The 71,270-nt window shown below is 41.8% G+C and overlaps 4 protein-coding genes across 4 annotated transcripts; 2 read left to right on the top strand and 2 right to left on the bottom strand.

The window, feature by feature from the left end:
- Positions 1-18,641: 18,641 nt before the first annotated feature.
- Positions 18,642-39,508, bottom strand: ccdc174 (coiled-coil domain containing 174). The gene is made up of 11 exons (XM_085775717.1): positions 39,360-39,508; positions 39,076-39,180; positions 36,804-36,904; positions 27,155-27,213; positions 26,899-27,064; positions 25,637-25,732; positions 25,398-25,528; positions 25,185-25,279; positions 22,187-22,331; positions 20,538-20,672; positions 18,642-19,306 (listed from the first exon to the last, which is right to left on the bottom strand). The coding sequence occupies exons 1-11, from the start codon at positions 39,399-39,401 to the stop codon at positions 18,657-18,659; spliced, it is 1,725 nt and encodes a 574-aa protein (XP_085631843.1). The 5' UTR covers positions 39,402-39,508; the 3' UTR covers positions 18,642-18,656.
- Positions 28,214-35,842, top strand: LOC146986849 (E3 SUMO-protein ligase ZBED1-like). Its single transcript, XM_085777832.1, has 4 exons — positions 28,214-28,681; positions 31,086-31,639; positions 34,030-34,605; positions 35,535-35,842. The coding sequence occupies exons 1-4, from the start codon at positions 28,248-28,250 to the stop codon at positions 35,840-35,842; spliced, it is 1,872 nt and encodes a 623-aa protein (XP_085633958.1). The 5' UTR covers positions 28,214-28,247.
- A 3,415-nt stretch (positions 39,509-42,923) lies between the features above and the next one.
- ghrl (ghrelin/obestatin prepropeptide) lies at positions 42,924-48,976 on the top strand. Its single transcript, XM_085777881.1, has 4 exons — positions 42,924-43,086; positions 45,726-45,815; positions 48,031-48,142; positions 48,966-48,976. The coding sequence occupies exons 1-4, from the start codon at positions 42,973-42,975 to the stop codon at positions 48,974-48,976; spliced, it is 327 nt and encodes a 108-aa protein (XP_085634007.1). The 5' UTR covers positions 42,924-42,972.
- A 1,984-nt stretch (positions 48,977-50,960) lies between these two features.
- Positions 50,961-66,204, bottom strand: LOC146986846 (uncharacterized). Its single transcript, XM_085777880.1, has 8 exons — positions 66,168-66,204; positions 63,888-64,200; positions 61,708-62,127; positions 59,828-60,397; positions 57,948-58,343; positions 55,548-55,675; positions 54,311-54,494; positions 50,961-51,108 (listed from the first exon to the last, which is right to left on the bottom strand). Exons 2-8 carry the CDS (start codon positions 64,188-64,190, stop codon positions 50,968-50,970), a joined length of 2,142 nt encoding a protein of 713 aa, XP_085634006.1. The 5' UTR covers positions 64,191-64,200; positions 66,168-66,204; the 3' UTR covers positions 50,961-50,967.
- Between the last annotated feature and the right edge of the window lie 5,066 nt (positions 66,205-71,270).

Raw genomic sequence — 71,270 nt, 5'->3', positions numbered from 1 at the left:
TCTTAGCGCTAAGATCTTCTTTGGAGCGCTCTTAAGAACGCTGTGAAAGAAGAACGTGTTTCCCAGAGTCGCTCTTAGCTTAAGAAGATCTTTCACTAAGAAGGAAATGTAAGATCGAGCTGACCCACTCTTTCGAGTCTTCTTAGCGACTTTTTAGCACTTTTTCAAGGCAAATCAATATCACACTAAGCAAGATTTAAACAGTGCACATCGTATGTTTAAAACATATTAAATATGTGCCGAAATAAAAAATAAAATAAGAACAATAAATAACCTAAATATGAGGAATAACGTGTGCTCTGCACATCAGGCACACAAATAAAATGAATCATCATGACTATCATTTATCATAATTTTTACGCACACATCCACGTCCCATATCTGCATGAACATCAAAAACACAGCCGTTCTTAAATCAACCCCTAGTGTCGCTGTTGCATCGTGTTTTTATGCAGTGGGCAGCTTCTTGGTGTGGTGGGGGCATCGCAAGCAAGGGTCAGTGTCACGGAGTGTGGCAGCCGTGACACCGATCCTCCCGTGCCATTTTATACTGGCACTAAAAAGACTGTCACGCATTAACGCTCCACTGCCTAAATATATATGTAGCCTATATACATATGTATAGCATTGATCATTCAGTGATGATGAGAAAAGAAAAACGTGTTGACCACCAAAATCATTTTCTATTGGGTGGATTTGAACCCAGACCACAGCAATGCTTCAACTTGCAGTGGGGATACTCTATGAAGTGAGCTATTTGCTACCTTGTGTTTTCATCCTTTCCAGAGTTGTCTGGCTGTAAACCAGCCAGCCCCTGCACACATTTTTATTTTTATTTTCATACACATCAATCACATGGTCACGCAGCCGTCTGGCCGCATCTTTACGCATCTTTACGCGGCTGTGCCGTGTCACCTACGGCCAGTCCGTCGCTGCCCGTGACCAACGCGGCAACAACAGCGGAGAAGTTTCTAATCAGGCCCGCCAACACCTGTGTTAACACCATGTTTGACAAGTGGAAATCCCGTTTTCGGTTTATTCATCGCCCGTCGGTGCAGCTGCGCTTGTCACTGTGTGTGATTTATGTGCGTAATAGGTGGCGTGTGATATAATAATCGATTTGCCTGGCATCGATTGATTCAGTTTCAGTACTGTGGTGGTGGACAGCTCCCGTTAAGAGCTTCTTAAGAAGCTTCTTTGGCGTGATCTTAAGAAGGCAGTTAAGAACGCATCTGGGAAACACCCGTATCTTAGCGCTCCTTCTTAGCCGAACCCTTCTTAAGAGCCTTCTTAAGTCCTTAAGAAAGATCGAATCTGGGAAACGCGGCCAATTGTCTGTAGCCGACATCTTTCAAATATTTCATGTCCAAGCTGTTTGTTTCCTGGTACTGCTAAGCTGTAAGATCATCCAAATTAAAATAATAAACTAAATTATGCTGCTTATCTTCCTGAAAATCAACAAGGTGAAGAAAAAGCAATAAAAAAAAAGACTGAGGAGGGAGGCAAAATGATAACACACTTTTCTCCTTTCAGCATGTTTGTGTGTAGCCTGAATGAATCTGGATGTGGAGGGTCTGCAGGATAAACAACCAGGACAAGACCAACTTCTGAAAGCCAAATAAAACCAAAAACATTCAAACAAAGAAAAGGAAATATAAGCATGTAACATGCACGCTACAGAAATAATGTGAGTTAATATTTACACATTTAAAACTTCACCCAGACAAACTAAATTCTTAAAGTCTTTTCCTGCCGTTCATTCACTTGACTGAGTCGTCCACTTGTTCTCTTGTGCTTTGCTAATAAAGTTTTCCAAACACACAGATGTGACTGAGTGTGTATCCAGTGTGCACTGTTTATTTTCACAGATGTACGTCCATCAGTCGGGACGTGAAGCAACACAGTCACTGATGTACTGAGCCCCGCCAAGTTCTTCAGCTTAAAGGGATAGTAGCATTTTTTTTTAAAGTGGGGTTGTATGATCTCCAAATAGCCCCTAAGTACTTTAATTGCAGTAGAAGACTCTCTGCACTCCTCCCGTTAGCAACGCCAGCCCATAATAGCCCTGCCCAGAGATTTACAACATACAGTGTTGTGAATGGACCCAAAGAAACGGCCTATTTTCACGGCCTAAAAGAGGTTTTACCTGAAAAAAAATACGCAGTTCCATTGTTCACTATAATATAATTTTTTCCAGCCCTTCAAAGTGCAGGAAAAACACAGTTTTTATTTGGACCTAACCAACTCATGTATCCCTCCGCCCAGGGTTAGCGCCGCCGATCAGCAGTTGGTTAGGTCCAAATAAAAACTGTGTTTTTCCTGCACTTTGAAGGGCTGGAAAAAATTATATTATAGTGAACAATGGAACTGTGTATTTTTTTTCAGGTAAAACCTCTTTTAGGCCGTGAAAATAGGCAGTTTCTTTGGGTCTGTTCACAACACTGTATGTTGTGAATCTCTGGGCAGGGCTATTATGGGCTGGCGTTGCTAACGGGAGGAGTGCAGAGAGTCTTCTACTGCAATTAAAGTACTTAGGGGCTATTTGGAGATCATACAACCCCACTTTTAAAAAATGATACTATCCCTTTAAAGCCAAACATGATACTCTCCGAGTGGAGGGGGGGGGGGGGGGGGACGGGGGGAGGAGGAGGATGAAGAGGAGGAGGAGGGCTTCAGAGACATTTTCTGTTACTACTGCACTAAAAGGAAAAAGAAACGGAGTGGGATAAAGAGGGGAGCGAGGAGAGGAGGAGTGGGATAAAGAGGGGAGCAAGGAGAGGAGGCATTAAGGCGACGGAGGGGGAGGAGAAGAAGGGGGAGAAAGAGAGAGGATCCCCAAGGAAGAGAATAGAGAGAGAGAGAGAGACAAAGGGGTTTTAGTTGAGAAAAGGAGAGAACGATAAGAGGGAAAATGACAGAGTGAAACTGAAGGAGGAGGAGGAGGAGGAGGAGAGGCATGATTAAGAAGAACAAGAGACAAGAGACAGAGCAGAAATCAAGACAGGAAGAGGAGCAGCGGAGAGAGAGAGAAGAGATGAAGAGACAGAGAAAGAAAGACTGACAAAGTTTAAGTGAAGTTAAAAAAAAGCAAAAAGAGGAGGAGAGAAGGAGAGAGAGAGAGAGAGAGGAGAAGGAGGAGAACAGAGGAGAGTAGAAGAAATCGGGAGGAAGTTAAGTTTCCACTCTTTCTAGCGTCGTTGTGAAACCCTCTATGACTCGGCAGCGGTCGGACTGACAGTCTGGTCCTGGTCAGGTGAGTTTAATCTGCTTTTACTGACTCTAATGGATCAGTGAGAGTTTTATTATCTGTTCATTATTTAACTCAGACTCAAAGAGGAAATGTAATGTCTCATTAGAGCAGACAGAGACAAAAAGTGAGAAGCCTGAAGTTTTATTAAAGCAGAAGTCAGGTGAATGTTTGTGTTAATCTAAGTCTTAAATAGTTGTATCTTCTGACAGCAATCACTTCTATAGAGTGTTTGGTCTGAAACACGGGTCTGTCAGTCACTCTGCTCTGCTCTGAGCCCAGGAGAAAACTTTCCTTGTATCCTACAACCTTTATCCAATGAGGAGAGAGAACGGCATAAAGGGGCAGTCCTCTCTGTGTGTGCAGCCAAGGGATGCGCCTGAATGTGGTGACGTAGGGACGAGGACCAATAGATCCATGACGAGGGCGGGGGCTGCTAACTCCATCGGCTGACAAGACGTTATGGTGCGTTCAAGGCAACCCGTAACTGGTGTTTTTCCGACCTGTGAAGTGGTACCAGTTCGATCTGGTACGAGTTCACGGGTCAGAAGTTACGAGTGGCCGTTATAGTGACTTTCACCGGTAAAACAGGTCGGAGAAACACGAGTGGGTTGCCTGGAACGCTACAAAGTCGTAAGTCGTGACTTGAAGCTGTAATTTACGGTTTCAAAAGCCTGCCTGGAACGCAGCATTAGCCAAAACCACCGGATCGCTGACTTCTGCTTTAATGTTTCAGTCTCTGGTTTATTCAGACGTGTGACTTGATTATTTCTGATACGAGGTCACGTCGACCCTCATCAGGGATCATCTCTTCGTCCCGTCACCCCCCATCCCGCCGCCCCCCTCTCCCCCCCCTCTCTCTCTCCTCTCCTCTCCCCCCATTGGCTCTTCAGTCCTGCAGCAGTTCACGGTTCCCTGAGTTCACGATTCTACTGGGGGTCAGTGAGGACTCAGTGGGGGGGGTCACAGGCTCATTGTGGTTGAATTACATGCAAACACATTTCCCCTGAGGAGCGTGTGTGTGTGTGTGTGTGTGTGTGTGTGTGTGTGATGGGAGATGTGTAGTTCAGTGTCTCACTAACCAGTTCAGACGTCTCTACAAAGACGACGACCTGATAGAAGAGACTGTGACCACATGTCTTTGTGTCTTTGTGGTCTAATGAAGCGTACAGATGCTCTGTCATCGTGTTTATGGTTTTATTGTCAGACACACGCTGACTCTGTGTGTGTGTGTGTGTGTGTGTGTGTGTGTGTGTGTGTGTGTGAGGATGTATCCTTTGCACTTTAATGAAGTGTGTAAGTGCTTCTGAAAGGCGAATGGCACGGTGGGTTAAGTCTAATAAAACACAGTGGGAAGGTGTTTTGTGTCGACTGCACAATGTGACACATCCACTCTCTGCAGCTCTGATGTTTCTATATAAGTGTCATGTATTCATTATGTACAGTACTGTACTGTATGGTTTGATGTGAATGCACTATCAATCAAAACAATAAAAACACACGTCCAACCACAACAAACAGCTGGAAAAAAAAGCTTTTAACCTCCTGAGACCCGAGCTTTTTTCTGGTGTGCATTTTTTATTTCTCCTTGCTATCTGGGATAAGTAGGACCTAATAAGTACAATACCTAAAGTTTGTCTTTGTACAGGAAGTAGTTTTTGCAAAAAATGATGTCCTCATATGAGGACACTGGGATTATCTCAACATAAAAAAACTGTATTTGCTGTTTGGGACCAGAAGGGCCCAATTTGTGTAAATTCAAAATTTCAGCTTTCTACAATAAGTAGTTCTCTCAAAAATCAGTGTCCTCATACGAGGACAATGAATCCTACTGTATATAGAATACAGTGACATATGAAGTTCAAAGGGGTCTTATTCTAAAATGCCACATCAGATTGGCCTGATTTTTTCAGAGTGTCATCCTGAGGTCAAGTACTATCAGTCTGAAGTGGAACGGTCAAGTAATAACGAGTAGTTTTTAAGAAATGTGAATCCTCCTGAGACCCTGCGTCGTCATACGAGGACATTATTTTTGCCTCTTTGCACCATGATACTCCATTTTTAAAAACTTTGACCCATTAGCCACGTTTAGGGACACTGCCTGCGCCATCTTGTGGTGATATCACAAAAAAAAGACAACAACATGTTACTTTAATAACATAACATAGGCCCAATGTCCTCAAACGAGGACGTGACATTTATTGATGTCCTAGTCTGCTACTATTACTAAAATGTGTCAAATTTTAATGCCATATGAAGACAGAGACATTGTTGTACATAAATACACTGGTTTCATTCATAAAATTTGGTTTTAATTCTTACCTTGGTCTTTTATCTTCCGGGAACTGCCATAGAAGGCTCCGGCTGAAATTCCCACCATTTTTTTCTGTGGAGTATCATGGTGCTAAGAGGCAAAAATGTAATGTCCTCGTATGAGGACGCAGGGTCTCAGGAGAAGCACATGAAGCAACAATTGCTACCAAAATATGTTTAAACTTGAGTTTAAACTCTTTAAATCAATATAGTATTCTACGGGCTAATGGGACAGATGTTTCTGGTTTTTCTTTTTGAGATTTTAGGTATTTCATGGCTGAAAATGACACAAGTTTTGAAGCCTATTGTCCCATTTTCAGGCTTCACTATTTATCATGTTAGTACAATAAACCCCGAGGGCTCAACACACTCTAACTTCATAAAACTTCAGCTCAACAAATTCAGAAAACAACTTCATCAATTTGACAACACAAGCTCTGCAAAAACTCAACAAAGGTGTTTCCGGGGACACAAAAAAGTGAGGCAGTGAGTTGAGCTCTCAGGGCCACCGTAGTTTTGATTTGTCTGATTTGTGTCTGAAACAGGAAACAAACAGAGCAGGGGGTTTGACCTCTGCTGCAGGATGTGTGGGCTAGTGTGTGTGTGTGTGTGTGTGTGTGTGTGTGTGTGTTGATCTTCGGTCTAATTAATGCTGCTACATGTGTTTACATCAACAGAACCACCACCTCATTAATTCAGATTCATTAGCATTACAGCCTAATATAACGGTAAACAGCCAGAAGCTGCTGAGAGGTCTGGTCCTGTCGTCAGCTCTGCTCTTCACCTGGACTCTAACGGGACCGTGTTCACTAGGACTGGCTGTCTGTTCTTCACGATGGCAAGACAAGGCAGTTTTATTTGTATAGCCTCGTTTTTACCACCAGTTTGTCTCAAAGGGCTTTACATCCCATCATAACAACATCCTCTGTCCTGAGACCCTCACATCCACTGAGGAGAAACTCCACAGATGGTGTTGAAGGGAGGAGATCAAACAGGTGCTGACAGAGAGAGAGGTGGAGAGAGACACAATCAGTACGTTACATGACACTTGAAAAAAACGAATTATTGCCTTAATCCGACTCTAACTGGACAACTGAAGTGCAGGTAAACACCTTAGTCCGACTGAAATCGGAGTTGGAGAACTTGGTGAAAAGATGCATCACAAAGTGATTAATTTACTAACAAAAACATCAGGTGTCTGCTCAGAACAGATGTGATGGCAGGATTGACATGTAGCTACAAGCCTTTCAACTAGAGGTAAAAACTCCAGGGGGGGGGTGGTTCTATAACTGATCTTGACTGCTTTTTACCTCCACATCGTAATATAAATGTTGCTTCTGCAGCAGTGAAGGGCAGCAACAAAGATCAGTTACAGCTGGATCATATCTGCACGATTGCTACTGGAAAATACTAAAAAATTGTTTGACAAGTAAAAACCATAAACTACATTTAATCTGCATATCCCAGTGCAAGATCAAAATTATAACTGTATTACATCCAAGATGTGCAAAGTATTACGTAAATCAAGAAAACAAGGTATTATCAAGTTCATGATACTTCATTCATTCATCATTTCAACAGAAATATTACTGATAAATTTCCAACTTAAGTTTCAACTCAGTGTCAACACACATTGGTTTTTAATGTCGAGTCAAAATGTATTTTTACAGATTGGACGGTTAGTTTGAGTAACAACACCTGAAACAGCAAATGTTCAAAATATCATTTATTTTTAAGGATCAAGTCTGTAAAACTTCTTTTATTTTTGATCCATGAGAGGATATAAAAACTATCTCAGTTTAGTTTTACATCTGGAGCTCTGGTAACGTCATCCTGCTCTTTGCTCTGATTGGTCGTAGCGCTACCCTGTCATCCTGCTCTTTGCTCTGATTGGTCGTAGCGCCGCTACTCTATCATCCTGCTCTTTGCTCTGATTGGTCGTAGCGCCGCTACCCTGTCATCCTGCTCTTTGCTCTGATTGGTCGTAGCGCTACCCTGTCATCCTGCTCTTTGCTCTGATTGGTCGTAGCGCTACCCTGTCATCCTGCTCTTTGCTCTGATTGGTCGTAGCGCTACCCTGTCATCCTGCTCTTTGCTCTGATTGGTCGTAGCGCTACCCTGTCATCCTGCTCTTTGCTCTGATTGGTCGTAGCGCTACCCTGTCATCCTGCTCTTTGCTCTGATTGGTCGTAGCGCTACCCTGTCATCCTGCTCTGTGCTCTGATTGGTCGTAGCGCTACCCTGTCATCCTGCTCTTTGCTCTGATTGGTCGTAGCGCTACCCTGTCATCCTGCTCTTTGCTCTGATTGGTCGTAGCGCTACCCTATTGGAGCAGAGGCAGTTTGACAGACAGCCTTCATCCCGCCCCCTGGACTGAGCCGAGGTCTACCGCTCGTTGCCAGACTAGACATGTTAAAGGGATAGTCTGGCTCGTCAGGCTACCTAGCAAGGTGACTGGAGACCAAACTATCAATCAAACTTCCGACGTAAAGTTTGATTCATTTGATTCATTTGTAGCTCGACACTAAGACATAAAACACAACAGTGACTAACACACAGAACCACTTCACTGGTCACATCCAGTGGGAGTTCGTCGTTACGCTGCTCGGTCACTGCTTTATGTGTCTGAGAGCCAGGACGTCTGTCACCGGTCAGAACCAGCTTGTTGTTCTGATACCAGCTGCTGAGGAGAGAGGGAAAAGAAACTCTACACCGCAAATCACTGCTGATCTGTCTGAGGTTAAACACATAATGCTGTATTTTTGCCCCCCCCCCCCTGCAAAGTGTCATTTAGTCACAGTAAAACTTTGGAGGCCTCAGGAGGCAGAACAAGAATTTCCATTTCACACTTGGGTGAAAGCTCCAGATTGGCTGATGAGCTCAGAGCAGCGGGCGCATTCAATGGCCAACATGATGCCAGGTGAAGTCAATCATGTGGAGGGGAAGAAGCTCCTCACATATACGGCCGGCAGCTTTACATTCATGTTTGATTTGATTTGATTTGATTTTTATTTGTCTCAAACTAGCACATCAAAAGACAAACAATCTATGTAACAAGAAACAAAACAATAATGATACTGTGCAAGTTTGAGAAGGGGCTGAAGGAAGCAAAGCTGATCAAGTTCAGCCCCCCGCCACATTGTGATTCATGTCATACATCTGTAGTTCCATACAATTCAGAAGGTTAAAAACATATTGCTTTAATATGAAATAAGACCATGATTATAAATAAAAAGAGTAAAATGATCTGTCCAGTTCTTTATAGCTGTCCAAGAGTGTATGTTTGTACTTACTTTAAATTGTTTTAAGTTATTGCACATTTTTATATCCTCATCTAGTCTATTCCACATTTTAACACCACAAAAATAGATGCTAAAACTTTTCAGGGTAGAATGGATGGTAGATTGTTTAAAGGTACAGTTCCCTCTTAAATCATATATGCTTTCTCTGACCATAAACATTTTTTGGATGTTTATTGGTAGCAACCTATTCCAGGCTTTAAACCAAATCTGACCTGTTTTGAATTTGACCAGGTCCTCAAATCTTAAAATACCCGATTTTAAAAACAAGGGATTTGTATGATCAAGGTACCAGCATGATGAACCATCCTTATGACTCTTTTAGGCTGTGGCCGGGTTTTAAAACATGAAAAAAACACAAGAATAAATCAGGATATTCCTCGTCCAAGTGGCCTGATAACAAGAGCAACGGGCTGCAGCGATACGTCAGAGCACGTGGAGCGTTCACACTGTCGGACTGTCTGCTCTGGACCCCCACCGTCCTGCAGCTGAGCCGGTTTGGAGCCAGATCTTCCAAACTGGGCCCTGCTGAGCCACAGGGAGTCTGCTCTCTGTGCTGCAGTGCACATATACATGCATCTGCTCATTTTCACATCTCAGGTTTCTCTTCATGAGTAGACGCCGGCTGAACTAATGCACAGTGATATCTTGGCTGTTGGACAGAAATGTAGGAATTAAAGCAGAAGTCAGCAATCCGGTGGTTTTGACTAATGCTGCGTTCCAGGCAGGCTTTTGAAACTGTAAATTACAGCTTCAAGTCACGACTTACGACTTTGTAGCGTTCCAGGCAACCCACTCGTGTTTCTCCGACCTGTTTTACCTGTGAAAGTCACTATAACGGCCACTCGTAACTTCTGACCTGTGAACTCGTACCAGATCGAACTGGTACCACTTCACAGGTCGGAAAAACACCAGTTACGAGTTGCCTTGAACGCACCATAACTTCCTGTCAGCAGATGGAGTTAGCAGCCCCCGCCCTCGTCATGGATCTATTGGTCCTCGTCCCTACGTCACCACATTCAGGCGCATCCCTTGGCTGCACACACAGAGAGGACTGCCCAAGTCATTTGATGGATTTTAGTCATCAAAAATAACTTTGTTTATAACTGCTGGTATTTTCATGTCGCGTCTGCTCAGCAGATGAATTCACTGAACACTGAATAACTTTCTGCTGCAGGTCAGAGGTAAAAAAAAAGATTGTTGGGGCGGTGTTTAGCTCAGTTGGTAGAGCACCCGCCCCATGTGTTGAGTCTATAGTCCTCGCTGCAGGCGGCCCCGGTTCGAGTCCCGCGTCGGACGGCCCTATCCTGCATGTCATTCCCCCCATCTCTGCCTCCCATTTCCTGTCACACTCTCAGCTGTCCTATCGAATAAAGGCATGAAAAGCCAAAAAATATATACTTTAAAAAAAAAGATTGTTGGTATTTTTCTTGCTGCTAAAAACTTCCAGAGCCTCATAGTTGCGTGGCAACGTTTGGCTTTTGGCTGCTTTACCTACCGCTTATTTTATTTACCTGTAGTTCAGAGATGCTGCCTGCACTGCAAAAACTCAAAATCTTTCCAAGAATATTTGTCTTATTTATTGTCAAAATGTCTCATTTCTAGTCAAAACTAATCTCTTTCCACTTAAAATAAGACTCATCACCTAAAAATTCACTTGTTTTTAGATCATTTTCACTTGTTTCAAACTAATTTTCACTTGAAATAAGTAGAAAAATCTGCCAGTGAAAGCAAGTTTTTGGTGCTTGTAATAAGAAAGAAAAACTTGCTCCACTATCAGATTTTTCTACTTATTTCAAGTGAAAATCTGCTTGAAATAAGTAAAAACTGTCAAAAACAAGCTGCTTTTTATGTGATGTTTCTTATTTTAGGTATAATGAGATTTGTTTTGACTAGAAATTAGACATTTTGACTAGAAATAAGACAAATGTTCGTGGTAAGATTTTGAGTTTTTGCAGTGTGTGAGGGGGCGGAGCATTTAGAACTTCAGTGGTTGGTTTTTAAGGACCTGCTGCCATATTTAGAGTTTCTTGCTGGAGGCGCTGCTACACAGGACTACAATGTCAAAAACATAAAATTAAAAGAAAAAAAAAAATCTTTTGAATGTCATTTGAATATTCACAAGCATATGCATTAAAAAATATGAACACATCATTAACTAAAGGGAGGATTGTTTAGCTTTAGTTCTGGTGACAAACACAGAGATCTTTGTTTATCCTGAATTCAGATTGTCACTCAGTGTCTTTACTGTCAACACAGAAACACCTGGTTCCGTTATTTCAACAAACAAATGTCAAAGTGATTATACAAAATGAATAATGAATAATACTATTTGAAGAAGGTCACTGGTAGATGTGTAAGAGCAGAACTGAACTGTGTTTCGATCTCTAGCCCTTTTCTGGTCTCATCAACTGAATGATATGTTCCGATGAAAATCATCAAAAAGTAAAAATTTAAAAAGATAGAAAAGATAGAAAAACATGAAAAGATATTTTGTTATTTTGATAATAAGAGTAAAACATGCCATAATGATAAAAACCACTGAAGACAGAACACAAAGAATGATCTTAAAACTGATCCATCAAACAGGAGAAAACCTTCCACCACATACTGGACAGTGAATAATGACAGAAACATCCTGGACAGCCTGAACGATGAAGAACGAAACGCAGCATTTTATACACAGAGCAGAAACTCTGTGTCATTCTGTGTGTGAACTGGGACAAAGATCCAGACAAACAGTCGGATTAAAACCGATGGGAGAGAGACAACAGCTGCGCTGGAAGAAGCTCTCTGACAGAGATGAATGGATCTGCTCCAAGATGCTTGTCTGGGATTGAAAAATGTCCTCGAGCTGGACGTGGGCTCACTACTTGTCCATCGTCTCCAAATTCGCCCCCGACAGCGGTAATGAAGAGATCTGGTGTGACTGATGGGAGCAGTGTGACCGTGTGTTTGCAGCCGCAGGCTACGAGTCATTAAAGGGATAGTATCATTTTTTTAAAGTGTGGTTGTATGATCTCCAAATAGCCCCTAAGTACTTTAATTGCAGTAGAAGACTCTCTGCACTCCTCCCGTTAGCAACGCCAGCCCATAATAGCCCTGCCCAGAGATTTACAACATACAACCCAAAGAAACGGCCTATTTTCACGGCCTAAAAGAGGTTTTACCTGAAAAAAAAATACACAGTTCCATTGTTCACTATAATATAATATTTTCCAGCCCTTCAAAGTGCAGGAAAAACACAGTTTTTATTTGGACCGAACCACCTGCTGATCGGCGGGCGCTAACCCTGGGCGGAGGGATACGTGAGTTGGTTAGGTCCAAATAAAAACTGTGTTTTACTACACACTGCCTACACACTGCATTAAGTAGAAGGGTCTAGTCCCCCCAAAAAAAAAATATATATATAGCCTATATTTACTTCACCTGGTTATCTCACACACACACACACAGTCTCTCTCTCTCTCTCGCACACACACACGCGCGCGCACACACACCCGACGATATTGCTCAATTAAAAAAAAAAAGGAAAGAAGACGATATATGCAACTCATATCGACGGGCTTTCTGGTCTGTTATCCCCATGTCATGTGTCATGTCATGTGTAAGTCTGGTGCTCCCCGTGAGTTTAGAAACTAGATTTGCAGACTCGGTGAGCTCGGGCTGATTTAGAACAATCTTTTGTATGTTATTTAGAGATAGAGAGATAGATAGAGAGATTTTAGAGAGATTTTTCCTCATCTTTTGTTGTGTAATGCAGGGAGGGCTTAGCCTTAGCCCACTAGGCAAGTTAAACACTAACACATGTTATCATGCTAAAACATAGGAACCCATCAACAGCTGTTGAGATGTTTGAACTGACGTTGCCATAGAGACATTAAACCTGACCAGACTGTCCATCAGGATTACCCAGAGATCCACTGGCTTGCTCTCACAATTTTCACGCATCCAAACACTAAATATTCACTTTACAACCATGTTCCACAGAGAAAATCTTCACTGTAAGAAGAGAAGCTGGAATGAGAGAATATTCACTGTAGAAAAAAGTTTCATGTTTATGTTCTTTACAGCAGCTGCTCAACCGGAGACTCAGAGACCAACTGAGAGACCAGGACCAGAGTCATCAGGACCAGAGAGTCACAGGGGGATTGGTTTATATTTTGCACTAGCAATAGCAATAGCAATAGCACTAGCAATAGCACTAGCAATAGCACTAGTAATAGCACTAGCAATAGCACTAGCAATAGCACTAGCAATAGCACTAGTAATAGCACTAGCAATAGCACTAGTAATAGCAATAGCAATAGCACTAGCAATAGCACTAGCAATAGCACTAGTAATAGCAATAGCAATAGCAATAGCAATAGCAATAGCACTAGTAATAGCACTAGTAATAGCACTAGTAATAGCAATAGCAATAGCAATAGCAATAGCAATAGCAATAGCAATAGCAATAGCACTAGCAATAGCACTAGTAATAGCACTAGCAATAGCACTAGCAATAGCAATAGCAATAGCACTAGCAATAGTAGCAGGAGCGTTGCTAGCCACCAAGCTCCACTGGGGCACAACTCAGTCTGAATTGACTTGGCCTGTTTTTTGTTGTTGTTTGTTTTTCTTAAGTATAAGGCCTTTTTGCCTTTATTGGATAGTGCATAGTGAGATAGACAGGAGAGGGGGAGGCAGAGAGAGGGGGAATGACATGCAGGAAAGGTCTGCCCGACGCGGGATTCAAACCGGGGACGCCTGCGTTGAGGACTGTAGTCTCTACATGGGGCGGCCGCTTTAACCACTGCGCCACGCACCGCCCCGACTTGGCCTATTGCCTACTGCTGGGGCAGTAAAAAGGGTCTGGTGACGCCCTGAGTCCTGATATCAGGAGCAATTAAAGTGTTTCGTCAGTTCCGGTTGTTCACTCCAGTAAAAAGTAAAGTCTGTATCGGTGTGCAGCGGTTTGTCCATTTCTACCAGCTCCTGCCTCCTGACTCTACCTGAGGCTGTGCACTGATGGTTGATATACAGTAGCTACAGTACTGAATCAATGTGTAGAAGTTTCGGTCGTAGTAAGCTAAAAAGTTCCCTGTGCTTTTTTGAATTCCACTCTAGTTGGACCTTTAATAAAATGCTACATGTTACTGTGTTGAAACACTGGAAGCCAGCTACATCTCTGTTTATATTATTATAATAACCAAAGTTTTCTTTTCTTTCTTTTGCCAAGAAAATATTTTATCCAAAGATGCTTATTTATGTTAATTTTTCTGACACTTTATTCTGTTCTATGTTGCATTATTAACTGACCAAGTTGTTTTTTGTTTTGTTTTTTATCACAATTAGATTAAACTAATTGTGTAAATGTGATACATTGCACCATGGAGACAAAAAGTGACTGTCAATGCTTTGTGTTACTTTCATCAGTAAAAGTTACCAACTTTTCAATGTGAAAGTCTTGAACAGGTTTTGAAGGATACGGCTGAAGTCACTTTAGATCTGTTTTCTTTCTTCTTCAGTGTCAGTGGTGGTGGTGTGGTGTCAACCTTTAAACTTTAGACCTTTACTCTGTGTTTTCCATCTGATATCCTGTCTGTCCAGAACTCCACCAGCTGCTTCAATTTCAGGTCTTTTTGCAAATAGACTTGATGCAGAAGTTGCAAACAAAGGATTTGCCAATAAATGTTAAGTATAATTCAATTTTATCTATTTCAAGTCCGTCTGTTCCCATACCAGATATTTGTACAAACCAGGTTCTTCTAAGTTGTTTAACACATCTGGATGTAAACACAATAAAAGCTAAAACTATTGATCTCTCGTCTCATCTTCATGTTTTGACGTCAATGTTTCCAGTGAACAGCAGAAATAAAAGGAAATACTTTCACTGTTCCTGTACCTGTGAAGGGGATTGTACAGTTGTGTGTGTGTGTGTGTGTGTGTGTGTGTGTTGTGTCACCAGGGGGCAGCAGAGTCACAGTCTGTGAGAAGGGACATGAGGTTAAAGGTGCACTGCACTCTGCATGAATACTCCCATGTGTCCAAGACTTTCCTTCCTGCTTGTTTAATTTAAAATGTTTGTTATATTTGTGGCCAATGGGAGAGCAGAGTCTCTGCTTCAAGTGACCAGCTGATCCACTGCTCTGCTTCTTCTTCTTGTTGTTCACCCATAGCAGCTGCAGCGACTTCAGCCAAAAGAGCCGCTGAGAGGCTAAAAGCATCAGACGCGCTATCAAAAAGAAACTCACTGAGATTCACAACTAAAGATCAAAGTGTTTCTTAACCAAACTAAATAGGTTAACTCATAATAAGTGTACCAACTAAAGCAAAGTAATCCAGAAAATAGCTTAACTAGGCTATATAACTCTAACCCCACCTCTCTCTCTGAAACAAAGGAAAAGCAACAGGTGAACATAAGTGCTAAACCCCGCCCATAATGACGTGATCCGCTACTGAAATAATAACAAACTAAATCATAGCTACTCAAAATAAACAACACCAAAACAAACAACCCTTAAACTTAACTAACAGAAAACCCAATTCATGGCTCCTACATACCAGCCCCTAGTTATTAAGTTATTACACACAATAATTACCCATATTCATATTAAACCAACACTAAGGAACTTTTCAACCTTCATAAAATATTTTCATAACTTTTGTTAACTTTTGTTAACTTAACTTTTGACTTACAACAAGTTGAATGACACCTCTGTCATGGCCTGAGGGGGTCTGTATCTCTTTCTCTGGCACTAAGCAGCTTTGAGGAGCATGGTAGGAACCCGGCTCTCACTTTACTTTCACTTTCACGAGTCACAACAAGGAGGGAACAGGCAAAACGGCACTTTAGCAATGGATTATGTTTGTGTTTTCACTTTGAAATGATCCACTGGAAACAGAAACTTAGTTTTGATGTCTTCTGTTAATTTTAATGCAGGATATTTACAGGGCTTCACGCTAGTGTTCATGGGAAATGGAGTCTTCCTTCAGGCAAAACACTACCGCTTTGGTCCACAGGCGCCGCCAAACTCAACCAAAACTGAAAGTTCTTTAGTAGCCTACTGCTTTAATAGGAGACATGAACCAATATACATTCAAAGTTCATAATGCACATTTTTGTCTTCTTTCTCCCTTCTTCCTGTTCTTCTTGTGTCACAAGCCAATACATGCTACAGGGCAGATTATTTCTTAGCACAGGCATGGTTTGATGTAGCACTGTACAGCCCTGTGTTTCCCGCTGGCTGGTTAAACTCTTTATAGGAGATTAATGTTGGTCTCATTGATTCAATCTAACAACTGTGGCAGTCGCGTTAGTTAGTTAGTTTGTATGAAAAGTGAAGCTTCAGGTGTGTATTGCTGGACAGAAGAGGAGGTGCGTTGCCTCGCCACATACCCCCCCCCCGCCTCAAATTTTTTTTTATTGCGGATTTACACAAATCACACAAATGACCCATTTGGGATCCAAAACGCGAATTTCGCCGAAAGGTGACAAGTTTGCACCCCTGAAAACAACACAACACTACTTTTTAAACTTAGGAAGAGTTTAGAAATCAACATTGGTGGAATAATCCCAATTTTTAATCGCAGCAGTGTTTTTTTAAATTTATTTATAATCTTTCTTCCTAATATTAAATATGATTTGTCGCGTCGGGCAGACCTTTCCTGCATGTCATTCCCCCTCTCTCTGCCTCCCCCTTTCCTGTCTATCTCTACTATGGCTATCAAATAAAGGCATAAAAGCCAAAAAATATACTTAAAAAAAATATATTAAATATGATTTGGAGTTGAATAGACACTAGCCTATACATGTAGAGATAAGGCTGATTTATAAACAACATCTTGGAGTAGTGGTCTCTTTATTTTTTCCAGAGCTGTATACTTTCTTACAAATATTGTTTCTTATTGCTTCTCTACTGTTTTCCAATATATCATTGATATTTGCTGCTGCAATTGTTTAAATGTTCCACATATTGGAACAAATAATGGAAAATCTGATTTGATCTTTCATCTCTAACGTGGAGCTGTTGATGTTTGAGACTCACCCACTGACGAGGATCAAACCAGGAGAAGCTCAGATCTGACTGGACGACGTTTTCCTGCTGAAGACGTTTCTGAAACTAAATGCACTCACACATTTCTCTGGCATCGGTTCATGAAGTTTGTGGAAACAGGAAGAAACCAAATCTTTAAAAAGTATCAGCAAAGTTAATTCTGGTGACAAATCTGATCCTCAGTAAATCAATCCTCTGCAACTTCAAATAAAACCCCCAGACTTCTTCTTGTTCCAGTTTCTCATTTGCACTGAAGCTGTTTTTCTCTGTGAAGTCACGATAAACTGAAAACACTGTCGGTCTGAGGCGGCTGCAGGGAAACAACAGGACGACACCGGTTCAACTGTCAGAAATAAAAACTAAACATTTAACAGAGGAAATAATCAGCAGGTTAATAGATAAAGAATATGAATCAATAATTCCCTCTTCTAGGTAAAGATAAACCACTGCAGTTCACAAGCTGAGGTTTGGTCAACATGCAGGTGAACAGCGCCGCCTGGTGGATATTTTAACTCAACATCTCATAGGAACAACTGAAATTCACAAAGATGAACAATCAAACAGCAAAAACAAACCAAAACTGAGAGCAAAGTCTGGTTAAATTCTTATTTTAATATCTTTTAAACACTCAAACTCCACAGAGCTGCGACGCTGAGCCTCAGGCAGGAAGAAGAAGCAGGAACAGACAAAACTAACGAGCTGTTACCGACAGATGCACTCTTCACTGTTTCTAATGTTTCTTTCTCCTCTAATGTGATTATTTAACTCCTTGAACGGGAGTCAAAGTTTTATTTTGTGATCCGATTGAACTGTGCCATGAGAAAAAAATATGAGCTCTACCTGTTTAAAACATCACGTTTCATGAAGAGAAATCAGCAGTTTATCGTAAAACGGCAACAGAAGAATGTATTTAGTGTGAAGGCGCTCTCCACAAAAATACGTCACCAATCGACGCGGCATTTCTTCACACAAAATACATTCTTCTGTTGCCGTTTTACGATAAACTGCTGATTTCTCTTCATGAAATGATGATGATGTTTTAAACAGGTAGAGGACAGATATTTTTCTCATGGCACCATTCAATCGGATCACAAAATAAAACTTTGACTCCCGTTCACTCACATGGAGACTTATTCTGAGTTCCCATGGCGACGTTACTACTTCCTGCTTCTGCTTCGGCCTCTCTATAGATTCACATCACGTGACGTCACCCTACTGATAAGTATCTATAGATTCACATCACGTGTTGCTCAGGTAAACGATCTGTTGAACAGTTTTCCTTCACGAGGCTCAACGTTGTTTTGTTTCTACGAGTTCCTCTCACACTGCAAAAACTCAAATATCTTACCAAGAATATTTGTCTTATTTCTAGTCAAAATGTCATTTCTAGTCAAAACAAATCTCATTCTACTTAAAATAAGACACATCATATTAAAAGCAGCTTGTTTTTAGACAGTTTTTACTTCTTTCAAGCAGATTTTCACATGAAATAAGTAGAAAAATCTGATAGTGGAGCAAGTTTTTCTTTCTTATTACAAACACAAAAAACTTACTTTCACTGGCAGATTTTTCTACTTATTTCAAGTGAAAATTAGTTTGAAACAAGTGAAAATGATCTAAAAACAAGTTCATTTTTAGGTGATGAGTCTTATTTTAAGTGGAAAGAGATTAGTTTTGACTAGAAATGAGACATTTTGACAAGAAAAAGGACAAATATTCTTGGAAAGATGTTGAGTTTTTGCAGTGCAGCAGCGTCATTCAACAGGAGGAGTTCCTGTAGAAGGACAACATGTCGTCCAGACTCTGAGCCGAGCCCCGAGCGCCGGTCTGCTGGTCCTGGTCCGCGGTGCCGGGGGGAAGCGGCTCAGACTGGTTCTGTCTGTGCAGCTGGGGCGGGTAGTGGGGCGGATACTGAGGAGGATACTGAGGGAAATACTGAGGAGGGAAGTGAGGAGGAGGAGGAGCTGCAAACTGAGCAGGAGGAGGAGGATAAGGAGGATAGAACGAAGGAGGAGGAGGAGGAGGATTAAAAGGAGGAGCAGAAGCAGAAGGAGGAGGCTGTGATGACTGAACCTCCACCTGAGGAGGAGCAGCAGCAGGAGCAGCAGCTGCAGGAGGAGGAGCAGCAGCTGCAGGAGGAGCAGCAGCTGCAGGAGGAGCAGCAGCTGCAGGAGGAGCAGGAGCAGTCGCCTCCTCTCTGTCCTCAGGCTGCAGGCCAAAGGAGGAGGAGGAGGAGGAGGAGGAGGAGGAGGAGGACTTGGTCGTCGTCCAGCTGAACGACATCTTGGGTTTGTTCTCCTTCGCCGCCGGTCTCTGTCGTCGCTCGGCGCTGAAATACGCCGAGGGAGGAGCGAACTCAGTCTCTCGCTCGTCACGACGACGACTCTTCCACTCGCTGAACATGGACTCTGAAGAACAGAGACAAACACAGATTAGAGCTGCCGGGGTCGCAGCGATGGGTCGGTCCGGGCGACTTCTGGGCAAATTTAGGCAACAAACAGGAGAACAGGAAGACAAGACAGTTGACCTTATAATGTTCAATTTGGACCAGTTGAGGATTGAACCCACAACCTCAAGAACCAAAGACCGTTGTCTATCACACTGAGCTAATTGACAAGTGGCAGTTCAACAGTGGCTTCACAAATTGAGTAAGACATTCACTGTCGTGTAGGCAGATTTGAAACCACAGTAAAAAGAAAAATCAGTTTTTGAGGTAAAATAATGATATGTATTTGTCAAACATCTACTGTGACTCTAAGATGTTAGGAGCCTTCGCACATGGTCCAGTCCAAGCTATTTGGATTTTTAAACTTAGAGGCTTGCTGTGATGCCACCATTAGGACAACTGTCTTGTGTTTTGTGTTGAGGACATCTGACATTTTGATCTGTCATCATCATCATCATCACCCTTGCTGGGTCTCGAACCCACAGCCTCTGACACCAAGAACCAGCTCCTAACTCGCTGAGCTAATTGGCTGGTAGTGAGACCTGCTGTGTAGCTTCATTTATCCACAGGGGGTCAATGCCCGGGCAGCTGTTGTCAAGGCAGAGTTCAAAAATGGTCAAAATGTCAGAAATTCTGTTATCTAAACAGAAATCAGATAATACATGGGATCTGGCATGGGGTTGGACATTTCTGTAGGTTTGGTGAGTTTTCACCCATGGGAAGTATGATTTCCTTGGAAGTAGAAAGAAGAAGATGACACTGGACCTTTGAGCTTTCGCCCGTGGTCCGGTCCAAGCTATTTGTTTTGTTTTTTTAATTTAGAGGCTTGCTGTGATGTCACCATGAGGATTCTGGCATTTTGATGTGTCATCATCATCATCACTCTTGCTGGGTCTTGAACCCACATCCCCTCGCACCTCAAACCAGCGCTTAACTCACCGAGCTGATTATCTGGAAGTGAGGGGCAATTGGGCCAATTTGACAAAATGTTGAACTATTCCTTTAAGACTCCTACAGTTATAAACAAAACACAATCTCTTGTTCACTTTTAACCCTTTCATGTAAACATCTAAAAACAGCTGCAAACAGGGAGACATGGGAGCAGCGGAGACACCGGTTACCCTGGTAACCCTGGTTACCTGCCTGGTAACCCTGGTGGTACTCAGGATGTAATCTATTACTTAGAGCTGTACCTTTGCCCCTGTCCCACTCTCTGACGTGAGGAACTCCTGGTCTGGTGTCTCTCCTCTCCTGGATCTCCACCTCCACCTTCTTCACCGCTCTGACCTCCGGGGGGTCGCTGGGAGAGTCACCGTCCTCTTCCTCTCCTGGGGGAGAGAAACACGTCACATGACCCATCACTCATCATCAACCCATCATTTACCCACACGGTAACACTTTACTTGAATGGGTATTCATAAGATCAGGGTGCGATTTGCCGGGGGGGATGGTGGGGATTTTCCCCCCCTCTGTTTTCGTTGTCCCCCCCTCTGGTCATTTATTATCATCCCCGGTTGGGAAACGTGTTGTCCCCCCCTCTAGTCAGAGAGAATAGTCCCTACTTTAGATCAAGTCATCATCATTTGAACCGTGAGCCTTCTCATCCCCCCTACAGTAGCGCACAGCGTCTCCCAGACCGTCATGTAGCCCAGGCTACTGTCAATTCTCAAAAAAAAAAGAAAAAAAGGCGAGTCTCAAGATGCCGGTTGCACTGGGTCGGGTCTGTCTCCAGGTTTGAGCAAATCTCTCAAGCCGGGTCTGTTCTATATATGCTTAATGTTTGGGTGCAACAAAGTCACTGTTATAACAAAGTCAACATCTAATCTGTCCCTTCAAAATAAAGTTAGTGACGTGTCTGTTTGGAGCAGCTGCTGACAGATGTGCAGCTGCAGTGACAGTTTCCTCATCACTAAACCTGGGCCACCATCCCATCCTTCCTCGGGACAAAGTCTCTTGGACATATATTGTATATTCTGTGTTTTTCTTCTCTTTAACCGTCTCATTTCAGTTTTTGTCGGTTGGCAATCATCTGGTGCACCCGCTGTTTCTCTCTCGCGCTCGCTCACTCACTCACTCACTCTCGATGCGCATATAAATGTTATAAAACAAAATAAAAAGGAAAAAAACACAGATGCGCAAATTGAAATGACCTATAGTCTATTCAATGACCACAGCTGATCACAGCTTGTCGTGCCACACCTGTTACGTCTCTATGAACACAGCTACAGGCTTTTTTTTCATTTATTTGCTCAAACTTGGAGCCAGACTGGTCCACTAGGACTTGAGAGCGGTAGTTGTCAGGTGCGGAGGTACGGTGCGGCGGGGGGTGGGGGGGGTGGGGGGGACTATAGGAACCCCCCCCGCGCGCGCACACAAACTATCCCCCCCTCTGTTTTTTTCACAAATCGCACCCTGCATAAGATTGACATAAAACTGTCATAACCATGACATAACAGCTGTCATAACCATCAGTGAATACTTCTGACAGCTGTGGTTAAGTGTCATTCAGTAAGTTATGTCACTTTTGATGCAAAGTTGACATTGTTTGAGATGTTCCTTGTTCTGACAACTTGACATCATGTTTAAACTTTGTCCATTAGGTCTGCTATGACAGTTTAAATTGTCTTTATGTCAAGTTGTCAGAACAAAAACATCTCAAACAATGTCAACTTTGCATCAAAAGTGACATAACTTACTGAATGACACTTAACCACAGCTGTCAGAAGTATTCACTGATGGTTATGACAGCTGTTATGTTAATCTGATGAATACCTATTACAGTAAAGTGTTACCAAACACACTTGCAAACTGACTTCTACATTTCTACAGAGTGAACCCTGACCTTCTTTCTCCTCGTCGCTCTTCGCTCCTTCGCCGTCGTCCGGTTTGTTCTTCATCTTCCTCTGCCTCACCTTGGCCAGCCGGGCCTGCAGCATGGCCTGACGCTTCTCCTTCAGCCGCTCGCGTTTGCTGCGCTGCTCCGTCGTCTGGACAACAACAACGACAACAACACAGACACACAACGAGAGAAACAAAGACTGAGCAAAACTCAAAGGCAGAAACCAACTAAACTCTTCAGACTGGAAACAGCTGCTGATCAAACAGCACAGAGTGTCTGGTTTTCTATGTGGAACTGGTTGTGAGAAAAGTGAAAATAGGCACTAACCCTTTAATTTACAGGCCGCTAATTATGTGATAATGTCAAGAAATAGCCCAGAAATAACGGTCAGTTTCATAGTAAGTACTGTCCATTTTATTTCTATCTATTGTATCTGTTTATTGATTGTTTATTTATTTGTTTATTGGCTGTACAGTACAGCCCTGTGTTTCCCGCTGGCTGCTTAAACTCTTTACAGGAGATTAATGTTGGTCTCATTGATTCAATCTAACAACTGTGGCAGTCGCGTTAGGTCGTTTGTATGAAAAGTGAAGCTTCAGGTGTGTGTTGCTGGACAGAAAAGCAGCGCTGCCTCCACTTGTTTTCATCCAGATAAGGTGCACGCGCCTTAAAGAGACAGGTGCGTTGCCTCGCCACATACCCCCCCCCCTCAAAAATGTTTTTATTGCGTATTTACACAAATCACACAAAGGACCCATTTGGGATCCAAAACGGCGAGTTTCGCCTAAAGGTGACAAGTTTGCACCCCTGAAACTGACTCTGACTCTGACTCTCTAGTAATGTCCAGAAATACAGCCAAGAAATAACGATTAATTGCACCATAATGTCTAGAAAAAGCCCAGAAATATCAGTTAATTGCAACGACTCCCAAAAAATTCAGTGCATGAAAAGCATAATCTTTAGCCTTTATGAAAAACATGACATTACTGTGAAACGGACCTTTATTTCTGGGCTATTTCTAGACATTATGACGTGATTAACGGCCTGTACATTAAAGGGGTTCCTACATTTCTGTTATATTTGTTATTTTTAATTTCACACATAAACATTTCTCTGGCTTGAGGCTGAACGCATCACAGCAGCGCAGCCAAGACCGTCACGTTTCCAGGGCTCCTTCAAACGCCGTCCAACTTATCCCACAATGCATTTTGATTTGCTTAGATTATTATGGTCTGCAGCAGCAGCGGCAGCAGCAGCAGCAGCAGCAGCAGCAGCAGCAGCAGCAGCATTAACAGCAGCAGCAGCAGTGTTATGTGGAGGTTTAATTCAAGCTGTTTGTGAAACGTGACGGTTTAATGAGCCCAATGAGCTGCTGTTGAGGTTGCTAGGCAACAGGAGTCATGCTCTGGTACGGCCCAGAAACGCAGCAGGAACTCCTCCTCCTCCTCCTCCTCTTCTTCCTCCTCTTCCTCTCCTCCTCTTCTTCCTCCTTCCTCCTCTTCCTCCTTCCTCCTCTTCTTCCTCCTTCCTCCTCTTCTTCCTCCTCCTCTTCCTCCTCCTCTTCCTCCTTCCTCCTCTTCTTCCTCCTTCCTCTTCCTCCTCTTCTTCCTCCTTCCTCCTCTTCCTCCTTCCTCCTCTTCCTCCTTCCTCCTCTTCCTCTCTCTTCCTCCTTCCTCCTCTTCCTCTCTCCCTCTCCTCCTCCTCTTCCTCCTTCCTCCTCTTCCTCTCTCCTTCTCCTCCTCTTCTTCCTCCTCTTCCTCCTCCTCTTCTTCTTCTTCCTCCTTCCTCCTCTTCCTCTCTCCCTCTCCTCCTCTTCTTCCTCCTCTTCCTCTCTCCCTCTCCTCCTCTTCTTCCTCCTTCCCTTCCTCTTCTTTCCTCCTTCCTCCTCTTCTTCCTGCTTCCTCCTTCCTCCTCTTCCTCTCTCCCTCTCCTCCTCTTCTTCCTTCTTCCTCCTCTTCCTCTCTCCTTCTCCTCCTCTTTTTCCTTCTTCCTCCTCTTCTTCTTCCTTCTTCCTCCTCTTCCTCTCTCCCTCTCCTCCTCTTCCTCTCTCCCTCTCCTCCTCTTCTTCCTCCTTCCTCCTCTTCTTCTTCCTTCTTCCTCCTCTTCCTCTCTCCCTCTCCTCCTCTTCTTCCTTCTTCCTCCTCTTCCTCTCTCCCTCTCCTCCTCTTCCTCTCTCCCTCTCCTCCTCTTCCTCTCTCCCTCTCCTCCTCTTCTTCCTTCTTCCTCCTCTTCCTCTCTCCTTCTCCTCCTCTTTTTCCTTCTTCCTCTCCTCCTCTTCTTCCTCCTTCCTCTCTCTCTCTCTCTCTCCTCCTCTTCTTCATCTCCCCCTCTCCTCCTCTTCTTCCTTCTTCCTCCTCTTCCTCTCCCCTTCTACTTCCTCCTCTTCCTCTCTCCCTCTCGTCCTCTTCTTCCTCTCCCCCTCTCCTCTCTTACTCTGCCCCTTCCTTCTTCCTCCTCTTCCTCTCCCCTTCTACTTCCTCCTCTTCCTCTCCCCCTATCCTCCTCTTCTTCCTCTCCTCTTCCTCCTTCCTCCTCTCCTCCAGTCGTCATGAATCCAGTTGGTTAGTGTGAAGCTACTCTCAGTCTTTTATAAATCATCAAGCCAGCGTATGTCACTCACTCACTCCCTATCCACTACATCATGTAGAACAGTGGTTCTCAACTGGTGGGTCGGGACCCTAAAGTGGGTCTAGACCCGTTCTGGATGGGTCGCGGACAGCTGGTCAAAAAAAGTAAATATTTAATGCACATCTGATGTTGGACATGTCTTTTATTTTGAAATATAACTTATTTTGAAAGTCGCACAACACTTGCACACATGCAGTTGTAATGCTCCTCCTCACTTTCTGATTATTTGCTCCATTTGCTCTGAATGCAAAGATATCAGTTTCTTATTAATGTGGCCTGATGCAGTGAATCTGGTTTTGTTTTGTGGGTCTTTATTTTGTGCAAGAAATAGCCCATTGAGATTTACAACACAGACACCGTTCCTCTAACTCACCTGGTCTCTCAGCATGTCCAGAGTGTCTCTCTGTTTCTGTCGCCGGTCTCCGTCCTGGGAAAACGCAAAGTATCCGACGCCGAGCTCTCGAGCCTCTGAGACCGACAGACAAGACAAGACAAGACAAGATGTTTAGATGTTTGTTGTTTTACAGCACAAGACTCATGATGATGATGTGTAGAGATGTTTAGTAAAAGCTCTGATGACAACAACCTTGTCCTCTGATGTCTTCATAGTGGACCGGTCCCACCGGTCTCCTCATGGCCTCTTCCTCCTCCTGCTCCCACTGCTGCCGCTGCAGCTCTCGCCGCATGTCCTCCGACAGCAAATCACACGAGATGTTTCTACACAGAAAGATGACATATCACATCATAATGACATCATAATGACATCATAATGACATCATAACGACATCTTGAAGGTGTTTTTGTATCCATGGTGACAGTTTTTACCCTTTTCCTTTGAGGTCTTGGTCCAGTTTTTTGAAGTCTGGCAGATCTTTCTTCATGCACCTTCGGGATCGACCCAGAGCGTCCACGTAGTCGACCCTGCACAGAAACAGTTCACACACACACACACACACACACACAGGGTTTTAATCATTCACTGCTTCATACAGACTTTTACTTGCATTAAAGGACAATTCCAGACAAATTCAACCTGGGGCTCTAGTTTCCTAAGATTTTAGGTCTAAATTATGGAATCTGAAGATTTCCTTTTTAATTGCTCCTGTTGTGCACTAGTTGTGTCTGTCGCTGCATCGCCAAGGCAACGTATAATGGGACCGGGCAGCATTTCTACTGCCGAGGCTGTTTACATCCTTCAAAACCGCTTTTTTTTTTCTACAGACAGCAACAGATAATTATTTTGTAAGAAGCAGGACTGCTGTGCGTTTAATAAATGTTACAAGTTTCTTTTGTGAGTGCTGACATTCCTGTTTTTTCTTGTTTTGATTTTTGAGCCGGCACCCAGTTCATCTTTATACAAGAGTTGAGCACGCCAGTTCTTTTGTTCTCCGAGCTGACCACTAAATAATAATAACAAAATAACTATAAAGACAAAATGATATATTTATCAAAAATGGACCCATTAACAAGTGGTAACGTAGATTCATCCACATTAATATCAGACTCTTTTAGAACCAAATACAAACTCCATGATGTCTCTTTAAAAAGAAAATCTTAAGATTCATTCTTTTAGACCTAAAATACTAGGAAACTAGAGCCCAGGTTGAATTTGCATGGAACTGTCCTTTAAGAGTACATGATACAATAAGGAGCATCTGTTTAGGTCAGAAGAGGTCGTGGTAACACATTTAAAGGAGCTGTGTGTAAGATTGTGGCCAAAACTGTTGCTGCTGCAGTCAAATTCAAAACACTGCAGCTCGTCCTCGTCTGTCCTCAACTTCTCCTCCGTCTTTCAAACTCATCTCCTCCTGTGCAGATTATGGTTTTTTCTGCTTTTGTCAGGACGTTTCTTAGGAGTCACAGTGAGGTCTTTTGTGTTGAGGAGATTGGGAAATAGCGGCGGGTGGGCAACGGGCAAAAAAACACAAAATCAAACCATAATGATGATTTGTGTGCTATTTTGTCAACACGATTCCTTCGTCTCTGGTGACATATTGTGTGATTTCATGATAAACTAACATACATTTCCTACATACTGCTCCTTTAAGTGAAGCCAAACCCATAATAATAATCTGATCAGACTTTACCATTCTTCATCTGGGTTCTCAGGCGCAGGAATCGGGATCGAACTCTCTCCTTCCATCTCCTCCTCCTCTTCGTCTCTCTCTCTGTCCCTCTGTAAATGTGTTTCTCTCTTTTTGTCGATAATCTTCTGTGTGAAATCGACCAGGAACAAACTCTCCGTCTCTTCATCTGACACAAAACAAAAACAAAAACACACAAAGTTAACACATATTGTTGTGCAACAGAATATCAGAGAGTAGTTTATTACTTTACACCAACCTGGAAAGTCTCCCTTCGTCATCTGCTCGTAGAGTTTGGCCTTTTCCTCCAGCTTACGTCTGTTGTGAAAGCAGACAGATGTTTAGATCAGCTGTTTGTTATGGCAGGAAACTCTCTGTGCAGCTGTGGATGAAAGTTTAGAGAATGACTCGGAAAAAGTGTTGGTTTTCACAAAGTCTGCCGCTGCTTCAGTGTTTTTAGATCATGCTACCTGAAGTATAATTACTATCATTTCAGAAGTGGCTTTTATCCACAATCACATCAAGTTTATTAAGTGTCGTCTTGGACGGTTGGGAGGAGTTTTTCTCGGAGGATGTTTTGGTACCGTTCTTCATTCATGGCTGTGACTTTTTGAGCAGCTGTAATTAGTGGTATCGTTAAACAACGGCTGCTTACGAATCTTCATAGACACGAGGCATATCCACCAGGACCCGTCTGTTACGTGTATCAGTGAACATATTTACCCCCTGGTTAATTTACACTGGAAAAATGTTTGGTTTGGTTACAGAGACACTGAATTTGATAAGAAACTAAATTCACAGTTTTATTTGTGGATATATGTGGATGGGATATCCATGGTCAAATAAAGGTTAAATAAAAAAATTGATTAATTTGTTAATTGTTCTGTCCAAATTTCACATACACAAATCTAAACTTTCAGGCAAGAAGCCAAATCTGCTGGAACATTTTGTGTACGTTAAACCATTCATCTCTAAAATATCTGATTGTGAAAATGAAAAAGCTGTTAAAACATATGATCTCTTTAAGCGTTACAAAAATATCCATTAAATAATAAGTATTTCTTTTTTTCTTTCTATGTCTTGTCTTGCCATCACCCTTAAACTCCCTGGCGTTTACAAAAACAAACAAAAACCTTGTTTAGGGGGGGTTTAGGGGGCCACCAACATCCTAGGGCCGGCCCTGTGTACACTGTGTTGTTGTCAATAAAGCTGTAGAAAAAAAACCCTCTCTGTTGCGTGATTGCGTCACGACCCACGCTGCGCCGCTGCACGTCGTCAACAGCAACACAGCCACAGCGGCGTAGACTGGAGAGGAGAGACACAGCGGAGCTAAAAGCTAAAGCTAAAACAACATGGACCGCGGTGGCGCTGGCGGCACCAAACGGTCCAAAGTGTGGCTTCACTTCAGCAGGGAGAGCGGCGACAGGGCCAAGTGCAACACGTGTGAGCGGCTGATCAGCTGCAGACCCGCGGGCTGCACCTCCAACCTGACCCGGCACCTGAAGCAGCACGGCGTCCGCGGAGGGGGCCAGGGCACCGTGTTCGACGTGCTGCGGTCACCGGCACCGAGCAGCAGCAGCTTCACCACCACCAGGTCCAGGGCAGAAGAACCAGAACCAGAAGAGAAGACGGAGAGGAAGAGGCTGAGCAAAGAGAAACACGAGGCAGAGCCGACGGAGAGGAAGAGGCTGAGCAAAGAGAAGAACGAGGAGTGTCACCGAGCCGTCACCAGGTTCGTCGTCAAGGGACTACATCCTTTCTCTGTGGTCGAGTCCGCGTCGTTCAGGTGGGTGAAGTGTACGTCATATATTTACATCCATATTTATTTATTTATGTAATTTTTATTTGTAATGTCATTATTTGTATTGTTATTGTCATTTTTGTCTGCTTTGTCCACCTCTATCTCTCTGTATAATGCATAATGTTAACATATGCTATGTTATGTGCTTAGATAATTATGTTATGCTTACAATAAAGCAAAAAAATATATATATATATATATATATATATATTTACATCCGAAATCCTTCTTTTAGCTAAAACCACAGTTAGTTTGGTATCACTTTGATGAGAAAATTATTGTTTTTGGCTCCTCCTCTCACAATAATACATTTAACATAATTAATCTCTTCATATTACTAGGTAAATTCCATATTCATTAAGCCAAAATGTCTAATACAACCCCATCATTCCCATTATTTTCAATTGAATTATTTATTTTGATTACATGTTGAATCCAACAAAAAATTTATATCAGCGATTGGATTTTATTCAAATTATATAAAGTAATCTTGTCTGCCTTTATAACTTGTTCTATATCTTTCATTTCATTTTTAAGGTCTTTTTTATAATTTATTTCTTTTATTAGACCTATTTATTTATTTAAATTATTTACTTATTATTTTATCATCTCTATATTTCTTATATTATTTATCTACTATATATTATTTGTTTAAATGTTTTGATAACGTTTGCCTTTGTCATGTCTTGGAATGTCTGTCGCTTTGTTTTTTTGTTCCTTTTTCAATTGATGATGTTATTTGATGATAAATAAATTCATAAAAAAATAAAAAATAAAAAAAAAACTCCATGTCATATCCTATGTGGCCTTACTTTTCCAGTAACGACTCAAAAAGTTACTCTTTCCCCGTTATAACGCCATTTCCGATACTGACGATAAAATCCTCGCGTTACTCGAGTCAAGAAGTCCCCCGTCACAAAATCATAATATAAGTGTAGTACGTTATGTAGGCTACACTTTGTTTTCAGTCCATCAGCACGTGCGGAGGAATACTGAGTGAGTTGGTTAGTTCCAGATAAACCACTTTTTCTACTTCACTAGTTGATGGACTGCAAAAAAAGTATATAATGTTGTATGATGTTGTGACATTTTGTGAAGGGACTTCTTGAGTCAATTAACAGCGTGTAATGCCGCATTTTATTGTCAGTTACGGTAATGTAACTGACAATAATACGGTAACGGCGCTATAACAGGAAACATTTCATTGGCTACTAGTTACTGAAAAAAGTAGCGCGGCTGTATCAGTCCGCCTAGCTGTTTAGATCAGCGGACTGTGGAAGAGGCGGAGTGATACAACGCGTTGCGGAGGAATACTGAGTGAGTTGGTTAGTTCCAGATAAACAGCTCTTTCCGACCAGTTGAAGAACTAAAAATAATGTGTTTATAACATACTGCACTTAAACTGGTGTATTATTTTGTGACGGGACTTCTAACCTTTTTTGATTACTCATTACTGAAAAAAGTAGCGTCATTAGTAGGCCTAACGCCATTTATAGAAAACGCCGTTATTCCCATCACTGAAAATGAATTACCATGTTCAGCATTAAATAAAAACAAATCTCTTTAATAGAATAAACACAAAATAGACATTCTCTATTAATAGATGAACGCCTCAACTGGTCTAATCATATCGATCTCGTCTCCAAAAGATCCATGAAGATGCTAGGCATTTTGAGGAAAGTTCTCCCTTTAATTCACTCCTCAGCATACTTAACCTTCTATTATAGTTTCTTGTTCCCTCATTTGAATTATTGCAACATTGTCTGGGCAGCTTTTCTGAGACTGATCTCCCACTCGACTAGATATGCGCCATCAGCGCCTCTCTTTTTGAAATAGGCATTCACTTTCTATCAAACATGCCTCTTCATCCATAAGTTTATCAACAGGAAACAAGATCTGCCTATTACTTTTCATAATTTCTTTATTCCGACTGCAGATATTCATTCCTATCAAACGAGGCTTAGTAATAACAGCTTTTTTTTTTATTGTTCTGCTTTTGTCACATATTTTTTTGCTGTTATTTGCTTCAAGTCCTACTTTGATTCCTGCTGCTATTGATCTTTTGTTTTTGTTTAGCTCATGTATGTTGTCTGCTTGTCTCTTGTTTTGTATGATTGACAGGGGTGGAACTTTGTACAAGTTCGCTAGGACTTCGTTCCCTCCTTGCGCAGCGTTATACGCATTTTTTTGTGCTAAATAAATGAACCTAAACTAAAATATTTTCAACTCTTACGTGTATTTTTGCCACCATTACTGTATTACTGATCTCCTAACATCAAAACAATGGGATTCAGGTTGGAAACAGATGAAGTTTAAGGTTGTAAAATACCATTTTGATGCTTGAACGCCTGTAACAGAAACAGTTCCTGTTGAATCTGTGTGTTTCCAGGGAGCTGACCAGGACCCTGAACCCAAACTACACGCCCCCCTCCAGAGATATCCTCAGCCACCATCTGATTCCCGCCTGGTACAAGGTGGAGAAGTCAAACGTCGTATCTGAGCTGGGCGACGTCGGCCAAGTGGCCATAACGATCGACGGCTGGACGAGCGTGACCCAGGACCACTACCTCACCGTGACGGCGCATTACGTCGTCGAGGGGGCGATGAGGCAGAAGGTTCTCAAAACCAAACCGGTGTTTAAGTCGCAGGCGGGACCGGCCGCGTCCGAGGACATCAGCGACATCTTACAGGAGTTCGGCATCGTGAATAAAATCGTGGCCGTCACCGTCGACAACGCGACTAACGTGAACGTGGCGATAAAACAGAAAAGGCTGGGATTCGTGAAGCTGCCCTGTCTGGCGCACACGCTGAACCTCGGGGCACAAAGCGCCCAGTCGGTCGCGGCCGTGGCCAAGTGGACGGCCAAGATCAGGGACGTCGTGGTCTGGATGAAGAGGTCGTCGCTGGCGAAGATGCTGCTCAAAGAGAAACAACAAAACCTCAGTGAGTTTCCCTCCGTTTGTTCTACACAGCGGTTAATGAGATGGGATATTCCTCTGTAAGTTTAAAGGGACAGTTCAACGTGTTGGCAAATTGGCCCATTGCCATAGTCCCTATAGTCGTAGCAGTAGGTTTGTTACCTTTAATTGTCGGTGCAAGCTGTTTTTAGAACGGCGGAGCAGAGCCGTGAGCTGCTCAGAGCTACGCTACGGAGGCTCATTATGGGATTTCTTGGTTTCCCTCATCAAACTCATCAAATACACAATCCAACAACTCCACAACGCTCTGGTGGACAAGTTGTGAGCTGCACATTCACCACGCTATGAGATAATAACACAACGTTACCACACAGAGTTGTTTTAGAGGGAAATTCATGTAAAACCTCTGATGCACGTTGCCTTCAGGGACAGTTTTTTTATCAAGCAGACTCTGACAGAGTTGTTTTAGAGGGAAATACAGACGCAAAACAGGAGCAATTAAACAGAAAATCTTCAGAGTCCTTCTTTTAGACCTAAAATGTTAGGAAAATACAGCCCCGAGTTGCCCGGAATTGTCCTTTAAAGGGACAACCAGGAGTTTTGTTAAAGCAAAGTGTTTCCACACTACATTTATGAGCCTCCGCACCGTGAAATTCTTTGACCGGGTCAAGACAGACTCATGTTTTCATTCATCAAGAATTAAAGTCAGAGGTTGGAAGACGATCACATACCGTCGTAGTTCCCACCATAAACGGAGATTCATACGGCGGCGTTATTCTCATGACTCGCCACGAAACCGAAAGTAAAGAAACGCTGGTCGGCTCGCCCAGCATTTCCACCACCACTAATAATAACAAAATAACCATAGAGACAAAACCATAGATTTATCTAAAATGGACCATTAACAAGTGGTAACGGAGATTCATCCACATTCATATCAGACTTTTTATAACCAAGTAGAAACTCCCCTTTAAAGGGGACCTATTATGCTCCTTTTTGCACCAACTAAAACAGTTCCTGGGTGTCTTAAATACATGTCTGTGACGTGCTTCGGTCAAAATACCCCAAAGATCAAACATCACAGCATTCTCAAAAACAGGGCTCTGCAAAATGGTCAGTTTCAGTGGCCCCTCCCTTTACATGCAAATGAACCACTCCCTCAGCATTGCGTTACCATGACGATGTCTACTACTAGTACCTATACTGATTTGGCCAAAATGTAGTATGCAAACAAAAGCTAAATCTGCAGTAGGCAAAGTGCCAGATCTCCAGTCTGCATCTGACCAGTCTACATTGTGTAATGAAATGTGCCCATGACCTAGTCTCACCCTAACCAAAGATGGTATAGAGTAGTCTTTGCCATGTAGGCTACTGTAACCATGTAACATGTAATATAAAAATGCAAAAATAAATATATAAAATAAATTAAACATATATGCAGAATGGTCAGTTCATTGTAAAACAGTTATTTATTGATGTAAATGTGGTGATTTGTGCACATAGACTACAGAGCTCCGCAGCACTGCTCCTCCTCTCCTCCTCCTTCTCACAGCTTCACTTTTCATTCAAACTAATTCAACTGCCACAAGATTTCGTCAATGAGACCAACATTCTGCTAAATAGACTAACCACACAGCGGTAAACGTCTAAAAAACCTGCGGGCATGTTTATTAGCGAGGGTTTTCTCTACCGCGATGAGCACGGACGCCTGCCCGGCCGAGGAGGCCTGCAGACGGACGCCTGCCCGGCCGAGGAGGCCTGCAGACGGACGCCTGCCCGGCCGAGGAGGCCTGCAGACGGGCTCTGCCTGTGTGAGGAGCCGCTGCAGCTCCAGAGCTCCGGTGCTCCGTCGGTCCAGCGTTACGTCGGTCCGGCGAACAACATCGCCCCGGCGGTACGTCGCTCCTCACACAGGTACAGCTTCACTTACATGAAACGTCGGCGTAAACTCCTAAATAAAACTCAGTAAAGTGGCGCTACAGCGCTAAAACATGCAGGGAAGAAGCAGGAAGTGCTCCGCTCTCCGCTGTGACACCAGGCACAACAGAGCAGCATGGGAGGAGGCAGGGCCGGCTGGAGCATTATGGGCTGGAGCAGAGACCTCGGCATGACCATGTAGGCGAGTCTGGCACGCCATGACGTAGACGCGAGCTCATGTCAAAAAAAACTCAGCGCAACCGAGTGTAACAGGTGTGCAGAGAAATCCCAATAATCTAGCAGGGTTTACCTCCAAATGCATTAACCTCAGGATATGACACTTCCACGGCCTCTAGAACCATTATCCAACATTTTAAACACATATAAAAGTCTGAAAAGCTGGAAAAGCATAATAGGTCCCCTTTAAGAACCACTGCCTTAGACCATGGGGTAAACTTTGGGTTAATAAATAAATCTATGTTCCTGTGGTTTCTGTAGGTCTGCCTCAGCGCTCCCTGATCCTGGACGTGAGGACGCGCTGGGATTCTCCCTACAAGATGATGGAGCGCTTCCTGGAGCAGCGTGCGGCCGTCCAGGCGGCGCTCCACGACCAGCGGCTGAAGAAGTCGACAGAGCGAGACCGTCTTCCCCGCCTCAGCGAGGACGACTTCAGGAAGGCGGAGGAGTTCGTGCAGGTGATGAGAGCCTTGTACACGTCGTCGCTCTGCGTCTCGTCCGACCCGAGCCCCACGCCGTCGTGCTGCTGCGCCGCTCGCATCCTGCCGACGCTCCAGGAGCTGCGGGCGCATCTCTCCGTCAGAGAGGACGACTCGGCGTTCGCCTCGGGGCTGAAGCGGGCCGCCTGGGGCGCCGTGTGGCAGCCGTACCGCAGCCACCACGTCACAGCCTTCCTGGAAGAGGCCGCCGCCTTGGACCCGCGCTTCAGAGACAGCGTGGAGGACGACGGAGCCGTCTGGGAGCGGCTCAGGGACAAGATGGCCGCTCAGGGAGGAGGAGGAGGAACACCGGCCGAGAGCGAGCAGCCGAGAGAAAACAGCAGGATGGAAGAAGAAGGTAGGGGTGTGAATCTCTGGGTGGCTCACGATTCCATTCAAAATCGATTTTCGATTCAACCGATTCTTGATTTTCTTTTTGCGATTTTTAGTTTGCTTTATTAAAGGGATAGTAGCATTTTTTTTAAAGTGGGGTTGTATGATCTCCAAATAGCCCCTAAGTACTTTAATTGCAGTAGAAGACTCTCTGCACTCCTCCCGTTAGCAACGCCAGCCCATAATAGCCCTGCTCAGAGATTTACAACATACAGTGTTGTGAACAGACCCAAAGAAACGGCCTATTTTCACGGCCTAAAAGAGGTTTTACCTGAAAAAAAATACACAGTTCCATTGTTCGCTATAATATAATTTTTTCCAGCCCTTCAAAGTGCAGGAAAAACACAGTTTTTATTTGGACCTAACCAACTGCTGATCGGCGGCCGCTAACCCTGGGCGGAGGGATACGTGAGTTGGTTAGGTCCAAATAAAAACTGTGTTTTTCCTGCACTTTGAAGGGCTGGAAAAAATTATTATAGTGAACAATGGAACTGTGTATTTTTTTTCAGGTAAAACCTCTTTTAGGCCGTGAAAATAGGCCGTTTCTTTGGGTCCATTCACAACACATTTTATCTAGTGTTTTTCTCCACTGCAAATGAGTGAGTATTAGACAGCGTTTCCCCGATAAAATCCAACCTTCTAAAATTATTGTGTGAATGTGTTTGCGAATTTATGTACAGTATGTCTCCCTATGTGTTCCCTATGTTGCTTGTTTTTAACATGTGAAGCACTTTGAGCTGCCAGGGGCATGAAAAGTGCTATACAAATAAAGCCTGATTGATTGATTGATTGATTGATTGATTAAAAAATGGATTTTGAAGATTATGAATCGATTCAGAATCATAGAGAATAAGATTCTCGATTCTTACATGAATTGTTCCCCCCCCCCCCTAGAAGAAGGAGAGCGGGCTGAGGAAGAGGAGCAGCTGTTGGTCCGGCTGCAGACGGAGACCGAGCTGGCGGCGTACAGAGAGACGCCACCGACGGCGCCGTCCGCCGACCCGGCCGCCTGGTGGTGGAACAACAGAACCACGTTCCCGTTGCTGTGGCAACTGGCCTCTTCCTACCTGTGCGTCCGGGCCTCGTCCACCCCCAGCGAGAGGCTTTTCTCCACCGCTGGAGACAACATCTGCGCTGAGAGATCACGCATACAGGCAGACAAGGCCGATATGCTGATTTTTCTCAACAAGAACTGTTGTTGAGTCTGAAACTTTAACGTACTTACCTTCTTTTTTGGTTGAAACAGCTGTTTTACTCTAAATGCTGCTCCGACTTGACTTGTGTGAAGAATATGCGCCACTGAATGCACTTTACTTTATATCCTGGTTTATTCAGCTATGTTTATTGGCTGTTTTACAGGGAATGCAATGTAGGTTAGTTTAGTTTGCACCGATGCCGGTAATAAAGTGTCTTTTGTTAAATAAACATTTGGCCTCTTATTTGCACGGTTCCCTTCCCACTCTGTTCTTGAAATAATTTCCAGCTGCTACAGTCTGATGGACAGGACTCAGCTCCATAAGTCTGATTTAAAGATGTGCAGTCCGTGGCTCATAACATTTTCCAGGACTTTTTTTTTAATTATTATTTTCCATATGTTTTGCATGACTGGAAAATTGGTGAACCGTTTTCCAGGTTTTCCAGGATGCGTGGGAACCCCGTCAACTTCTTTTAAACTAGGTGTTACTTATTTTGTTTGATTTTAAGATGTGTCTGCAGTCACAATCAATTTCTTTTAAATCATTAAATCCATTATTGTTCTTCACTTCTGTTGGAAATGTGGACAGCTGGATGAGGAGTCGACAACATTAAGGTCATGTAATGTAACATCGCGTGTGTGTGTGTGTGTGATTGTGTGTGTGTGATTGTGTATGCAGCACCGGTGCCCAAGACTAATAAAGTTCATCTTGTCTTAATCTCTGCTTCGGTTAATTTTCATCCCAACACTCTTCATAACATCCTGGAGTTTGTGCAAGATGGCGTCAGAAAAACCGACGCAGCAGACTTTGTGAAAACTAAAGTGTGTGTCGTTCTCAAACCTTCTGACCTCGGCTGTTCCTGTGTGTGTGTGTGTGTGTGTGTGTGTGTGTGTGTGTGTGTGTGTGTGTGTGTGTGTGTGTGTGTGTGTGTGTGTGTGTGTGTGTGTGTGTGTGTGTGTGTGCTCACCTCGATGAGTCCAGACTCTTCCTCTCCTCCGTCAGCTGTTCTGCATCTTTCTCTGCTCGCGCTGAAACTCCAGCGTTTTGTTTGTTCCAGACACTCGGCTTCTACAGGACAGAAGAGAATAATAATAGATTCATCTTTTATAGTTTTATCGTCACATTTAAAATACCACATTAAATATTCACCATTTGTTAGGACTTTTAGCACTTTTCCACTTCCATGATATTTACAGTTGTGCTCATAATAAGTTTACATTCCCTGGCAGACTTTTTGATTTCTTAGCCATTTTTCAGAGAATATGAATGATAACACAAAAACTTTTCTTTCACTCATGGTTAGTGGTCGGGTGAAGCCATTTATTATCAAACAACTGTGCTAACTCGTTTTAAATCATAATGACAACAGAAACTACCCAGTTATTATAATCTATTATAATCTAATTTGTCATGTTAACTTGTAAACTGCTGGACGACTTGAATTTCCCTCCAGTTGGATGAATAAAGTTTCTTTCTATTCTATTCTTCTATTAAAGAGACTGTGAATGAGAATTAAAACATAGCTAGAATAAGTAATGTTGATATTATAAAAACAAAACAAATATTATAGTTTTTCTCGATTGCTAAGACACATTTCTCTAAAGCTGCTCTCCTTTCCTCTCTGTGAACACAAACCCCAGTTTTCAAGCTACATTCACAAAACCTCAGACTCTTCTTGCAAAACCAAACTTTCACCTCAAAACAGTTCAATCTGGTGCTTAAAACTGAGTCAATCAAGATTAAAAACACTACTGAGCAGTCACTAAACACATAGTTTACATACTTCACACACATCGCACATCTTTAACTTTGCACTAAAATCAACACTGCCAATTCTGTTGTATATACTTTTGTACATTACATTTTATTTTCTATTTTATGTATAGTTTGCTCTTTATATTCTTATTCTTTATATTCTTATATGTTGTTATCGTCACTATGTGTAATGCTGCTGCTGCACTGTCATTTCCCAGCTTGGGATCAATAAAGTCTATCTATCTATCTATCTATCTATCTATCTATCTATCTATCTATCTATCTATCTATCTATCTATCTATAGACGAATAGAAAACACAAAGCTCAGCACATGAAGCTGTAGAAATAAATGTTTATTGTTCACTGTAGCTAAATACATGTTGCAAAACAAAAACCCATGCATTTTGCACTTATATACAGTAAGCCTACGTAAAAATAAAGTACAAAAATATAGGAATGTAAAGTGCATAACTCAGCCACAGCATCATTTCTCTGTACTGGGTCAGACCACAGGACTTCATCCTGAACTGGTTTAGGCTATTTACAGTAAATGTGTTTCCTTTATTCTCACTGAAGGCACCAAAACTATGAATGAACACATGTGGAATTAACAAAAAAGTGTGAAATAACTGAAACCACTTTGTCTTTTCTTCTTTGTCTTCTTTCTTCTTTTCTTCTTCCTCTCCTTCTTCCTCCTCCTCCTCTATCTCTGCCCCCACCAGTTCTAGTTTCTTCAGAGTAGCCCCCCCCCCTTTGCTCTGATTACTGCTTTGCACACTCTGGGCTTCTCTTGATGAGCTTCAAGAGGTGAACCTGACCTGAACATGGTTTTCACTTCACAGGTGGTGTTGCCTTGTCAGGTTCATTAGTGGAATTTCACTGAGAATCTACAATGTAAATAGTCATGAAAATAAAGGAAACGCATCGAGTGTGTCTGAACTTTTGGCCTGGACTGTATGTTCCCCCACATCATTAGACACAAGTGTGGCCAGTTTCGAGCTTTAACTGTTAGTTGTGTTTGACTTTTGCCACCTGTGCTCAGCATTATGCAACACAGGTGCATCACAATGAAAATGTGTTGGTGAGTTGTTAAAGTCTAAACAGGTGAAAAGTGTTTATGGTTTTACCAGAAGAGTGACCGGTTCAATCATTTGGTTCAGACAACTGAGCATTTGGTTCAGACAACAGGGTTTTTAGTGTTTTAGCAATTGAGAAAAACTGTATTACAAGCACAAAAAAACCTGCTTTCACTGGCAGATTTTTCTACTTATTTCAAGTGAAAATTTGTTTGAAACTAGTGAAAAGTATCTAAAAACAAGTTCATTTTTAGGTGATGGGTCTTATTTTAAGTGGAAAGCGATTAGTTTTGACTAGAAATGAGACATTTGGACAAGAAATAAGACAAATATACAAATAGACAACAGGGTTTTTAGTGTTTTAGAAACTGTAAAACACACTGACACTCTCTCTCTCTGTAAGTTACCTTGACTCTGGGTTTGGACTTGACTCCAGCTCCTGAATCCTGCTCCAGTTTCTCCTTCTTGAACTGTTCCTGTTTCCTGAACAGTTCAGCTTTCAGGTCCACTAACTGCAAACACACAAACACACACAAACATAAACAAAACATGAGAATAACCAGTTGAACCAGAAGCTAACACACAGTAAGTTAGCTCAGCTGTGTGTGTCTGTGGTTGTTTCTCTGTGTTTTAACGCCACACAGCGACTCACAGGTTGAACAAAGAGTTTGTTAAAAAGTGATAAACTCACGGAAGAAGCCGTCACATCGATCGCTCTCTTCTTTTTCTCCATGTTTTAGTCTCTAGAGGTTTAAAACTCGCTGCTAACGACGCAGGCTAATGCTAATGCTGCTGCTAATGCTGCGGCTGCTGATGACGTCACATTCTGGTTAAATTCTGTCGGTGCGTGATGACGTCAGCGGCGCCATCTAGCGGCGGCGCTGCGGGAACTGCAGAAAGGCTTTTAACCCTCTATGGTCCATGATGCTACGCTGCACTATGATGCCAGTGGGGGAAAATGTTTGGAGTGTTTTTATGTCTCAAAATAGACTAAATAAACATAGTCTAAAGACATTTTTAAAAAAATTATTTATTTTTGGAAGTTTTGGGGATTTGTTGCCTGTAGCAACATTGTACTATTACGGTTCATCATCTACTGTATTAGAAACAGCGACCAGTCTCTGTAGACTTTACCCTTCACTGGCCTCATCCTCATCCTCCTCATCATCATCATAACAGCCTGATGTTTACTTTACTGCATCCAAAATCACATTTATTAAGGATAAAAAACAAAATTATGATGAATTATATGTTTCTGAACATTATATTTACACCTGAACACACACTACCATAGTCTCATAATGCAATATTGATTCCATAATGGTCCACTGTCGCCTCAAGGCAACACTGCAGTTTTCTATAATGGTACGTTGTTGCTTTGGGGCAACAGGTGCATTTTAACAAGTTTCCATTATTTAATAAGTAATTAAATTGCATGGAACTATTAAAAATTAAACTTTACTAATCTATTAGTGTAAATATATTGTTTTCCAGATGAAAAAGGGCCAGGAAGTTACTGTATGTTTTCAGACCGTTTTAGTGGAGCAAAGTGACAAACCTGTTTCCTTTGAAAAAGTCTGCAAAAAGGGTTTCAGTGGCTTCTTGAAAGTCATGTGATAAATTAAAGCATTGTTATTGGTTCTCTAAGGTCTCCTCTCTTTTTTAAAGTATTACAGCATTAAATGGGATGAATTGTGGAGATGTGACAGGACAGAAAGTGGTATGTTGCTGCCTGAGGGAAACATGGTACCATAGAGGGTTAAAAACAGACATTTAGCATCAAAATCTCAGTGAAACTTCTAACTGTAGACCAGATATATATAATTTAATATTATATAATATTAAGGGAAGAGGTGGATAAAGTTCACAGCTTTGATAGTGGTTAAATTAGAGCCTCCAGATCAAATATTCTGAAATATTTTGGTGCTCTGATGAGCAAAAAGTGTTAAAGCAGAAGTCAGGTGAATGTTTGTGTTAATCTAAGTCTAGTCTAGTTGTATCTTCCGACAGCAATCACTTCTATAGAGTGTTTGGTCTGAAACACGGGTCTGTCAGTCACTCTGCTCTGCTCTGAGCCCAGGAGAAAACTTTCCTTGTATCCTACAACCTTTATCCAATGAGGAGAGAGAACGGCATAAAGGGGCAGTCCTCTCTGTGTGTGCAGCCAAGTGTTACTCAAACAGGAAAATTTGTTTAAAGGGACAACAAGGAGTTTCTATTTGGTTATAAAAAGTCTGATATTAATGTGGATGAATCTCCGTTACCACTTGTTAATGGTCCATTTTAGATAAATCTATGGTTTTGTCTCTATGGTTTTGTCTCTATGGTTATTTTGTTATTATTAGTGGTGGTGGAAATGCTGGGCGAGCCGACCAGCGTTTCTTTACTTTCGGTTTCGTGGCGAGTCATGAGAATAACGCCGCCGTATGAATCTCCGTTTATGGTGGGAACTACGACGGTATGTGATCGTCTTCCAACCTCTGACTTTAATTCTTGATGAATGAAAACATGAGTCTGTCTTGACCCGGTCAAAGAATTTCACGGTGCGGAGGCTCATAAATGTAGTGAGGAAACACTTCGCTTTAACAAAACTCCTGGTTGTCCCTTTAATTAATCTATGATGAATTCCTTTAGTTTTCCTTTTCTTCCTTTCTATCTTTTTTTTTTTTGTATAATGGTTTTGAACCCGTGTTGAAGATGTGCTCTGGTCTTGGTTTGTTTTCTTGGTGTTTTATGAGCTCCATGTGGGCTTATGGGGTATGCATGACACAATAATACAATTCATTCATTCATTCATTCATTCATTCATTCATTCATTCAAATATGACTCCAATACAAGTCAAAGCTGAAAGAAGAAGACAAAAAACAAACAGAACCTAACGGCTCTGAACCCAGAAACAAAAAAGAAGAAATAACAAAACAGAAAGTAGACAAAACAAAGTAAACAATAAGTAAATAAAGAAAGTGTACAATAGACATTTAGAATGAAAAGGTTTTTTAGTTTAGTGTGTTTATTTCGGTCTCATAAAAACAAATACAATAGACAAATATAAAGGTATAAATACAAAACAAAACAAATCAGAACAAAAACACAACAAGCAAAACAATTTACCTTGACCGAAAAGGTGTAGGCTGAAGCATCAGCTGATTTTGCCTTCACCCTTCTTAAATTAACGTTTTTCGTTCACTCAATTTAAACATTTTTTACAGAGCAACAACAAAAAGAAAAAAGAAAAAACCCTGCATATTCTACATACAGCAGTTTAAGCACACTGGTATTTATAAGTCAGTTTTATAGTTATTAATAATATTATTTTTAAATAACTTTTTGAATCTATTAAGTGTGTTGCACAGTTTGATTTCTAATTCTAGATTATTCCATTGATCGACTCCTGTAATTGATTAATACATCTTTGTTTCACATGTGTTCGTACTTTTGCTTTTGTAAACACATGAGTCCCTCTTAGTTCATATCTACTGGTTCAGTCTGAAACCTCCTCTGGACACCATCTGGAAGCAGATTATTATTTACTTTATACATCATTTGAGCAGTTTTATAGTCCACAAGATCATTAAATTTCAAGATCTGTATATGTGAAAGTTTATTTTGCCTACCCTATTATAAATCAAGTTATATTAAAAAATAATATGCAATCTGCTTTTATCAACAAATTGTCAAAAATGTCTTGTTTTAAATGCGTTTCCCCACACTTCCATACAATAAGTTATATACTATGGTTTTATTAGAGATTGGTCACAGTTTTTAGAGAGTTTATTGTTACAGTAAAATTTATATTTAGATAGAATTGCAGATAGTTTTCGATATTTTATTCTTTAAAAAGTTGATATGTGGCGTCGTCAATAGTAATTTAACTGTTGAACTGACTGACTGTTCCATATGAACTCAGTGATATAACTGTTGATTCTCTGTATAAAGTCAACACCATTAACCATCATCAGCTCCACATCCATGAACTAAAGGTCCGTCCGGTGTGTTAATGTGTCGTTACAGAGAGAATCAGCCTCATTCATCAGCAGCTCAGTGATCAGGAGGAGATAAGCTGGTGGACAGAGTCACTACAGAGAAATGTGTCACTGTGTTATCAACCTCAACGTTTGAACAGTCCAACGCTGCCGAGATATGACGCCACGAAAACCTGTTACTATTGTTTTTCATTAACCGTATAAAAGGTTTATAAAGGTGTGAAGCAGCAGCTGCTCCCAAACAGCATCAGATTTGATTTTTAATCGTTTAAACCCTGTGGTTTTGCTGCTTTTGACCCCGTGGAGACTCTGGCTGCACCATGTTGTTGCAGAGAAACACCTTCCTGCTGCTCGGTCTGTTGTGTTGTCTGAGTCTGTGGTGCAAGTCGACCAGCGCCGGCTCCAGTTTCCTCAGCCCGGCACAGAAACCTCAGGTGAGAAGAAAACTACTAACTAACTAACTAAGGCTGTAAACCAGAGGACAGTTCATCCTCACCTGAACTCTGTCACTGTAAGGCAATTCTATTTGTACACTGCAAAAACTCAAAATCGTACAAAGAATATTTGTCTTATTTCTAGTCAAAACTAATCTCATTCTACTTAAAATCAGACTCATCACATTAAAAAGCAGCTTGTTTTTAGACACTTTTTACTTCTTTCAAGCAGATTTTCACTTGAAATAAGTAGAAAAATCTGACAGTGGAGCAAGTTTTTCTTTCTTATTACAAACACAAAAAACAAAAAGCTTTCACTGGCAGATTTTTCTACTTATTTCAAGTGAAAATTAGTTTGAAACAAGTGAAAATGATCTAAAAACAAGTTCATTTTTAGGTGATGAGTCTTATTTTAAGTGGAAAGAGATTAGTTTTGACTAGAAATGAGACATTTTGACAAGAAATAAGACAAATATTCTTGGAAAGATTTTGAGTTTTTGCTGTGTAGGCCTATAGCATGTTTTTACCACCAGTTTGTCTCAAAGGGCTTCACATGGCATCATAACAACATCCTCTGCCCTTAGAGCCTCACATCCACTGAGGAAAAACTCCATGGAAAACCTTTTTTTTTTTAACTTACTTTTTTATTTGACACATACAAACATACATGCTACATATGATACAAACATAAATTTAACTCCGAAGGGAGCCGGCTCCAGTTTCCTCAGCCCGGCACAGAAACCTCAGGTGAGCCGCTCTCATTCAGTCATTCATCACATACACATCTAATTTAATTCAGTTTATTTGATAGGGACAATGCAGGTTAATTAACATAGTGACACCTCCACTCGTTACAAACAAGTCAATGTGACTGATGTTCTGCAGACAGAGTTTTATAGCTAATGCTGTTGTCCAACTCCCGTCCCTAGTTAGGCTTTTAGTAGAAAAAAAGAAGGTAAGAAGAAAGACATCAAAATTACATAACAACACTATACAATGTACAATTCATCTAAAATCATACCAAGTCATGACACATTAGAAATGCAGACAGTTCTGATGGTGTTTCAGTCAGATTTTAACATTTGTATTAAAAATCCTAATGTCTCGGGTCAGTTTTATTTCAGTCGGTAGTGAATTACACATCTGGTAAGCCTTTATAGAGAAGGCTGATTGGCCAGAGGAGCTCTTCTTAAGGTGTGAGATTTTACAGTTACCACTTGTCGTACCCCTGGTGATCCTTTCACTATTTAGTCTTCTAAAACGACTGCACAGCACATCTGATGTAACTGATGTAAATGTAACTAAGGCTGTAAACCAGAGGACAGTTCATCCTCACCTGAACTCAGTCGCTGCAGCAGCAGTTTAACTCGACATGTGGCTGCTGTGCTGGGGGTTTTGCTTTGTGGGAATCTTCTTGTCTGATGCTTTTGCAAATAAACTCTTAACCATTGTTTGTTTTCAGCCAATCACCCTCATGCTAATGAATGAATACTGAGTAGTTTTTTATTCCTCAAAGGTCATCTGGAGACCCGGGAGGCCGGTTCCTAGTCCAACCAACACTTTACACAGTTTATTTATTTATTTAGTGTTGTTATCATTACTACTACTTTTATTTTTACTACCAACATCTTCCCCATATTTTTCTTTTTTTCTTTTAAATTTTGTTATTTCTACACTTTGCACAAAGGTGTGTGATTATTATTTCTTGACTGTGCTTCAATTATTTGTTAGATCAAGGTCAATCTGAGGTCGTGTTAGAAGCCTTTCGGGTTTCAGACCTCACCTGCACATTTCTTTTTCGTATCTTTCTTACTAGTAAGAAAGATAAGTAAATGTTTTGTTTTACTTTTTATGTGCAAATAAATAAAGTCTAAAAAAAACCACAAACTACACAACAACCCTTTAATATTCCTCCACACTGCTCGTCCACTGCAATCCAAGAGTCCTGAAGGGAGATAGTCCAGAGTTCACTGGAAACGACCTCACTGAGGGAAGTCTGGTCACCTTTCAGATTCACTACAGGACTGTTTATTCTGTAAAAACGTCCTAAATGAGGTCGTTTCCAGTGAACTCTGGACTGTCTCCCTTCAGGACTCTTGGATTGCAGTGGACGAGCAGTGTGGAGGAAGATTAAAGGGTTGTTGTGTAGTTTTATGGACTGATGAAGCCTCTTGCATGAGAGGTGAAACGTCTTCTAGACAAATAACCAAGTCCAGTTGCTTTCCATTGAAAATTCCTTTGAGATAGTTTTAGCTATTATGGTAAATGGTGAATTCAATTGGTCCAGACGATGTATTATAGAGTCATAATTTGCATAAAGACTTCTGCAATTGAAGTGTATAAGAGATATTTTATTTTGAAGATCAATACATTCATTAAAATGTGTTTCTGAGTAGTATTTACAGCTATGATTAAATGTTGCATAGAAATTATAATCTGGATCAGTCTCATCCATCATGCTATAAGGTTTGTAGTCTGTAAATTCTACTTAATTACAGTTCTGGTTGGACTAGGAACCGGCCTCCCGGGTCCAGATGCACTTTGAGGAATAAAAAACTACTCCGGAGTATTCATCATCAGCAGGAGGGCGAGGCAGTAATGACTGGATTTAATTTTCTGGGTAACTATTCCTTTAACAGAACAGGGGTAAATCCCCCAGAGCGGGGCGGCAGGTGCTGGAGGATTCACCCAGAGAGGAAGAGGAGGAAGACGACGAGTCCCTCATCACAGTGAGTCGACTCAGAGCAGCTCAGAGCAGCTCAGAGCAGCTCAGCTCAGCAGCAGGCCGTCGCTGTGGCCACCGATCATCTGTAGGTTAAAGAAAAGATGGTGACCTTCTGCTCTCCCTCTCCCTCTTCCTCTCCTCTCCCTCTTCCTCTTCCTCTTCCTCTTCCTCTCCTCTCCCTCTTCCTCTTCCTCTTCCTCTCCCTCTTCCTCTCCCTCTCCCTCTTCCTCTCCTCTCCCTCTTCCTCTCCTCTCCCTCTTCCTCTCCTCTCCCTCTTCCTCTCCCTCTCCTCTCCCTCTCCCTCTCCCTCTCCTCTTCCTCTCCTCTCCCTCTTCCTCTTCCTCTTCCTCTCCCTCTTCCTCTCCCTCTCCCTCTTCCTCTCCCTCTCCTCTCCCTCTCCTCTTCCTCTCCTCTTCCTGTTCCTCTTCCTGTTCCTCTCCTCTTCCTGTTCCTCTCCTGTTCCTCTCCTCTTCCTGTTCCTCTCCTCTTCCTGTTCATCTCCTCTTCCTGTTCCTCTCCTCTTCCTGTTCCTCTCCTCTTCCTGTTCATCTCCTCTTCCTGTTCCTCTCCTCTTCCTGTTCCTCTCCTCTTCCTGTTCCTCTCCTCTTCCTCTTCCTCTCCCTCTCCCTCTCCCTCTTCCTCTTCCTCTCCTCTTCCTCTCCCTCTCCCTCTTCCTCTTCCTCTCCTCTTCCTCTCCCTCTCCCTCTTCCTCTTCCTCTCCTCTCCCTCTTCCTCTTCCTCTTCCTCTCCCTCTTCCTCTTCCTCTTCCTCTCCCTCTCCCTCTTCCTCTCCCTCTCCCTCTTCCTCTTCCTCTCCCTCTTCCTCTCCTCTTCCTCTCCCTCTCCCTCTTCCTCTTCCTCTCCTCTTCCTCTCCCTCTCCCTCTCCCTCTTCCTCTCCTCTCCCTCTTCCTCTTCCTCTTCCTCTCCCTCTTCCTCTTCCTCTTCCTCTCCCTCTCCCTCTTCCTCTTCCTCTTCCTCTCCCTCTCCCTCTCCCTCTTCCTCTTCCTCTCCCTCTTCCTCTCCCTCTCCCTCTTCCTCTTCCTCTTCCTCTCCCTCTTCCTCTTCCTCTTCCTCTTCCTCTCTCCCTCTCCTCTCCCTCTCCCTCTCCCTCTTCCTCTCCTCTCCCTCTTCCTCTTCCTCTTCCTCTCCCTCTCCCTCTTCCTCTCCCTCTCCTCTTCCTCTCCCTCTCCCTCTTCCTCTTCCTCTTCCTCTCCCTCTTCCTCTCCCTCTCCTCTCCTCTCCCTCTCCCTCTTCCTCTTCCTCTCCTCTTCCTCTTCCTCTCCCTCTCCCTCTTCCTCTTCCTCTCCTCTTCCTCTCCTCTCCCTCTTCCTCTTCCTCTCCTCTCCCTCTCCCTCTCCCTCTCCTCTCCCTCTTCCTCTTCCTCTCCCTCTCCCTCTTCCTCTTCCTCTCCCTCTCCCTCTTCCTCTTCCTCTCCCTCTCCCTCTTCCTCTTCCTCTCCCTCTCCCTCTTCCTCTTCCTCTCCCTCTCCCTCTTCCTCTTCCTCTCCCTCTCCCTCTTCCTCTTCCTCTCCCTCTCCCTCTCCCTCTTCCTCTTCCTCTCCCTCTCCCTCTTCCTCTTCCTCTCCTCTCCCTCTCCCTCTTCCTCTTCCTCTCCTCTCCCTCTCCCTCTTCCTCTTCCTCTCCCTCTCCCTCTTCCTCTTCCTCTCCTCTTCCTCTCCTCTCCCTCTTCCTCTTCCTCTCCTCTTCCTCTCCCTCTTCCTCTTCCTCTCCTCTCCCTCTCCCTCTCCCTCTCCTCTTCCTCTTCCTCTCTCCCTCTCCTCTCCCTCTTCCTCTTCCTCTCCTCTCCTCTCCCTCTTCCTCTTCCTCTCCTCTCCCTCTCCCTCTCCCTCTCCTCTCCCTCTCCCTCTTCCTCTCCCTCTCCCTCTTCCTCTCCCTCTCCTCTCCCTCTCCCTCTCCCTCTCCCTCTTCCTCTCCTCTCCCTCTCCCCTTCCTCTTCCTCTCCTCTTCCTCTCCCTCTCCCTCTTCCTCTTCCTCTCCCTCTCCCTCTTCCTCTTCCTCTCCCTCTTCCTCTTCCTCTTCCTCTCCCTCTCCTCTTCCTCTCCCTCTCCCTCTCCTCTTCCTCTCCCTCTCCTCTTCCTCTCCCTCTACCTCTCCTCTTCCTCTCCCTCTCCTCTCCCTCTCCCTCTCCCTCTCCTCTTCCTCTCCCTCTTCCTCTCCTCTTCCTCTCCTCTCCTCTTCCTCTTCCTCTCCTCCGAGCAGGTGAGAGCCCCCTTTGAGATTGGCGTCACCATGACAACGGAGGACTTGGAGCAGTACGGCGTGATGCTGCAGGAGTTGGTCCATCGTCTCCTGGGAGGCGCAGAGACACCAGGTGCTTCCACACACTCCTCTCATACATTAAGAGAAGACGTGTTCCTCTTATATCCAATATACCAACCATAGCCTATAGATATATATTTATAGATTTATATATTTATATACACAGCTGCTCTGGAAAGAATGAAGAGTCTGGTTTTATAAGAAGATTATAAACATTGACATTATCATCACCAAAACTGATTCATAAACTCTTCTTGAGTTAAAATATTCGTGTTGTGTTGTTAAGAAATGATTATGAACATGTTTTCTTTGCATTATTTATTATTAAAGGTCTGAAAAGACTTAAAACTGTTTTGTTATTTTAAACCAGTTGTCATTTTCTGCCAATAAAAGCTCTAAATTACAATATTTTTATTTCAATTTTGGGAGAAATGTTGTCAGTAGTTCATAGAATAAAACAAAAATGTTCATTTTACACAAACACACACCTAGAAATAGTAAAACCAGAGAAACTGGTCATTTTGAGGTGGTCTCTTAATCTTTTCCACAGCTGTTTCGTTTTTATGTACAAATTGTTTTAAAATCCAAAGTACAATTTCAATTCATAATAGTATAAAGCAGACATGATCTTGTAAAAAAGGGTAACTTAAAAAATTTAATCGCGTTAATTTTTAAATTAATCTCATCGCGATTAACGCGTTAACTCTGACAGCCCTAAATCTAAACCTATAACCACCTAAGGTAAATCCATACGTACAAAGAGTATAAAGTTTAACACAATAGCAACACATCAGACACAGGTAGTCTGTATTATTATTATATATAAAACCAGATGTTGATGTGTCTTTAACGTCAGTGTCTCTTATTTGTTTCAGAGAAACCGTAACCGACCTGGAGGATCATGGATCATGGACAATTATATTCTAATCTGCTGCCTCATAATTTCACTTAAATTAAATAATAATAATAATAATAATCATTAGAATCTGTTAAGTGTCGGCCTGTAGAGACACGTCCCTCTCATTTCTCTCATAACTCACTGTATTTATCTATATCTGTAAAACTCTGAAATCATTACTGATAAATAACGCTTCAGTCTGAACCATTATCTAACAACGTACAAAAAAACATGAGAAACTCATCTCAGAAAGATTCGTCTTTTGCTTCATCACGTGACCTAATTATGGAGTTTTGGTTGATTATGAATTAGAAAACGTATCCCTAGAATTAGATCTGATTTGTCTTCACTGCCTGTTAGAATAAACCATTCATTGATTAATTAATTAATTGATTGTCTCTGATTTATGAGTGAGTGTTTAACAAAAAAAATTAATAATCTGAGTTGTTGTGTTTTCCTGTGACATTTTAAAGTGTCTTCCTGATTGCAAATGTTTTTGTAAGAACAAAAAAACACAAAAAAACAGTAAGAACTTCCTGTTCAAATCTGAGAAACTAGGTCAAACACACACACACGGAGCGCTCTGCACAGACACACAACCACAGACATTATGAGTCCTGACCTACTTCCTTTCACCATCATCTTCATCTCCATTGTGAGGAGAGATGTGTGTGTTTCCAACACGTCCGGTCCATCCATCCCATCTCTCCGTCCATCTAATCTACAGATTCTCTCTGAGCAGCTGAATGAGTCGCAGCGACGGAGGGAAAACCACCGGCAGAATGAAAAAGCTCTCAGACAAATGTGTGAGATGAGCAGAGCGGGACGGAGGTGAAGTTAATGAAGCCGTCTGTCTCACAGCTTCAATAACAGACTCAATGTTTCACTCTTTTCCTTTCTACATTTACGTTTCCACCCGTGTGTGTGTCCGGCAAAAACACTTCTTCCTTAACGTGTATTCTCTCTGAAAATCCACATTAAGGTTTTTATTTTACTTCATTTTTGTTAGTCTGACCCATGTCCTGTCAGGTGTCATTGTAAAGCTCTCTCTCTTATGTTATTAATTATCTAGGGTCCAAAAATTTTAATTTTCCTTTGTATCCACAACCCATCGTAAAAGTATGATCTACATTAACAATCTGTGTAGTTTTACAGTCCAAGTCTTTAAAGGCCGTTTCCTCAGAAAGAGTTTTTCAGACTCAGACTCTGAGCTAGAAATCTCCACTTCAGCAGCACTGACAGACACCAAACCTTCCACTTTGATCCCTTTCTATATTCTGAAGGTTTTTACAGAGGGGATTGTTGATATATCATTCACAGCCTCATTTATACAACATTTTATTACTAAAAACATGGAGACATTAGATGTTTTAAAGGGCTGGTGACAGTATTTTCTCATTTACAGAGTGATAAAAAGAGATATCCACAATCCTCCTCTGGAAAAACTTCTGACTCTAATATGTCAGCAAAATAAAACAAGAATTTTGAAAACAGCTTTATCCATTGTTCAGATTTCTGTTCTGGAAATGTATGCAAATTAGCATAGATTTCATTAGATATTGCCTCATTTACATATTTAAACATAAAATTTGACAAAACTTGTAATACAAAGAATATTTGTCTTAATGTAAGTGATAAACTTGGGAAGTTTCATGGTGATATCTGTTAGTTAGAATTTTTACCCTATTCACCTGCAGTGTAGGGAGTGAATGGAAGCAGACAGACGCAGCAGCAGCAACCGAAGGGTTAAAGGCTTTTAATCACGACGCCTCAACCAAACATCCAGACAAAATGAGAACAAGGTAGAATAGAGCAGCACAGAGAAGAACAACAACTTAAAACAAGAACTTCTGCAGAATTAATTATCTCTATGATGATGAAAACACACAAACATAAAATAGGAACGGAGAAACAATAATCCTATAATAATAATAATAATACTGATCATCATCAGGCCGGGGGGTCGTTGTGTTAGAGGATCATATGCCGTAGAGCAGCCTGGTGTTGTTCCTGACGGTGCTGAGGACCGTGGTCATGTCCTGCTCCTTCAGCAGACTCAGCTCCTGCAGCGTGTGGATGCCCATCCCCGGGTGGGAGAACCGACACACTCCTTTCCTCACCTGCTCGTTAAAGAAAAGAGAAAAGAGATGTGTAGCAACCAACAACGTAATAACAGCCAACAACGTAATAACGACCAATAACGTAATAACAGCCAACAACGTAATAACAGCCAATAACGTAATAACGACCAACAACGTAATAACAGCCAATAACGTAATAACGACCAACAACGTAATAACAGCCAACAACGTAATAACGACCAATAACGTAATAACAGCCAACAACGTAATAACGGCCAATAACGTAATAACGACCAACAACGTAATAACGACCAACAACGTAATAACGACCAATAACGTAATAACAGCCAACAACGTAATAACGACCAATAACGTAATAACAGCCAACAACGTAATAACGGCCAATAACGTAATAACAGCCAATAACGTAATAACAGCCAATAACGTAATAACAGCCAATAACGTAATAACAGCCAATAACGTAATAACGACCAATAACGTAATAACGACCAATAACGTAATAACGACCAACAACGTAATAACGACCAATAACGTAATAACGACCAACAACGTAATAACGACCAACAACGTAATAACAGCCAATAACGTAATAACAGCCAATAACGTAATAACGACCAATAACGTAATAACAGCCAATAACGTAATAACGACCAACAACGTAATAACGACCAATAACGTAATAACGACCAACAACGTAATAACAGCCAATAACGTAATAACGACCAACAACGTAATAACAGCCAATAACGTAATAACAGCCAATAACGTAATAACGACCAACAACGTAATAACAGCCAATAACGTAATAACGACCAATAACGTAATAACAGCCAATAACGTAATAACGACCAACAACGTAATAACGACCAATAACGTAATAACGACCAACAACGTAATAACAGCCAATAACGTAATAACAGCCAATAACGTAATAACAGCCAATAACGTAATAACGACCAACAACGTAATAACGACCAACAACGTAATAACAGCCAATAACGTAATAACGACCAACAACGTAATAACGACCAACAACGTAATAACGACCAACAACGTAATAACGACCAATAACGTAATAACGACCAACAACGTAATAACGACCAACAACGTAATAACGACCAACAACGTAATAACGGCCAATAACGTAATAACAGCCAATAACGTAATAACAGCCAATAACGTAATAACAGCCAACAACGTAATAACGACCAACAACGTAATAACGACCAATAACGTAATAACAGCCAATAACGTAATAACAGCCAATAACGTAATAACAGCCAACAACGTAATAACGACCAATAACGTAATAACGACCAATAACGTAATAACGACCAACAACGTAATAACGACCAACAACGTAATAACGACCAATAACGTAATAACGACCAACAACGTAATAACAGCCAATAACGTAATAACGACCAACAACGTAATAACAGCCAATAACGTAATAACGGCCAATAACGTAATAACAGCCAATAACGTAATAACGACCAACAACGTAATAACGACCAACAACGTAATAACAGCCAATAACGTAATAATTTTGGCCATTTTAAATGTAATAAAGCCAATAATGTAATAACATTTTTGAGCCAATAACGTAATAACTTTTTGCCAACAATATAATAAGTTATTACATTATTGGCCTAGTATTAAAAAAACCTTTGAAAATGTAATAACTGGTGCTGATAATGTAATAAAAAAAGTTCTTGGAAATAAAAGGCTTCACCTGCTCATTAAAGAAAAGAGATGCAGTTACTTTTATTTTTAATGTAAAAACAGATGTTCATCACGTCTCAGTGCAGGAGATACAACAGCTGTTCTGCTAACGAACCGACGTCAGCGCAGCAGGAAACTTCAGCTCCACACAGACTGACGTCAGAACGACTGGTTTAAAATGTGTTAATGTTAAAACAGTTCATCCAGTGGAAGATGAAACGATCTCCAAAAGACATAAAGTTAAACACGAAACACTCTTTTTCAGTATTTTAATAATCAATATCAGTGTATTATTGTAGTTTTCTACAGTTTCAGAGTGAAAAAGGGAAACAAAGCAGCAGCAGCAACAGGATGTGAAACCCAGGAGACTCAGGGTGTTTTCACACCTGTTTAGTGCAGCACCAAATGTTAAACTGATCCATTGTTTCATGTTTCAGTTGCGTTCACACCTGCTTTTTGTCACTCGGGACCAAACTTGGAGAGCGTCATGTCTCCATGACAACCGGCTGGAATCTGGAAGCGCTGATTGATAAAACTTTCCTGATGGAGACTCCAGTAGCTCTGGTCATTTATTTCTATATTGTTTGCATGTGTAACTCTGTTTGGTGCTTCCGGCTGGTTTCCGGTTGCGTTCAGCTCGGTCCCGTTAGTTCCCGGTTAAACGTTAAACACGGGCGGACCTCTGCTGCTCGGTAACCACGGTAACCAGCTGCTCCGTGGACACAAGGGACGGAGCTCCGCAGCACCGGAGCACCGGGCGTCTCCCCGCTGCGTTAACCCGTTGTCAACGACTACGGGAGCCCTTTTAGCTCAAACTTGTTGAGTTCACCTGGCAGTTGGCTCGCACCAGAGTGCGGTTGCTTTCACACATCAACTAGTGTCCGGTAGTTTGTATTCACACCCCTGGTCCGCACCAAAGGACCAGAGGAAAAGTCTGTTTCAAGCGGACCAAACGAGCCCGGTGTGAATACGCCCTTAGAGTAATTTCAGTTTCAGTACCAGTTTTCCATGGTTATTAAAGAGATTTTCACAGAACTAAAGCGGCAAATTGGATGGAACTCTCTTACCTGGTGCATTATTGAAAATATTAATGTTTAGGCTACATTAAAAAAGGTTGCAAACCCAAAAGCATTTACGTCACGCACATCCATGAATCACTCCAAAAGTTTAACAGTGCAACTCTTCAGTACAGTTTCATATTTAATTTCATAATCGTATTAAATAGAGATGGGCAATGATTTTGGAATATTCAAAAAGTCGTTCAATTAATAAAAAATCAAACAGTTTATGAGGCAATCGTCTTGTCTGAAAAAACTGTCAAACAAAAAACAAGTGAAACTGAGGAGAAGCTCAAACTAAAAAATAAAAACAAATATATATATATGGTTTAAAATGTAAAGTGAATGTGTCATCTGTAACTTTATGTCTTCTGGAGATCATTTCATCTTCCACTTGAGGAACTGTTAACACATTAGTTATTCCTTCTGAATCGTACCTGTGTGGGCAGGAAGTACGGAGCGTCGGTCTCCAACACGATGCGGTCCAGAGGGATGCGGCGGACGGCGTCCCGGGCCTCGGCGGCGTGCTGGTAGGTGATGAGCGCCGTGAAGCCCACGTACAGGTTGGGGAACTCCGTCAGGAAAGGCTCGATCACCGGGTAACCGTTGGTGAAACAGTGTCTGGAAAAACAATAATAAGTCTCAGATCAGATGTGAAACCGTTCAAATCCTCAAGATCAAGAGAGTTTGAGTTGATTTGGAGGGAAAATGCAGAAAGAAAAAGTGCAGAAAAGGATCAATAAATCATCATCATCATATTGTATATAGATAAAAACCATCCCAGTGTCTATTGAACTGCAACACAAACACAACTCATTCTACTTAATGAGACACTGATCATGTGATCACAAAACATATTTAATGAAGGTTATAAAAACCACTGCTGAGATTAAAAAAATTGAGTTATTCCACCAATGTTGATTTGTCCTAAGTTTAAAAAAATATATATATATAGAGAGAGAGAGTTGTGTTGTTTAAAAATGAATATGAACTTGTTTTCTTTTGCATTATTATTCGAGGTCTGAAAACACTGGAACTTTTTATTATTATTTTAACCAGCTGTCATTTTATGCAAATAAATAAATGCTAAATTTAGGAGAAATGTTGTCAGGAGTTAATAGAATAAAACAAAAGCGTTATTTTACTCAATCACACACCTATAAATAGTAAAACCTGAGAAAAGGATCATTTTGCAGTGGTCTCTTCATTCTTCCCAGAGCTGTATATTGTGCTTTAATAATAATACATTTTTTTATTTATAACGCGCTTTTACAAGTGCTCAAAGACGCTTACATAAAAACACAGTTTAAAATACAATGCAGAAAATTGTCACAGTTAAAATACAAGAACTGTTTACCAACAGAGTTTGTTTTTCAATGTAAAACAATCAGGAAAATCTGATACATAATGTAGAAATTCAATCTGGGATGGACTCAAAACAATGAAAATGATCGTACAGAGATAAATACAATCAAAAGCAAGATATTTATCGATTACACATGAAGCTGCTCAAACTGCTGCCACACACACCCACACACACACACACACACACACACACACACACACACACACACACACACACACACACACACACACACACACACACACACACACACACACACACACACACACACACACACACACACACACACACACACACACACACACACACACCTGTGTATCTTGTAGTCCCTGGGGACACACTTCTTCATGATGGTGAGCAGGTCGTCGTCTGCGTCTCTGCAGTGGATCACCAGAGGTTTCCTCATGGCCACGGCCAAACGCAGCTGGCGCTCAAACACCTGGACAACAACAACAACAACAACAGTCACGACATTTATTATTGTTATTTTACAGTATCGTCATCTCAAATACACATGTCATGGCTACTTGTTTTAATTTAATTAATAAAATCGTAAAGATTCCTCAGTTTTCCAATAAAATATTACACAACAACAACCTTGTGTGTAACTTTGTTTTCGTTCTGTGGGTTGCATTGAATACTGGAATTTCTTACTATGTTTATTTCTGCATCTATCTATCTATCTATCTATCTATCTACTGTCTATCTATCTATCTATCTATCTATCTATCTATCTATCTATCTATCTATCTATCTATCTATCTATCTATCTACTGTCTATCTATCTATCTATCTATCTATCTATCTATCTATCTATCTATCTATCTATCTATCTATCTATCTATCTACTGTCTATCTATCTATCTATCTATCTATCTATCTATCTATCTATCTATCTATCTATCTGGTTAAAATAATAAAAATGTTCCAGTGTTTTCATATTCATATTCATTTTTAAACAACACTATTTTTTTTTTTTAACTTAGGACGAGTTCAGAAATCAATATTGGTGGAATAACCCCAATTTTCATTTATCTATCTATCTATCTATCTATCTATCTATCTTCATAGTTTTTGAAAATAAGTTCCTCTGATATCAAACACTATGGCAATTCTATATAAATGTAAAAATATTTTAACAATAAACTCACCAAAGATTCTGTACCAATCTCTAATGAAACCATATATAACTTTAAAACAATCACTGAGCCAATTTTCTTACTTCAAAAAACAGCAATACAACTCATAAACAAAGCTGATTATAAGCAACCAACCATCCAATTATTTATAAATACATATGAACTCAAATTCAAAGAACTGGTGGACTTCAGAACTGCACAGCTTGTGTTCAAAATGAACAACAACGTGCTGCCAGGCTGTCTTCAGAAAATGTTCAATCAAAGACAAAGCCAGTACAACTTCAGGGGGGGTGTATATTCAGAAAGTCAAAAATCAGAACCAACACCAAACTAAGATGAACAACGGTAACAGCCGTCAAGAATGATTTAAAAACATGCAAGACCATAATCTCATTAAAAAAAAAAGTAATGTTAGAGTAATGATCTGCTATGCTCTAGAGCTGTTTTTTTTCCTCTATTTTTTTCTTTCTTTCTTTATTTGTTGATTAAGAAAAAAGCAGATTGCATATTTTTTTATATAACTTGATTTATAATAGGGAAGGCAAAATAAGCTAAGCTTCAGCCTTAACTTTTTTGGTATAAATGTCTATTGTACACTTTCTTTATTCACTTGATTTGTCTACTTTCTGTTTTGTTACTTCTTTTTTGTTTTGTTTTTAAAGACCTTGTCTAGCTGCTGTGTTTATGTGTGATGTAATTTCTATTGTACAATGAGGTTGACATCATGTCAAGGCTGAAATAAACTAAACTAAAATTTAATCAGTGCATAATAATCACGATCATTTTAACACTGATTATTTCTGACAATAATTGTACCAAGAAATCTATAATCATCACATCACTAATTTCAAATTGATGAATGAATGTCGAATGTCGTTGGCTAATAGCACTTTGACTCTTTTATATTTTTTTTTCTTTTAAAACTACATGTGTGTAATGTCTGCATGTGTGTGTGTGAACGGCTGCTGCAGTTTTTGAATGTTTTATTTGTATGTTTTTCTTTTCTAAGCACCTTACGCGAGAAGCACTGTGTAAATTCTGTTTCTGTGATAAAGTGACAATAAAGGAAATTTTGAACCTTGATCCCATATAAATGTTCCCTCACCTCTTTCTGTCTGGGCGTGTTGGTGGAGTTTTTGTGCGAGTAGTCCAGCCCCATCTCGCCGAAGGCCACGGCTTTTTGTAGCGGAAGCTTCTCTTCCGCTACAAACAAGCTTGAAATATAGACTTATTTAATTTTTTTTGAGACAATTTCGCATTTCGGGGCTTCAATACAAGACGGACATTACATACGAGCAGCATGGAGGTATTGGGATGTTTTTTGGTGTGTCTTTTTGCATCCATTTGCAACCGTTATATGGACATACGCCGAGACCCCCTGTAACTCAGAGAAGCCACGGAGGAAATTTCAATTTTTGGTGAACTATCCCCTTAAGTCAGAAAAAAATTACCATGAAAAACAGAAAAAAAATTGTCAGAAAAACAGAAAAATTATCCCCCAAAATACAAACCAAAAAATAAATTACTCAAGTGAATGCAATAAGCTTCCGTACAGATGAAATGTCCCCTCACCTCTTTCTGTCTGGGCGTGTTGGTGGAGTTCTTGTGCGAGTAGTCGAGCCCCATCTCGCCGAAGGCCACGGCTTTGGGATGCCTCATGGCCGCCAGGATGTTTCCCTCGTGGACGCTGGAGTAGTCCTTGGCGAAGTGCGGGTGGCAGCCGAAGGCGCCCCACACCATGTCCTCGGCCAGCAGCCCCTCCCACAGCGCCTCCCGCTGCGTGATGCCCGGGTTGCAGAAGTCCGTGATGCAGCCGTGGAACTCGGCGGGGAAGCTGCTGCGGTAGCGACTCCTGAAGCTGCTGAAGCTGCCGCGGTAGCCCAGCTTCCCGTACAGCATGTCGATGTGACAGTGGGTGTCGATGAAGCCCACCGGACCGCTGGGAATGTAGCTGCTGCTGCTGCTGCTGCTGCTGCTGCTGCTGCTGCTGCTGCTGCTGCTGCTGCTGCTCCACACGGGCCTCGCTCCCAGAGGCTAGGGGTGTGGAGAGAAAATAGATTCACATAAATATCGCGATATTTAGATTTTTTGAATTTTATTTTATTTTGAATTTTATTAAATATTGTGCAATGTGCATTTCTTAGCCTTTTTTACATACAGAGAGTACAGGTTTTGAAAAGGGTTTAAGTTCACTTTATAATGGAGTATGTTAAAGCAGAAGTAAGCGATCCGGTCGTTTTGGCTAATGCTGCGTTCCAGGCAGGCTTTTGAAACCGTAAATTACAGCTTCAAGTCACAACTTACGACTTTGTAGCGTTCCAGGCAACCCACTCGTGTTTCTCCGACCTGTTTTACCTGTGAAAGTCACTATAACGGCCACTCGTAACTTCTGACCCGTGAACTCGTACCAGATCCAACTGGTACGAGTTCACGGTCGGAAAAACACGAGTTACGGGTTGCCTTGAACGCACCATAACGTCTTGTCAGCAGATGGAGTTAGCAGCCCCCGCCCTCGTCATGGATCTATTGGTCCTCGTCCCTACGTCACCACATTCAGGCGCATCCCTTGGCTGCACACACAGAGAGGACTGCCCCTTTATGCCGTTCTCTCTCCTCATTGGATAAAGGTTGTAGGATACAAGGAAAGTTTTCTCCTGGGCTCAGAGCAGAGCAGAGTGACTGACAGACCCGTGTTTCAGACCAAACACTCTATAGAAGTGATTGCTGTCGGAAGATACAACTATTTAAGACTTAGATTAACACAAATATATCGCTTACTTCTGCTTTAAATATTGTGCAATGTGCATTTGTTCGCCTTTTTTACATACAGAGAGTCCAGGTTTTGAAAAGGGTTTAAGTTCACTTTATAATGGAGTATGTTAATTTCTAGGCTCCTACAGTGTTTGTGTGCAGATAAATGTTAAAGGGACAATGAGGAGTTTGTATTTGGTTATAAAAAAGTCTGATATTAATGTGGATGAATCTCCGTTACCACTTGTTAATGGTCCATTTTAGATAAATCTATGGTTTTGTCTCTATGGTTATTTTGTTATTATTAGTGGTGGTGGAAATGCTGGGCGAGCCGACCAGCGTTTCTTTACTTTCGGTTTCGTGGCGAGTCATGAGAATAACGCCGCCGTATGAATCTCCGTTTATGGTGGGAACTACGACGGTATGTGATCGTCTTCCAACCTCTGACTTTAATTCTTGATGAATGAAAACATGAGTCTGTCTTGCACCGGTCAAAGAATTTCACGGTGCGGAGGCTCATAAATGTAGTGTGGAAACACTTCACTTTAACAAAACTCCTCGTTGTCCCTTTAAAAATGCAGATTAAAAATCGAGAGAATCGACAATATCGCAGAATCGCAATTTAAATCGAATCGCCATCCAAAAAAAATCGTAGAAGAATCGAATCTGGAGAGAAAAGCGTATCGTCGTCCCAGCCCTACCAGAGACAGTCTTCTCCTCGGAGCGGCGGCGGTGGCCACGGCGACGCTGTGATGATGATGATGATGAGGAGGGTACGGAGGATACAGGATGTTGGCGCTAGAGTCGGACCATCTGCGTGCGATGGCCGCCGAGTTCAGGTACGAGTCCGATCTTCTGCTCGAGCTCAGCGGAAGAGCGAAAGGATCATCTGACGGGTATCTCATCGACGAGGAGCGGAAACTCTCGGTCTTCCCTCTGGACGCCGACGCCCCTCGAAGCCGTTTAGAGACGTAAACCGTCCTCTGAGGAGGGGAGAAGGTAAAAGCAGCAGCTGGTGAAACATCTGGAAGACTCTGGTGGTGCAGCAGGCCGTCAGAGGAGTCAGAGGAGTCTCTCCTTTGAGTCCTGAAACAAGACCAAGACTGTGGGATGAACTCCAGAGGCGGAGGAGAGGAGGGGAGAGGACAGTCCGACGCTTCAGGCTCCTTCTCCGAGTCAAACAACAACTCGTCGTCCTGAGAAGTGTGTGTGTCCAGAGTTTCCTCCGCAACAAAACCCTGAGGGGAATCCTCTCCTTTCAGCACAACACACTGAAAAACACAGAGAGGAACAGTTACAAACACATAAAACATGACATGTAGGGGTGTGCCAAAAAATCGATTCACATAAGAATCGCAATTCTCATTTAATACGATTCAGAATTGATATAAAATGTCCCAAAATCGATTTTAAAAAATAAAAAAATGAAACTAATCTGCTGGCTGTCAGCCTCCATTTCCTTAGAATTTAAAAGGCAGCATGTTTAACTGCACTATTTTCTTTAAATAAAGAGGCACTTTTAATTTTATTACTTAAGGAAATTGTGATATTGCTTTTATGCAACAGTTTCAACAATTCCATCTAAGCATGGATAAATGTTTAAACTCAATAAATGTGAAAAAGACACTTTAGTCGTTCTGTCTTGCAAAGCAGACTGGAGTAGATCATGAGGATCCTTTAACACCGACAGACTGAAGCAGAAATCATTAGGAATCAAATCGTTTTGAATCGAAAAAGTTGGTTAGTTGACCTCAGAGCTCTACCAGGGTTATTACGGACAGTTAAAAGCTCAGATAAATATGCCGGGGCAAGGCCGTTAAGAGCTTGAAAAACAAACATTAAAAGTTTAAAAAATCAATCCTATAAAGGACAGGAAGCCAATGAAGGGAGTGAAGAACAGGAGTGATGTGCACACATCTGTTAGTGTTGGTTAAAAGACGGGCAGCAGCGTTTTGAACATCTGGCAGCAAATCTAGTACATCTCGTGCAGCCACCGGGAGCTGCTGCTACAACAAGGATAAAAACAGAGATCACATTAATGTTTTCTGAACAACTTTTCCATGTCTTGGCTTCAGGACACTTGGGTCAGTACAGACGAGCAGCATGGAGGTATCTGGATGTTTCACAGTGTGTGTTAGGGCTGTCACTTTTTAGAAGAATTAGGTTCGAACGAATATCAAATGGCCCCTAAATCATTCGGATAAATTTGAATTACATTTTTTCGAGCAGGTCATTACCGCTCAAATATGAACTTTTCCCCCCACGTTCAAACAAATATTCAAATATCGAATAAAAAGTGACAGTCCTAGTGTGTGTTTTGGACCAATCAAAAGTGAACTCTATCCGTCGACATTATATGAAAACCCGTCACCAGCCGGACCCCCCCTGGAACTCCTAAAGAGTTTTGATGACTCTGAAAGTTCTCCAGACCCTTCCTTGGCATGACGGTGAGGAGATGATTGGTGAATTATCCATTTTGGGTGAAGTATCCCTTTAAATACCTGGTTTCAGTTCATATTTGGTCACTTCCTGTAAGACACTAAAACCATTCAAAGGTTTTATAAACAAGAAGAGGACTCACCCTGCTGTAACTCTGAGCCTGTGTGTCCTGGGGGGGGGGCGACCACTGATCCTCCGGGCCCGCCCAGTCGTCGTTGCCGTGGTTACTCTCAGGTTCGATAAAGGAGGAGGAGGAGGAGGAGTGGTTGGTTTCACCTTCGGGACTCTGTAAGGATATTTTCCTGTGCTGCTCGGTCTTCAGAGGTGAGGGTGTGAGGGGGGAAGAGGGGCCGGTGGTGTCGGTCCTGGGGGGTTTAGAGGAGCCGCCGCCCAGCGCCGCCATCACCGCTCTCCTGTAGATCGCCTTACATCCCTCCTCCGGCGTTCTCTCCGTCTTCTTCAGGATGAAGGAGTGAGACGGAGGAGGGGACGGCTGCTGCTGCTGCTGCTGCTGCTGCTGCTGCTGCTGCTGCCGCGTGAACGAGTCGTCCAAAGGTTCATCCTGAAAGCTCTGGTGGTGCAACGAAACGGATCAATGAGTGAGTTCAGACGGACAGTTCAACTCTGGGCTGTATGTTCTTAACATTTCAGGTCTAAAAGAAGGAATCTGAAGATTTTCAGTTTAAAGAGCAACTAAACCCCTCAGTTTTGGATGACGTGCTCTAAGCTTGAAATTCAAAAAATGCCTTGATTATGGGCGGAGCTCCAGGAGTAGCTACTCTCCGACCCCCCCTCCCCCCTCTCCAACCTGCGCCGCATTCACACCCGCGAAATCACACAAAGGAGAAAAAAAAAGTAATAAACACACATCGACACTTCTGCTAGCGCTAACGACACTACTAGGTGATCCGCCGGCTCGTTAGCTCGTTAGCGGCTCGTTAGCGCCGGCAGCACTAACGATTCCCATCCAGGCAGCTGTTAGCAGCCGTTAGCCGCAGCAGAGCAGCTAGAGCGCCTAGCAACCGTTAGCCGCAGCAGAGCAGCTAGAGCGCCTAGCAACCGTTAGCCGCAGCAGAGCAGCTAGAGCGCCTAGCAGCCGTTAGCCCCAGCAGAGCAGCTAGAGCGCCTAGCAGCCGTTAGCCGCAGCAGAGCAGCTAGAGCGCCTAGCAACCGTTAGCCGCAGCAGAGCAGCTAGAGCGCCTAGCAACCGTTAGCCGCAGCAGAGCAGCTAGAGCGCCTAGCAGCCGTTAGCGGCAGGCAGCAGCCGGTGCTGATTGGTCGGGGAGCTGGTGGCCGGTGATGAAAGCTGCCTCCAAAACATCATCTGCCTCCATCTCAGCCAATAGAAACATTAGATTGTAGTAGCCGTGTTTCAACCCATAGAGGGCAGTCACTCTACATTTTTACTACAAAATACACCAAGTTGAAATATTTTGACTAAAATGTCAAAAGTTGGACCAGAATCAACCGACAACACTACCTTATACCCAAATACATTTGTTTTCAGCAGAAAAAAGTGGTTTAGGGGTTTAGTTCCTCTTTAATTGCTCCTGTTTTGCGGTAGTTGTGTCTGTCCCCGCATCGCCACGGCAGCAATGAATGGGAGTGGATGTAAGTTCTGCTGTTTAGGCTGTTTCCATCCCTCAAAGCCACAGACAGCGTCAGATGGAGACTCAAACATGCACCCAGAAGTTTTTTTTACTTCAACAAGCCGACATGTTTGTAAAACTAGATCTAATTCAAAGTCTCCTGGAGTCTCGCGGAGTCGAGACCCAGTTGCCGTGCTCGGTGTGTTCAGGTGCAGTGGGAGCTACCGTTTGTGTCATAAACACAGGAATATCAACTCTTTACTTGCTTCAAGTGTACATTTTTTTCCACAGACAGCGTCAGGTGGCTACTCAAACATGCACCGAGAAGTATATTTTACTTGAAGCAAGTAAAGAGTTGATATTCCTGTGTTTATGACACAAGCGGTAGCTCCCACTGCACCTGAACACACCGCGCACGGCAACTGGGTCTCGCGCGAGACTCCGGGAGACTTTGAATTAGATCTAGTTTTACAAACATGTCGGCTTGCTTGAAGTAAATAAACTTCTGGGTGCATGTTTGAGTCTCCATCTGACGCTGTCTGTGGCTTTGAGGGATGGAAACAGCCCTATACAAGTTGCATCAAATCCGCCTTTAGCTGTTCACACTGGGGTTGTTGCATTGGACAAAATTCAGATTGAGATTTGGGCCACTTTTGGGGCCTGCCGTCTGAATGTAGCCTTAGTGATTTCATCCACAGATCTGAATATGATGCATGAAACAGTAAAGATTTACCTCGGAGGTTATGAGCGTCTCAAATCTTTTCTTGGAGAGTTTCCTCAGCTTGACTTTCCCTGCAGACGACGTCCTTTCACCGAGCACCTCTGCTTTCCTCTTGGGCGTGTCCAGACTCAGAGCTCCCAGGCCTTCGGGTCCCGGGGAGTCGCCGGGGGGCCGAGGGTCCGGGGACTCGTTCAGGGACACGTTGTTCCACCGTGATCGTGAGTTTGAGCCCGGGTCACTCCTCCTCCGACGATGTATGGGCGAGGTGACCGTCTGCAGCCACTTGAAGCTCAACCTCTTCCTGCTGCCGTCCATGATTCACACCCTGGTCCGACACAATAAAGTTACAAAAGCTGCTTCAGTAAATCAAATCAATTTTATCTTAACCATCTGTTGTGTGTGGTCCTTGTTCACCATTTGACCATTGGCTTTGCTGGAATTTAGTCAACTGATTTAGTTTGGTTGGTTCAAGTTTTCAAAATCAAACTATATAAACTCATATTTTGCTTACAGGACTTTTATTTTGAAACCGAACTGTCCAGGGTATATACAGGAATCTTGAAGTTAATTTTAATACCTTTTTAAGACTTTTTCAAGACCTTCTCAACATTTTTTAATACCTCACCGCCGCTTCAAGCTGTAACTTTTAACTGAACAGTTCTAGTTTTTGTGATAAAGACTTTAGACCACTATGATACAACAGAATTAAAAAAAGGCTAGGATAATAAATCAAAGGCAAAGTTTATCGAAAAAAACATTGCTCAACTCTCAAAAAAACAAAAACAACAATCTTCTTTTCTTTTTCATGAATCGGTTCATCTTTGTTTTTTAATAAAACAAATAAATTCATACACTTCCGCAATGTTTTTTACAACTCAAACTCTTGGACAGCTAATTCAGAAAAAATACCTTCAATATTTAAAAAAGACCTTTTAATACTTTTTAAGGGTCTTAATTTTCCCAAAATTGATTTATCACCTTTTAATACTTTTCAAGACCCAGCGGATACCCTGCTGTGTTTAGTTGATATGTTAAATAAATAACTCAGAATTATCTTTAAAATATGTTTTACAGGCATCAGATTTGTTAAAATTAAATGTTGGTTTAATGACATTTGAACCATTTTTTAACAAAAGTCAGACTGAATGCCCCTGAAAATGTCAAAAGAATAAAAAATATTAATATATAGCCTATACGTGTATTTATAAAAAAAACAAAAAAAAGAACACTTTCTTCTAAAAAAAAAAAACAACAACATTGAATTGAAATAGATTTTACTGTGTTTCTATATTTAAATTTTAATGTATTTTGGCAATACTGAGCAGGACTTAACGGTATACTAAAAAAAATTAATTAATTAATTAATTGTAATTGTGTTAATTGTGAATTACATCTATTCCACTATCTATTCTAGATTTATTTTGCAGTACATAGTCAGATTTTTATGGAAGAAAAAATACCGATTACACCACTTGACATTGATTTGCATCACATCATTGACCTAATAATCAATTAATCCTTTGTTTCAAATAAGGTGTGTGAGGTGTCTCTGAAAATACTGCACAGATGTTATCCAGTTAACCCAGCTGTTGTAAAGTACAAGTTAAATGCTGAACCTCTCTGTTCTTTCTGTCACAATGCAGATGAATCATTATGTCATGCTTTGTGGGGATTGTCCCTTCAGTCAAACCTTCTGGTGTGACCTCAACCTTTTTTTAAACAGAAAATTAGATACTTGTTTTAAAATTGAAATGAATATATTTTATTTCGTCTTTTTGATAAGGACTTACCTAAAAAAAGAGAGAGAAGTTGTTCATTATCAACCTTTTTTTTTTTTCGCTATTAAAAAGTCCCATCTGGACTCTAACCCTTCTTCTCTGGACACACTAAACTTCAGTATTGCACAAATCCCAAAGCTTTAAAGACGATAGCTTTATGTAATAGGTTTGACTTGCGATTTATTTATTTATATTTATATATATATATACACACACACGCACGAAGGCACGCACACACACCTGAGGTTTTGTGGCCTTTAGCTTTAGCTTTAGCATTAGCACCTGCACTTGACCAATTAATTAGCCGCTAGCCGTTAGCATTACCCATTAGCATCGTTTCAGACCGCTCACATGAAGTAAATATTCCAGCCAGCTTCGACAAGACTCTCGACGACAACTTTTATTACGACTTTACACACATTTAACCACACAAACTGTCCGCAGAGTGCCTCTTTGAGTCAGTTTAACGAGCTAAATGTTTAGATTGTGTTGTGTTGTGTTGTGATGTTGTTACCGTTTCCGGTTCAGCGGCGCCGCGGAACAATGAGGAGGAATGAGAAGGTGTCACTTTATGGGATGGTAGACCGGCGGTTGCCCCGGGAAACTCAACGATAAAAGTTGTTGGTGGAGTTTCTGATCAAGAACAGGACATGAAAAAGTTTCTTTATCATTGTTGTTAAAACTTTGAGTGTAGAGTTTTTAAAGTTCACCGTTAGATGGCGGCAAAAGACCGGTCAACCCAACGAGGATTTATTTAGTCACCTGTTCTGAACACAGCGCCGCTCCTCCGCCGCAGTGGCCACTCGTGGTATTGCAACGGGAAAATCTCCTTCACTTCATGTCAGATCAGATGAGTGTTGGGCACGTTACTTTTAAAAGTTACTACATTATAAAAGTAATGAATTACCAGAAAAAGTAACTATTGCGTTACTTTTCTTTTCTTTTCTTTTTTTTAAAATAAAATGCTCAAACATGTCAAATTACTTGGACTTCCCTGTTCCCTCCTAAACCTCCTGTTTATCCGGAACTAACCAACTCATGCGGCAACACGCTGTTCACAAAACCCTCTCAGGTCAGAGGAGCAGCCGAAGCAAAAGGCTCATCTCCCTGACCTGCAGAACAGAAAGATTTAAGAGATCATTTGTTCCTGCTGCAATCGTTTTATATAACACTTGTTAAAATGTATTTTTGTGTTCATCTTTTTTTGTCATTGTTGTGTGAGCTACGGGACTAACGTGAATTTCCCTGCTAGGGATGAATAAAGTATTCTCTATTCTATTCTATTTCTATTCCAGATAAACGTCTTTTTTCCCGATCAGAGTTGGTGGACTGAAAATGATATAACGTAGGCCTACTACACTTAAAACAGTGTAGGCCTATCATTTTATTTTCTAGTGGGACTTCTTGAGCAAAGTAAGGGCGAGTAGGCCTAATGGCGCAATTTTATTGTCAGTAGGGCTAATGTACAGCATTGTATCCGGTTAACAGTAACTTTTTTGATTACTAGTGACTGGTTACATGTCACTAGATGTTTTTATATCACAGGATATAAAGTGTGGAGACGTGAGTCATTGGAGCATCGTTGGTGAAGTAGGGACATTTTTTCAAATCATAACAATACTTGTGCATATCACATCCATGGCAACTGGCCAAAATTCCATATGAAGTTAACAATGAAGCCGTTGCTAGGATACAGACTAAACATCCTGAGGCACTTTTGATGATAATATCAGTCATAATACTTCATAATAACACCTTGATGGACGGAGAGAGAAGATTGTAGCTATACCTACAGACATCAGGCTTTTGGATTCTTATGCTAATGATATTCCCTGTGGAGATTAAAAAGGCCATTCATATCATATCATTTCATATCATATCATATCATATCATATCATATCATATCATTTCATATCATATCATATCATATATCATTTCATATCATATCATTTCATATCATATCATTTCATATCATATCATATCATATCATATCATATCATATCATTTCATATCATATCATTTCATATCATATCATTTCATATCATATCATATCATATCATATCATTTCATAGAGAGATGGGACAAAAGTCGGCCTTCGGGCTGCTACTGTGATACAATCGGATACAATACATGTGTGTAGCTATATGCCTCCACATTTCCATAGATATAAATCAACATCAGGTAGCCTAAGTCATCCTGCTGTGACAAAAGCTAAAAATGGGACACTTTTATGTTCAAGAAGTTTATAGCTTAATTTTATTTATTTTATTTCAGCAAACACAAGTTACACTTGGATGGTGGCCAACTGTTTATTGTGAAATACTTTAGTTCAGCAACGTTATTAACATTTATCTGTTCATTCCAGCTTTATTTTGACTTGAGAACACAATGAGGGAGAGACACATTTAGCTACAGGGAGGAGAAACAACAGTGTTGAGCTTCCAATAGCTACGTGTCTGGAAACTCAAACTACAGATTCACCACAAAAACATTAAGAGTAGCTAGTAGCTAAAAATAACCCTTTTTCAATAGCCTAATTAAAATGTTAAAATAAGGGTGAACAGCTCAGCTAACACAGGAACAATCTAATATTTGTCCATCAGACTTTAGGTAATCCCAGAGAAGTCTTGTAGGCACCAAAGCTGTATCCTATAGCTGTGAAGAAGAAATAAAAGAATAAATGCATCATGCAGGAGTTTTCAAAATCAAACTGTGTAAACTCATATTTTGCTCTCAGGACTTGTATTTTGAAACCAAACTGTTCAGTTAACAAGCCACACGACAGCAGTCAAATGTTTTACAAGCATCAGATTTGAAAAATGTACATTTTGTATTTGTATTCATGTTGGTTTAATGTCATTTGAACCATTTTTAAAGGGATAGTTCAACATTTTGTCAAATTGGCCCATTGTCATAACCCCTATAGTCATAGCAGTAGGTTCGTTACCTTTAATTGTTGGTGCAAGCTATTTTTAGAACGGCGGAGCAGAGCCGTGAGCTGCTCAGAGCTACGCTACGGAGGCTCATTATGGGATTTCTTGGTTTCCCTCATCATCAAACTCATCAAATACACAATCCAACAACTCCACAACGCTCTGGTGGACAAGTTGTGAGCTGCACATTCACCACACTATGAGATAATAACACAACGTTACCACACAGAGTTGTTGTAGAGGGAAATTCATGTAAAATGCACGTTGCCTTCAGGGACAGTTTTTCATCAACAGTCTCTGTATTTACCTCTAAAACAACTCTGTGTGGTAACGTTGTGTTATTATCTCATAGCGTGGTGAATGTGCAGCTCACAACTTGTCCACCAGAGCGTTGTGGAGTTGTTGGATTGTGTATTTGATGAGTTTGATGAGGTGAAACCAAGAAAGAAATCCCATAATGAGCCTCCGTAGCGTAGCTCTGAGCAGCTCACGGCTCTGCTCCGCCGTTCTAAAAACAGCTTGCACCGACAAGCCAAAATGTTGAGTATACAGTACTTCTAAAAAATCTGAAAACATGAAATATAAAGTGGGGAAGCAGCAGAATCAGAATCAGCTGTGATGACGGAGGTGTTTAGATCCCATCTCACTCTGAGCATGTTAATGTCTCACTGAGCTGAAACTTTATCGTATAAGCGACAGCATGTTGTTGTTGTTGTTGTTGTTGTTGTTGTTGTTGTTGTGGTCACAGTTTGGATCAGTGGATCGGCCACTCACATGTTGAGCTGCTCTTCTTCTCCCTCTCCATGAGCCAGTAGCAGAAGCCCCTCCTGGCCCGGTCGTTGAACATGTTCCTGTACTGGGCCGTGTTCTGGGGGGAGCAGCAGGTCTTCGGTGTGTTGTTGTCTGTAGAGGAACATGTGCAGTGAGACGGCTTAGTTTAGTTTAGTTTAGTTTAGTTTAGTTTAGTTTAGTTTAGTTTAGTTTAGTTTAGTTTAGTTTAGTTTAGTTTAGTTTAGTTTAGTTTAGTTTAGTTTAGTTTATTATCACAGGACATAGTCTACCTACCAGCCCATAGGGCCCCATTGTGAACCCGGAAATGTTGAGTACCCCAAAGTTTTATGTTAGAAATAGATAGTATGGGTCCCCAGTATTCAGAAACTGCCGGATGCTAACTTATATATATTGGGCAATTAGCATAACTGACATAATTAGCATAAATTAGCATAATTGCCTATATGGGCAATATTTCAACAACTGCTTGGCTGATCTGGGCAATATTGGAGTGGTTTTAGGGGTTATTGATGATGCTGAATCCATTTCTGACATTTTCAAAATTCAAAATGGCTGTCTAAACCGGAAGTGACCAGATTTTAACCGCCAGTGGGCCGATTTTGATGGATTTCAAATGGTCACTTCCGGCAGTTTCTGAATACGGGGGACCCATACTATCTATTTCTAACATAAAACTTTGGGGTACTCAACATTTCCGGGTAGGCTACTCATTGTTGGCAAGTAGACTAACAGTGTACAATACCATTAATCAATTTTAGAACAAAGAAGAGATGGTTGTACCAGATTTAGCCACTAGGGCTCATTTCCATCTGTAGTCCCAACATAAAACTCACAATAAAATACAGATCGCAGTAAAATACAGGAGAAACAAGACATAGAACGACACAGGTGAACTCTTGGACGGCACAGAGGCAACACACACACCGCCGCACAAGTAGCCACATGGACAACAGGGGGGCAACATTGAAAACACAGACGTACATCTCCTCATTCAGAGTGGAGGAGCACAGACACCAAAAAGGCAGATAAATAAAGACTGTTGAGCTGTGGGACTCACTGTGTTGTTGCACAGTCAGAGGAGGAAACTGGCTGCTGCTGGTTTGGTTTTGAACACCTTCATGTGATGAAACATAAACATAATAATAAAGAACGATAAATAAATGTTTGTAGGTATCGTCTTTGCTTCTTACAAACCTCCGTCCTTCAACAGAGCAGCTGGAAGCGATGTAAGAAACCCCGGTACCTGGATACATAGGAATAACTGTATAGTATCACATAAAATACTAAAGTCATTCAAGATCAGTCAGGACTCTAATTAAAGGGATAGTTCAACATTTTGTCAAATGGGCCCATTGCCATAATCCCTATAGTCATAGCAGTAGGTTTGTTACCTTTAATTGTCGGTGCAAGCTGTTTTTAGAACGGCGGAGCAGAGCCGCAAGCTGCTCAGAGCTACGCTACAGTTGGAGGCTCATTATGGGATTTCTTTGGTTTCCCTTATCAAACTCATCAAATACACAATCCAACAACTCCACAACGCTCTGGTGGACAAGTTGTGAGCTGCACATTCACCACGCTATGAGATAATAACACAACGTTACCACACAGAGTTGTTTTAGAGGGAAATACATGTAAAACCACTGATGCACGTTGCCTTCAGGGACAGTTTTTCATCAACAGTCTCTGTATTTCCCTCTAAAACAACTCTGTGTGGTAACGTTGTGTTATTATCTCATAGCGTGGTGAATGTGCAGCTCACAACTTGTCCACCAGAGCGTTGTGGAGTTGTTGGATTGTGTATTTGATGAGTTTGATGATGAGGGAAACCAAGAAATCCCATAATGAGCCTCCGTAGCGTAGCTCTGAGCAGCTCACGGCTCTGCTCCGCCGTT

Source organism: Trachurus japonicus, chromosome 5 (assembly GCF_045865225.1).
Source record: "Trachurus japonicus isolate A0001 chromosome 5, Traja_1.0".
In the NCBI taxonomy this organism is placed as follows: domain Eukaryota; kingdom Metazoa; phylum Chordata; class Actinopteri; order Carangiformes; family Carangidae; genus Trachurus; species Trachurus japonicus.
This window is presented reverse-complemented; position numbering and strand designations above follow the sequence as displayed.

Bases quoted from the DNA above. Each gene is read 5' to 3' on its own strand.
- LOC146986849 (XM_085777832.1), top strand. From the start codon at position 28,248: ATGGACCGCGGTGGCGCTGGCGGCACCAAACGGTCCAAAGTGTGGCTT. The intron at 31,640-34,029 runs GTGAGTTTCCCT...TGGTTTCTGTAG, and splicing joins AGAGAAACAACAAAACCTCA to GTCTGCCTCAGCGCTCCCTG. The intron at 34,606-35,534 runs GTAGGGGTGTGA...CCCCCCCCCTAG, and splicing joins CAGCAGGATGGAAGAAGAAG to AAGAAGGAGAGCGGGCTGAG.
- ccdc174 (XM_085775717.1), bottom strand. From the start codon at position 39,401: ATGGAGAAAAAGAAGAGAGCGATCGATGTGACGGCTTCTTCC. The intron at 39,181-39,359 runs GTGAGTTTATCA...GTGTGTTTGCAG, and splicing joins TCGATGTGACGGCTTCTTCC to TTAGTGGACCTGAAAGCTGA. The intron at 27,065-27,154 runs GTTGGTGTAAAG...GTTTTGTGTCAG, and splicing joins GACGAAGGGAGACTTTCCAG to ATGAAGAGACGGAGAGTTTG.
- ghrl (XM_085777881.1), top strand. From the start codon at position 42,973: ATGTTGTTGCAGAGAAACACCTTCCTGCTGCTCGGTCTGTTGTGTTGT. The intron at 43,087-45,725 runs GTGAGAAGAAAA...TTCCTTTAACAG, and splicing joins GCCCGGCACAGAAACCTCAG to AACAGGGGTAAATCCCCCAG. The intron at 45,816-48,030 runs GTGAGTCGACTC...TCCTCCGAGCAG, and splicing joins ACGACGAGTCCCTCATCACA to GTGAGAGCCCCCTTTGAGAT.
- LOC146986846 (XM_085777880.1), bottom strand. From the start codon at position 64,190: ATGGACGGCAGCAGGAAGAGGTTGAGCTTCAAGTGGCTGCAGACGGTC. The intron at 58,344-59,827 runs GTAGGGCTGGGA...AGCAGCAGCAGC, and splicing joins CGAGGAGAAGACTGTCTCTG to AGCAGCAGCAGCAGCAGCTA. The intron at 54,495-55,547 runs GTGTGTGTGTGT...TTGTTTTTCCAG, and splicing joins AGGGACTACAAGATACACAG to ACACTGTTTCACCAACGGTT.